This window comes from Bos indicus, chromosome X, assembly GCF_029378745.1.
Source record: "Bos indicus isolate NIAB-ARS_2022 breed Sahiwal x Tharparkar chromosome X, NIAB-ARS_B.indTharparkar_mat_pri_1.0, whole genome shotgun sequence".
Lineage (NCBI taxonomy): Eukaryota > Metazoa > Chordata > Mammalia > Artiodactyla > Bovidae > Bos > Bos indicus.
The window spans coordinates 35,143,861-35,215,949 of record NC_091789.1 but is presented as its reverse complement, the minus strand read 5'-3'; the positions used below and the strand labels follow the sequence as shown (position 1 = coordinate 35,215,949).

The following is a 72,089-nucleotide window of genomic DNA, read 5'->3' as shown; positions in this document are numbered from 1 at the left end:
AACTAGTCAATTGTAAACGAAATCAATCCTGAATATTCATTGGAAGAACTGATGCTGAAGCTCCAAACTGATCGCTTGGGCCACCTGATGCGAAGAGCTGACTCATTGGAAAAGACCCTGATGCTGAGAAAGATTGAGGGCAGGAGGAAAAGGGGGTGACAGAGGGTGAAATCGTTAGACAGCATCATCAACTCAATGGACATGAATTTGAGCAAACTCCAGGAGATAGTGAAGGCCAGGGAAGCCTGTTGTGCTACATTCAGTCCATGGGGTTGCAAGGAGTCAGACATGACTTAGAGACTGAACAACCAATATGTTAACATATGTTATACAATGTTATATGTAGAAGATAACATATATTATACATGACATGTTATTATTAACATTAATTACATAATGTACAAAGTATATATATTTATTGCAATTGTGAATGGAATCTTTTTTTCTGGCTAATTATCATTGGTTTATGAGAAAGGTGATGATTTTTATAAAATTATCTTGTACCCATCTGTCTGGCTAAAAATGCTTCTTTATTGTGTAGTTTTCCAAGTAGGTGACATAGAATTTGCAAATGAGAATAAATGTGTCTCTTTTTTTCAGATTCCTCCCATTTGTTTCTTGTTCTGATCCCACCACAAAGTCCTGCCCTTGGCTGTCATGGCAACACTGCTAGGGATTCACTATGCATACTGATGTTTCATTTACCACTGGTTCAGATATATTTAATATATCATGTTGAAGGAGAATCCTTTTATTCCTGGTTCACTTGTATTTGTTATTTTAATCAGAAATGGAAGTTGAATTTTATTAAATAACTTGCGTTGATTTGCCGTATTTTTTAATGAATACAATCAATTTCATTGTATGGAGGTTTCAAAATGTACCCAACCATTCCTCAGGGAATTGGAGGCTTAGATTTTTTTCCAACTTTCATTACTGTAAATGATGCTGTAAATTAATATCTTTATAAAAAATAAATAGGCATCTTTTTTTTTTTTTTTTTTTACATGAGCAGGAAGAAAAGCAAGTGACCAAGATTGTCGAGCATCTCCTCTGGCTCTAGTACTGGGGTTGGTATTTCAAATCTGCTGGTCTTTCTGGTTCACCCATGTTTGAATTAGTTGGGGGACACTTCTAGCAGCTAAATTTTGGTGAATGTGCAAATGAATAGGAAGCAGCTAACACAGACAGAGAAGTCTAATTATTCTTTTTTAGACTTCTATTTATTTTTCAGCTTAATCCAGCTCAATACATAACTCCTGAATGCTTCTTGTGAATCAGAGATGGTGTGGATTAAAGGCAGACTCTACTCAGCTCCTGCCTTTAAGGGTCTCTTAGTCAGCACATCCTCATGTAAATGAGAATACAGATCTGGGAGACGGAGAGGGTGGGATGATTTGGGAGAATGGCATTGAAATATGTATAATACCATATATGAAACGAGTCGCCAGTCCAGGTTCAATGCACGATACTGGATGCTTGGGGCTGGTGCACTGGGACGACCCAGAGGGATGGTATGGGGAGGGAGGAGGGAGGAGGGTTCAGGATGGGGAACACATGTATACCTGTGGCAGATTCATTTTGATATATGGCAAAACCAATACAATATTGTAAAGTTAAATAAAATAAAATAAAATATAATAAAAAAAGTAGAATCATGGCGAAGTCCCTGGTGGCCTACTAGTTAGGATTCTGGGCTTTCACTGCCATGACTCAGGTTCAGTCCCTGATTGGGAACTGAGATTCCCACAAGCCTTGAGGCATGGCCAAAAAAAAAGCAAATCAAGGGTCCCTAGCTGTAAAATCGGCTTCACTGGTGGCTCAGTGGTAAGGAATCCTCCTGCAATGCAGGAGCTGCAGGAGACATGAGTTCAATCCCTGGGTCGGGAAGATCCCCTGGAGGAGGGCGTGGCAACCCACTCCAGTATTCTTCCCTGGAGAAGCCCCATGGACAGAGGAGCCTGGTAGGCAATAGTTCATAGGGTCACAAAGAGTCGGACACAACTGAAATGACTTAACATGCATGCAGAGGTATAAAATCATTTGGTTAAAAAATCTGAACCTTTATAGGGTCTGATTCTGAGAACTGAGATGCTATACAACAAGGTTGGTCTAAATCCCGGTGTGAAAGGGATTCACCTCACTTTTGCTAGCAAAAAGTATGGTAGTTTAATTTTTTTTACAAAGCTTATTAAAATATTCCATCACTTTGTGGTCATAGTGGTTTAGTCACTAAGTCATGTCTGACTCCTTTGTACATATTTACACTCACTTGCCTTTTATTAATGCTTATGAGATGGCTGGATGGCATCACTGACTCGATGGACGTGAGTCTCAGTGAACTCTGGGAGTTGGTGATGGACAGGGAGGCCTGGCGTGCTGTGATTCATGGGGTCGCAAAGAGTCAGACACGACTGAGCAACTGATCTGATCTGATCCGATCTTCTTGTTTATCCTTTGTGATTCTTTCCATTTCTTTTAAACATAGAAAATCTCACCTATCCCAGGGTCAGAAAGATATTTTATACATTTTTTTCTTAGTTTTTTTACGGCTTTATTTTTTTCAGTCACTCAGTCACGTCTGACTCTTTGACAGGGTTCCCTGTCTTTCACCATCTCCCGGTGTTTCCTCAAACTCATGTCCATGAGTTTTAAGTCATGACTTCAAAGTTGGAGGGAAACAATAAATCTCCCAGACCTTTGCTATGGAGGTTTCCTCTCCCTGTAATGTCCACCAGCCCCCCTTCTCCAACTCATAACATTCATTTGGAGCTGAGACCCAGGATAAACCTGCCCTTCCCCCAGAACTCCTCTTACAGCTAGAAGGGGTCTTGTCATCATTGCCTCCATTAGAACATCTCCATTTCTTTCACTTTTTTTCCCCAATATACATCTAACACTTATCCACCCTGTTTCCTGGGCTCGGGAGAGAGTGGGGAATCAGTTTGACCCCCTCTATGACACTAATAGTTCAGAAGTAAGGACAGAAGGTAAACAGTTATTTATTCAATGTGCTTAATCTATTAAATGATTTATTTATTAAGCAAAATAATATATAAGTACACATGGAGATAAATTGTGCTGTTATGAGCATTTATGGAAAGGGAGAGGGTTTAGTTAAAATAGTATAGTAACATTAGAATAAGAAACAAGAGACATACATACCGAAAATAATACATTGTAAAAGTGTATCATTAATAGCAAATTCTATGATTGCTTACTTAGAAAGCTGAAGATGTTTAAGAAATCGTTTTAGGAAGGCAGATGAATACAAGACTATTTTATCCAAAAAACTTAACCTTTTTATTAATCAGCCACAAAATAGAATGGAGAAAAATACTACTCACAGTTACAACTTCCACTTTGAGGAAGAGATATTTAAACAGAGACCTAAAGCAAAAGATGAAGTCAGCCATGTAAGGAGCTTTTAAGGTAGAAGCCTTTCTGGCAGAAGCAATAGCAAGTACAAAAGCCGAAGGCACAAAAGTGCTTGATGTTCAACAGCCATAGGGGAGGCTGGCATGGTTGGGGCATATGGCGAGCAAGGGTTGGAGGCAGACACAGGAGGTGAGTTCAAAGAGATGGCAGGGCCCTAGAGGACTTTGCAAGGGGCTCACAATTTCTCTAAGTACAATGGAAGGTGTTGGAGGGTTTGAAACAAGCAAGTGACATGCTCAGTTTGATATTCTATGAAGACCACTCTGGAAGTTGTATAGGGAATGGATGGTAAGGAGCAAAAATGTAAGTAAGGAGACCAGTGAAGAAGACATGGGAGAGACATTTCAGGGAATGTCCTGCAGGTGAGGGAACTCGCAGGTGAAGAGCAGCAGATGGATTCCGGATAGATTTTGGAGGAGATCTTGAGCCAACAAGATGTTGCTGTTGAGTGGATATGGAGAGTTAAGGAAAAGGAAGAGGTTAGGGTTGGTCCCAAGAGCATTAATACCACAAATTGGGTGGCTGTCTTCGTCACCTGGGGCTGCCATAACAAAATACCACAGGCTGGGTGGGTTAAACAACAGACATCAATTTTCTCACAGTTCTGGAGGTTGGGAGCTCCAAGGTCAGAATGCTGGCAAATACGGTTCTTGGTGAGGGCACTCTTCCTTACTTGCAGATGGAAACCATTTCACTGTGTCCTCACGTGGCCTTTCCTCTGTGTGAGTGCAGTGAGAGAGGAATCTCTAGTGTTCTTTCCTCTTCCTCTAAGGATACCAGTCTTATTGGATTAGTTCCCTACCCTTTTGATCTCATTTAACCTTAATTACTTCCCTAAAGATCTCGTCTCCAAATACAGTCCCATCTGGGGTTAGGGTTGCAACATATGAATCTGGAGGGTGGGCATAATTCAGTCTACAACACTGGTTTAAGTAAGAAATTCATTGTCTCACAGCTATGCAGGCTAGAAGTCCAAGATCAATGTGTGGGCAGGGTTGCTTCCTTCAAAGGCTGAGAGGGAGAACATGTCTCAGGCCTCTCTCCCAGCTTCTGGTGGTTTACTGGCCACCTTGTGTGTTCCTTGGCTTGTAGAAGCATCACCCCGTCTGTCTTCATCTTCGCCTGTGGTTCTCTGTGTGTGTGTGTGTCCACGTTTCCCTTTTTGTATAAAGACACCAGTCATGGTGGATGAGGCACCCCTGCTCCAGTATGATGCCTCATGTTCACTCATTACGTCTGCATGACCCTATTTTCAAAGAAGGTCCCATTTGGAAGTCCTGGGGATTGGGATGCCACTATATGAATGTTTGGAGGACACAACTCAGCCCATAACAGGAGATTTCTGCCTTAGAGAACTAGGTGAACAAGGAGCTCCATCTACCAAGAGAGGGAAAACTATGGGGCAAACAGGCTTGTGGGGGTATCAAAAGTTTTGTTTTGAACATAATATATTTGAAATGCCAAATGGGTATCTAAGTTTTGGGGTGTAATGTCGGCAGTTGTGTATATGACTCTGGCTTGGTAAAGAAATGTGGTGTGGCTGGTATATTTAAAACGGATAACTAACAAGGACCTACTATATAGCACAGGGAACTCTGTTCAATGTTGTATGCCAGCCTGGATGGGAGGGAAGCTTGTGGGAGAATGGATACATGTATATGTATGGCTTAGTCCCTTCGCTGTCCACCTGAAGCTATCACAGCATTGTTAATCGGCTCTACTCCAATATAAATTAAAAAAAAAAAAAAGAAATGTGAGGTGTGTGTGTGTGTGTGTGTGTGTGTGTGTGTGTGTTATAGGGGACTGGATGTGATCACTTAGGGTATGAAAGAGGTGCATAAAAATCCAAGACCCAACTTTAGGAGTCAGGAGGAAGAACCAGCAAAGGAGAGTGAGAAGGAGTAGCCAGTGAGGTAGCAGATGGCGACACAGGAGTGATGGTGTCCTAGAATCTTAGAGAAGGGAGTGTTTACAGGAAAGGCTGTCCAGTGACTCAACAGTGCTGAGAGCTACAGTAACACTAGGGCAGATAGGTGAACTTGACAACACGGAGTTCATAGGTGACCATGGTAAGAGTTATTTTAGTGGACTGGTGGCAGCTGAGGCTGGATTCAAGAGTGTTGATGCCTATGCTGGGAAGAGAGAGGAATTGAAGATAATACCTACACACAAGTGCTTTGAAAGGAAGCAGGAAAATGTAGGGGAAAGAAGATAGGAGTCAAGAGATGATTTTTTTTTTTCCAGCTGGTAACAATGACAGCAGGTTTGCATGGTGTGGGGACGGTCAAGTAGAGAGGGGGAATTCAGTGATGCTGGATAGAGGGACAAGTGGGAAGGATGGATCTAGGGTGCAGAGAAGGCATCAGCCTTGGAGAACAGAAGGGAGGCATCTGCTGTTTTAGCTTGCGGAAAGGAGGAAAGGTTGGTTATAGAGGAAGGCAGGTGAATATGCTTGGTGATGGTATGATGAGGGAGTTTACATTCCATATTTTCTAATTTCTAAATCAAATATGGACAAGGTGAGCAGGAGGAAAGTGGGAAGACATGGATACTTTGAGAAGAGAGCAAATCACCATTGTAAGATGGACTGGAAAAACACAAGACACAGAGGTCCTCCCGCACAGTGAGGTGTGCCCAGGTGAGTTGGAGATCATAAATCTATAAGGCTGTGCAATGTGCCAGATTGTGTGATTCTTTCTACCAACACAGAGATGCTTAAGTGCAGATGCACAAAGCATAAATAGTTGGGTTCATCCAATGTTGGGGATTTGCTAGTCAATTGTGAAAGAAGGCAAGAAGGGGCAGGGAGTGATGGTATGATGGTTCATGACTCTAAGGGCACTTGGAGAGTAGAGACGGGAGATATAAAGAGATCTGATCAAGGGATGGACTGAAATCTTGAGAATAAGGTTCTGTCCCACATGTAGAGCCTGGCCCTATGTAGGTGCTCAGAAAATATTAATTGACTTGGTCACAAGGGAGGACACTTGAGAGCTGCAATACTGCAACCATACACCAGGGGGCAAGAGACGACAAGAAATGAGTCTAATCAAGCCCTGCCTAAAGTCTGGGGGCTGTGTGGCCAGAGCTCCAGGCCCCCTCCTGCCTGCTCTCAGTTTCCCCAGGCAGTGGGGGCAAATAATACTGCGTATCCAAGCTGGAGTCTACTGAAGGTACCACCAGGTGGCTGGTGGTGGAGCGTGTGGGGCAGGAACAGAAGAAATCATGAGCCCTATGACAGAGATAATGGGACCTCCTTCATGTATGCCTGTCCTGGGCTCTTCTTCCATGTCTGGGCTCTGGACAATGCCCCAGTCGTGAGCAACCACAGGAAGCAGACTCGAAGTGTTCTTGTGCACCCTCACATACAGAAAACTGGTACCAAGAAGTTCAATCTATGTGTTGGTCCTGAGGAGCCATCCCACTTCCCCCGAGGCTTGTCCCATGGGATATAGCCTCATATGCTGACTCGACCTAGAGCGGCCCTAGAGCTACGTGCCCCAAACCTGGAAAGGTGTTTTGCTGAAGCAGGGGCCTGGGGAGCTTCTGGAGGAGAGGAAAGACCCATTGCTCAACATACCTTCCATATGCCTCCTGTATGCCCAGCCTATGTTGGGAGCACAAAACAAGGTCGATTCTCCAGTCATCTGTTCACCCACATGCTCCCTCATTTATTCAAGCTTTCCCTGCCCCTACTGTGTGTTAGTGAAGGTAACAGACAATTATGCCCAATAGGGTAGACCACAGAAAGGGAGGTGTCAAGGCCAATGTCTGACTACTGGCAGGGGTGACTGAGAGGAGGAAGGGTCCTCTCCCTGAGTGGAGACCTGGTTTCTGGAGATGTTGAAGAACCTGTTTTGGGCTGTATCGACCTTGATATGCCCAGAGGACACCCATGGGTGGTGGTTTAGTGGCTAAGTCATGTCCAACTCTTGTGACCCCATGGACTGTAGCCCGCCAGGTTCCTCTGTTCATGGGATTCTCCAGGGAAGAATATTGGAGTGGGTTGCCATTTCCTTCTCCAGGGGACAGCCATGGGGAGACATCTAGTACATAGTTGGATCTAAGGGCCTGGAAGCCAATGGGTAAAGAAAGGTGGGGTATTGGGGTTTGGGAGTCACGTCATTTCCCAGGTAAGGGCTACGGGCTGGGGAGGGGTTAGCACGGGAGTCAAAGATGGTGGTGGGTCTGAAGAGTGGCTGCCTGGGGCCTGCTGTCCTGAACATGCTTGTAAACTGATCAGAAAGTACTCAGTGGGACTTGGGGGGAGGTCCTCAGAACAAGGGTGGAGAGCCTCTGAAGTTTTGTCCATCTTCTCAGGGACCAGGCACTCCCTCTGAATCTTCATGAGAACTAAGGTAGGGGGGCAGCACAAGGGCCAGATCGGCAAGGATCAGACTTGTGTTTACTTCTTCATCCATTGGTCCCTCAGTCGAGGAGGGCTCTTCATTCTGGCCCCACTCTGGAACAGGCCTCATATCCTTCTCCTGCATTCTAGAGAGTCTGACCAGGCACACAGAGGTAAAACAACTTGCTCACAGTCTCAGAGCAAGTGGGTAGCAAGTGAAGCTTAAAATAAAAGTTTAATGTCTTGCCTTCCTCGGCCCCATGTCTGGACCAGGAAGTGGTGGGCATTGTTGTGTGTGGGTGAGGTTTAGTACCAAACTGCATGGCTCTGGCTCCTTCCCACGTGCCCTGTTGTCCACAGGCCCCTCTTTGCAGGAAGCCTGCTTTTCCAGTGGACCACATGCTCCAAGGTTCTGGGTGTGAATCTCCCCATGAGCCAGGCTCTTTTCCAGAGACCTGCACCCTCAGTTGAAATCTCACCCCACTTCAGCCAAACTTCCAACCCCTCTTCCCCCAGGGCTGGTAGACTAACTTCTAAATAGATTACACAAACATTTGAATGCACAATTCTAAATACTGCAATTTGTCTGTCCTGTCTGTTGACCTTTGCCTCCATGCCTTTGACATGTTTTGATTCTCCAGGGTTGTGGGTTTTGTTTCATCAACAAGGAGACCATGTGGTTAATTATCCTTTGACCTTCGGGGTCAGGGCCTCCATCTGGGCAGGAAACACCCAAAGCTCCAGGAGTTTCTTGGCATTTAGTTGTCATTGCCAACCACTCCCATGCTCCCCCCCACCACTACCCCACCTCCCTGCAGTGTTCCTGCTGGTCTCTCTCACCCACCAAGCCCTCCCCCAAGTCCCACCAGAGCCCAGGACTTTTGCCCCACAGCAGCTTCGGTCCATCCTCATCTCTGAGTCTCTTGCTGAGGACGAAGCCTGAGGCAGGGTGGCAAGATGACTGGATGAGGTTCAGAGGCTTAAGAACACCAACACCTGAGCTAAGTGTTAGGTGTACGGGGAAGCCGTCTTCCTGGGGCCCGAGGCTGAAAAAGTGGGCTGCCTTGTGCCCTAGAGATGGCCTCCTGGGAGTTAGCCCTAGAAGGCTTGAGGGCTTGACTTGTCATTTGAAAATCCTGCATCAACCAGCTGGTTTTCTTTGTGAAATGTTCTTTGGGTAGCTGGACGGCCCTTGGTGGAGGACGTTCATGGGGACATTTGTACAAAGAAGGTTCTGGTGGCCCCAACGCCTTCCCCTGAATCTCAGTCTAGAGGAGGCAATGGCATGTGTGCAGCAGGGGCCGAGCAGAGACACATGGGCTTTGGTGAGGCCCAGGTGAGGCAGAAGAAGGGTGAGCAGAGAGCCTTCCAGCTGGGCTCTGCTTCATGGGTGAGAATCAGAAATCCAGAGGTGAGATGGAAGGATGTTCAGGGTGTGGAGAAGAGGGACAAATCCATGAGGGTAGGAGAACCAGGACTCGTGCCCAACCCAATGGTTCCACAAGGCTGGGGCAGAGTGTATGAAGGGTGGAGGGCTATGCAGTTGGGGAGGAAGGGTGAGGCCAGGCCACCAGGCCAGACTAAGATCTTGGTTTTATTTGATAAGCAGTGGAAGCCATTCCACATCGTCTTGCTTAGCCATGAAAACAGAAAAACAGCACAGTGCTTTTCTATGCCCTGTGGAACATTTACTTGAGTCATGGCAATAAACTGGAGTCTTTGTTATGGTCGTTGGGGCCTGTTTTGAGAGATGGGGATGGAATTTGCGGCAGCCCTAAGCCCCCCAAGCCCACCCTGGCCCCTTCTCTCCTGCCCGACATTTCTCCCAGGGATTTTGGCAGAAGTGAACAACACTCACATCCCAGAATGTTCAGAGGCTTCCTTCACTTTCACTGCCTTCAGCAGCAACCCTTGAGATGCCATGCAGGGCCTTGGCCGGGTGGTGCCCCACCGATGCAGATAAGGAAGATCATGGAGCAGGGCTGGCATTTTAATAATGTCTTTTTTATTGCTTCCCTTGTGGCTAAAGAATCTGCCTGCAATGTGGGAGACCTGGGTTCAATCCCTGGGTTGAGAAGACCCCCCAGAGAAGGGAAAGGCAACCCACTCCAGTATTCTGGCCTGGAGAATTTCATGGACTGTATAGTCCATACAGTCGCAAAGAGTCAGACACGACTGAGCAACTTTCACATCATGACATCACATCCTTCTTTATTATCAAAGTCATTTGGGAATAGGAACAGTTATCAATTTTTGCTGACCTACAAATTACATGAATATTCAGCTCGTAAAATCTGCACTTGGAATATCCTATTATATCCAGACTGAGGCTTGGTCAGTGAGGTGGCTGTGCTGCCCACCTGGGGATGAGCTGACGGGGGTGGGGATCATGGTGTCTGTGTTGGGAAGGGTCTGCCACACAGGGGCTGCTGTGTCATGTTCCTCCAACTTCCTCTGCCCTCTCCACCCACAGAGAACTGCAACTCCAGTACTTTTCTGTACAGGAGCTGCCAATTTGACTTTGTGCTGGAGGAGTAAAGAAATCCTTGCCCAGCCACCAGAAGGTCTTCTGGGGTGGTTAGGCAACAGTGGTCTGGGTCAGGGGCCACTCTTGCTGACCTCCTTACTAGGGGTGCATACTTTACATCTCGGGGCTGCTGGTGGTACTGTTGAAGGAAGGGAGGCCGGGGTCTGGGGTCCTGGATCAACTATGTCTGGGCCCCCTTCAGCTGTAGGAGCCCTGTGCCCACAAGATCACAGTGCTCTGGCCGCTCTACCCCACCCCCACCCCAACATCAAAGCTGGTGGGGGCCGGGCAGCTGTGGTGAGGTCAGAACTGTCCAGCAGAAGCAGCAAGGCCAGGAAACTTGGGGTAAGCTACCCCCATGTCCCAAGCCGTGTGCCCAGCCATTGAGTTGTGTATGGGTCCCAGTGCTCAGGGCACTACCCAGTAAGGAAAGCCATGAGGCTGAAGCTAGCATGCTGGGCATGGGCATCCTGGGAGCAAGGCTCACTTGGCCTTTGGATGGGGTCTCCCTCCCAGGCCCTTCCCTGACACACGCCTGCCCTTGGGCTGCTGGAAGAACCTCTTGTCTCCCTCAGAGAGGAGTCTGGAAGGAAAGACGAGCTGATTGAGTGTGTTGTGCACCGTGTATGAGTGGCCTGTGGGGCCCGGAGGGAGGGTGATGGACAGAAAAGCTTTGTCTTGTGTCATTCCAGGTGTAGCTTCCATTTGTGGCATGGGCTGCAGAGCCCCCAGCACCTCCTGGGGCAGTTTAGCACAGATCGTGGGGACAGCCATAGCTATTTCCAGGTGGAGTTGTGGCCTGGGAAGTTTGGCCCATGATCAGTCTTCTTGACGCAAGTCTGCTTCCCTGGGCAAGGTTGGGACAGAACCGCCCCCTCAGTTTGTGATGCAGAGTGCATGCAAGTCTCATTCCTTTGGTACTAAAGCCACCCCTGACCCTCGTGTGGACACTGCCATCTCTTGGTCTGGTCACCCTGTCTCTCCCAGCACCTGACATCAGACAGCTTTCTCTTGGGCTACAATCATCAAGAGACCCTCTGAAGCTGGGGGAATTAGGGCTCATGCCTGGGAAAAGAAAGATCCCAGTTAAAGCCATCAGTCTGCCCGGGCAGCCAAGTCTAAGGTCTCAGCCAAGAGTGCCAAGAATGCCTTGGAGCAGTAACTGGGACTAGAACTGCCTAAGAGAGCTTGCTCAGTGTGTTTTGCCTTTAGTCACATCCAAATCAAACTCATGCTGAACCAGCCAGCACATGAGCACTGGTTCTGGGCTTTAGTCCCGTGCCCTCCACTTTCCCCATCCTAAGATGGGGTGACACTGCAGCTACTGCTGTGGGGATCCCTGGAAAAAAGCAGGCCCTTATGACCCTCTGACCACCTGGCTTGGGGGTTGAGCTTGGAGCCGAACTGTTGATCAAGGTAGAGCCTGAGGGAACCACAGACTACCTCAGCTCAGGATTCTTGTCTGAAATCCAGAGGGTGGTGAAGCCGGAGTCATCTGGGTCAGATGGGACAAATCCTGGCCCAGAAACACCCTAAACATCAAATTCAAATAATAACCCCAACTGGATGCCTCTGGTTGAGTCAACTTTTGTGGTGCCCCTCTTGAAGGCTCTACAATGCCATTAAGCATCATCTAGCTAAAAGGCACTGTCTCTTTCTCCCTCCTTTTTTTCTGATGGATAAACAGAGGCCCAGAGGGCTTCAGTGACTTGTACAGCAGAATGAGGCCCCAGCTGCATTATCTTGGGGTGTGTGCTGCTCTAGGACCTGCGTGACCAGCTCTCTTTTCTGTGTAAAGGGGAAAATACTATACTCCAGGAGTTGGTGATGGACAGGGAGGCCTTGCATGCTGCAGTCCATGGGGTCGCAGAGTCAGACACGACTGAGTGACTGAATTGAACTGAACTATAGTTGGGGAGGGTGGTTGTTTCAACAGATTTTTATTTCTCACAGATCTAGAGGCTGTCAAGGAGATCAAGATCAAAGTGACAGCAATGTAGGTTTTATTCTGAGACCTCTTCGATTGGCTTGTAGGTAGCCAACTAGTTGTGAGCTGATGTGAGTGCCTCTTTGTGCACACAATGTGAGAGGGAGAAAGCCCTTTGTGTCTCTTCTTCTAGGTGCACTAATTCCACTATGAGGACCCCAGCCTTATGACCTCATCTACAGCTAATCATCTCACAGAGGCCCCACCTCCAAATACCATCCCATTAGTGAGAGACCTTTAACATATGAGTCGAAGGGGGGCAGGCATTCAGTCCATAGCACCATGGTAGAGATCTGGCTGCCTGGCAAATGTCAAGCTTCTCCTATGGGTCTGTGGCCTCACTGCCCCTTTAACTTACCACTGGGGATGGGGGCTTCCTTTGCCTTATTCCAGCAATGGCTCAATACTTTAAGACTGACATTCAAAGTACATGATGACTTTAGGTTGGGTTATCCAAGCACCCCCTACCCCCTTTTCCCCTCCCCAGTGCACACACCTGGGAAGATGCTCTCCTTGGTGCTTGACTAAGAGCAAATCACTCTTCCTCCAGGGAGAACACTTGCCCGAAAGAAGAGAAGGAACCTGAGTGCAGAGCAGATGGGCACTGTGCCCTTGAGCAACCAGGCTCACCTCTGATGGGATATACCAGGCACAGCCACAGTCTACAAAGAGAGGTTAGCACCAGGCCAACTGTGTCGGGCCTCGGCTATCCAGAGGGCTTGGGCACACGGCCACTTGGGAAGGCAGGAGCCATTTCTAGGTTCCCAAAGTCAATCCTAAGTTCACAGAGAGTTGTAGTCAAAGATAGTTTTTATTAAGCAGTGGAACTGTGATGATTTTAGCACAATTTGTTGACCTATTTCAGCTTCCCACAATTGGATTGCTATTTCCCATGGGTTTCCCCAGTACAACTGTGGAGGAGGCACAGGCCTTGATGGTTGAAGCCAAGGCCTCGAAATTCTCACAGCTTGAGATGGAACAGCTGTTTACTAGATTGCAAACTGTGCTGGAAAATATTTCTTGGCAGAAAAAGGGTATTCTAAGCTGAGCAGACTGCAGCCTGCCTGCCCATGGTAGAATAGTTAAGTGCAACACTGGGCAGCAAAATTTCCAAGACACAGGTTTTAAAGAACTAACAATTAAAACAGAAAGTATTAGGAAATAAATGCCTTCACCCCCCACCCCCCACCCCCCAGTCCAGGGAACCTGGAGGTCCCCTGGCCTTGCAAGCTTCGTTGGCCTGTCTTATCCCCCTTCTCTCAAGGCCTGAGAGAAAAGTAGAGCTAATGTGGCTCTACAGATTCAAGTGGGACTGCTGTGATGACATACAGGAGTTTAGCTCGTTCGGCCCATTATTCCCGGCTTGGACAGTCCCCAGTTCTGAAGAATGCTGGACTTGTTCAGTGGGTGCCACCTGCTGAGAGAAAAGGGACAAGATGGAGTCCTTTTCTAGAGTTCCTGGGCCCATTTTGCAGTGGTGTGAGGATCCCTTTGGTCTGAGCCAGTAAGCTGCTGAGAAGGAAAGCACAAGCCTGCAAGGTGCCAGTAGAAGTTGAAGCTGGGAGAATGGGATCCTCCCCAGCTTCTCTCTCCCAACAGCATAGTAGCTTAAAGAGCAGCAGAAGTAGGCCTGGGCTCTCCAAAAACTTGTCTGAATGCCTAAGGCTACTGGATTCCCTGTCTGGCTTCCCCCAACCCAGCTTCCAACAAGCCATGGCCAGCCAAGAAATTAGAAGATCTCTCTGGCCTCTCCCTGCCTCTACCTTTAGGTCTCACCATTCTACACAGACTAGATGACTTCCATGCAGAGCCTCAGTGGCAGCTACCTGGCTCACTCAACGTGACATGGAGAGGTAACAACCCATTCTGGCCTGTGGACAGGGGAGGAGGGACAGACACACAGATGGTGTCACCAAGAGTGGACTGCGGGGCACTTTGTGCAGGAGAAAGAGCAACCCCCTTGGGCTGGTTTTTGAAGGTGATAGATTTTAGTGAGTTGAACTCAAGGGGGTGGAGGACAAGACTAGGGAAACAGAAGGAGCAGGGCTGGGCTATGGGCAGAGGCTGAAGGTGTTGGAGGACCTAGGGAGAGCAAGGCTCCAGAGCGTGGAGAAGAGGAGCCAGGGCAGAGTGTAGGAGCCCCCACAGTCTTGTGGACAGGGAGCATCTGACACGGTCCTGCCCTTGGCTGCTCCCCTGGTTCTTATCCCACCTGTGTCACATCCCTGGGTCCTCTTTTCTCCACTAACTGGGCATCTGCCTCTCAGGGTAAGTGCTTGAGAACATGCATGAAGGTCTCAGCAGAGTCTGGCTTTGTAAATGAACCACAGCACACACTGACCATCTGATGGCATCATGAAGGCTGTCCCTTTAATGGGCCACCTTTCTGGAGGGCTGGTGGCCCAGCTGGTCAAGGGGTGTTTGTGAAATGAATCATACCATTTAAAATACCCAAACTCCTTCATTCTTCCTCAGTTTACTGGATTTTTGTTGTGGTTAGTTTTTTTTTTTTTTTTTTTTTTTAAGGGGTTAAACCCTACACATGGACATCACCAGATGGTCAACACCAAAATCAGATTGATTATATTCTTTGTAGCCAACGATGGAGAAGCTCCATACAGTCAGCAAAAACAAGACCAGGAGCTGACTGTGGCTCATATAATGAACTCCTTATTGCCAAATTCAGACTGAAATTGAAGAAAGTAGGGAAAACCACTAGACCATTCAGGTATGACCTAAATCAAATCCCTTATGATTATACAGTGGAAGTGAGAAATAGATTTAAGGGACTAGATCTGATAGACAGAGTGCCTGATGAACTATGGATGGAAGTTCATGACACCGTAGAGGAGACAGGGATCAAGACCATCCCCATGGAAAAGAAATGCAAAAAAGCAAAATGCCTGTCTGGGGAGGCCTTACAAATAGATGTGAAAAGAGAAGCGAAAAGCAAAGGAGAAAAGGAAAGATATAAGCATCTGAATGCAGAGTTCCAAAGAATAGCAAGGAGAGATAAGAAAGCCTTCCTCAGTGATCAATGCAAAGAAATAGAGGAAAACAATAGAATGGGAAAGACTAGAGATCTCTTCAAGAAAATTAGAGATACCAAGGTAATATTTCATGCAAAGATGGGCTCGATAAAGGCCAGACATGGTATGGACCTAACAGAAGCAGAAGATACTAAGAAGAGGTGGCAAGAATATACAGAAGAACTGTATAAAAAAGAGCTTCGTGACCCAGATAATCACAATGGTGTGATCACTCACCTAGAGCCAGACATCCTGGAATGTGAAGGCAAGTGGGCCTTAGAAAGCATCACTACAAACAAAGCTAGTGGAGGTGATGGAATTCCAGTTGAGCAATTTCAAATCCTGAAAGATGATGCTGTGAAAGTGCTGCACTCAATATGCCAGTAAATTTGGAAAACTCAGCAGTGGCCACAGGACTGGAAAAGGTCAGTTTTCACTCCAATCCCCAAGAAAGGTAATGCCAAAGAATGCTCAAACTACCAAACAATTGCACTCATCTCAAACGCTAGTAGTGTAGTGCTCAAAATTGTCCAAGGCAGGCTTCAGTAATATGTGAACCGTGAACTTCCAGATATTCAAGCTGGTTTTAGAAAAGGCAGAGGAACCAGAGATCAAATTGCCAACATCCACTGGATCATCGAAAAAGCAAGAGAGTTCCAGGAGAACATCTATTTCTGCTTTATTGACTATGCCAAAGCCTTTGACTGCGTGGATCACAAGAAACTGTGGAAAATTCTTCAAGAGGTGGGAATTCCAGACCACCTGACCTGCCTCTTGAGAAACCTATATGCAGATCAGGAAGCAACAGTTAGAACTGGACATGGAACAACAGACTGGTTCCAAATAGGAAAAGGAGTACGTCAAGGCTGTATATTGTCACCCTGCTTATTTAACTTCTATGCAGAGTACATCATGAGAAACGCTGGGCTGGAAGAAGCACAAGCCGGAATGAAGATTGCTGGGAGAAATATCAATAACCTCAGATATGCAGATGACACCACCCTTATGGCAGAACGTGCAGAGGAACTAAAAAGCCTCTTGATGACAGTGAAAGAGGAGAGTGAAAAAGTTGGCTTAAAGCTCAACATTCAGAAAACTAAGATCATGGCATCTAGTCCCATCATTTCATGGCAAATAGATGGGGAAACAGTGGAAACAGTGTCAGACTTTAATTTTTGGGGCTCCAAAATCACTGCAGATGGTGACTGCAGCCATGAAATTAAAAGACGCTTACTCCTTGGAAGGAAAGTTATGACCAACCTAGATAGCATATTGAAAAGCAGAAACATTACTTTGCCAACAAAGTTCCATCTAGTCAAGGCTATGGTTTTTCCTGTGGTCATGTATGGATATAAGAGTTGGACTGTGAAGAAAGCTGAGCATCTAAGAATTGATGCTTTTGAACTGTGGTGTTGGAGAAGACTCTTGAGAGTCCGTTGGACTGCAAGGAGATCCAACCAGTCCATTCTGAAGGAGATCAGTCCTGGGTGTTCTTTGGAAGGAATGATGCTAAAGCTGAAACTCCAGTACTTTGGCCACCTCATGCGAAGAGTTGACTCATTGGAAAAGACTCTGATGCTGGGAGGGATTGGGTGCAGGAGGAGAAGCGGATGACAGAGGATGAGATGGCTGGATGGCATCTCCGACTCGATGGACATGAGTTTGAGTGAACTCCGGGAGTTGGGATGGACAATAAGGCCTGGTGTGCTGTGATTCATGGGGTCACAAAGAGTCGGACATGACTGAGCAACTGAACTGAACTAAGTTCTTTTAAGATTTCTAAAGCCAGAACCCAAACACCCTTTGTTTGTGGCATTAGTCAGATTGAGAGTTTGTGGTCCCCAAGGGGACTTCTGGGAGTATATCTGGGAGCCAAACCTGCTATGTGACTGTGGTCTCGATCAGCTCGCATCCCTGCCCTAGCAACATGGGCACTGCAGGTGGTCCCCAAGGTGGGGTTTGCCCTGCCAAATACAGGGCACTGCATGGTTGGATGCCAAGCACTCATCAGAAGGACTCCTGGTTTATTTTCAATACAAGGAAACACACTCACACCAAGCCTTGGATTTTGTAGCAGAACTAAAGATACAGAAGTTCAGAAAGGTATCCCATCTAGGGCACTGAGTTCAGCATATGGCAAGACTCACTCTGCCCAGGGAACACATTTTTGATAAGTTTCCAAGTAGGACTGCATTTAATATCTATGAGAACAGCTCACTTTTTCATGGAAGCCTAGAGAGTCTTTTGTTCAGCCATGACTGCTACCTCCATGTGGGTACCTGTCCTCAAATTTTCTTGTGCTTTCAAGTGTGGGTTTCACACACAGAGCCTATGCAGAAGGGGTGTAGTGCTGTGCAGAACCTCCAACCTGGGTCGGGGGCAGAGAAGAAGGGAGTGCTATACCTGAGTACAGATGGTTTGGCCCAGGGTGGCCTGCTCATTGGGAGACCAATTACTCATTTGGACCGCTTGGTAAAGATGACTCTGCGAGTCTTGAGGCTCTTGCCAGAGGCAGATGTAGTCCTGTGGAGTCTCCAGTGTTACAAGCTGCGGGTTGTGAGTGATAGTAGTCTGAGGGAGGTTGGTAGAATAAATGTCATGGGACCCTGGGCCGTGGGTCACAGGAAAAAGATTCATGTGGGGCTGATGGTGATCTTCAGGAAATAATCTGTAATGGAAGAAACATGTTACAGAGACACGGGTCTAACAATGAGGCCCAAGAGACATCATCTTGCTCATTAAGAGGTACTCAAAGAACCTTTGGTTTGGGTGGCCGAATCAGGAGTCACTTGCTTGGACTCTCACTTTGGCCTGAATAAGACTCAATTCTCCAAAGTAAAGCAAATGGAAACACTGAGAAAATTTAGTCATTTGTATCAAGTGGTATTGTTGCTATTACTTGGATGGTCCTGCTTCTTTCAATATGGTGATCTCTGTGTAAGTCACTTCACCGACTCAGAAGTCAGGGACTTGCCCTTCATCACCTAAGGAGCCCGAGACCCAGAGAGGCTGCAAGTCTGCTTTCTCCTCTAAGTCCAGGGCTCCCTCTATCACCCTAAACTTGAGGGTTGTGTGATAAACAGAGATTTCTGAGCATCATCCCAGACTCTGAATATGCACTTTCAATAACCTCCTCAGGTTGATTCTGATAATTAGGCCAGTGGGAAACATGGCATTAACCCATCCCACATGTCAGGGTCACTGTTCCTAAAGGAAGACCCAGAAGGAACTCAGGAGAGCTTTAGGAGAGCTGCTCAGAGACTGGCATTCATTCAAAAATAAATATTGGGCACCAAGACTGTGCTTACACCACCTTTCATTGCTGAGCAGAAGCTTCTTTTTCTGGCATTGAGACCAAAGATTTTATCCCTGAGCAGAAACTGTTCCTGTCCTCATAGTGCCTCCCAGGACTTTGTCTTTCTATATTCTTGGCTCTTTAGGTATCTAATGCCATATGGATTTTCAGTGCCATGGAGATCCCTTCACCTGCTCTACTGTGACCACAAGATCCCAGGAAAATGGAAGCAGGAAGTTAGGAGCCAGGAGTCACTCAGCTGGGGACGCTCAAGACTTCCCAATAGACACCCTGTACCGTGAGACTTGGCTTGGCTAGAAGAAGTCAAGCAATTTCAAGATCGGCATGCTACTTCCCTAGCTTGGAGACTTCCTGATCTAGCCTTCTTATTTTCGGAGACAACTCTGTTCCATCAAGGCATGCTTGGCTATGGATCATGCCAGCAGAGGCAGTGAGGCCACAGAACAGGATGAATTGGAGCATGTTGCTTGGGATAGGGGACTTTGGGTGCCCATGGGCACGTCGCCCATGGTTTCGGACGTGATGTCCAGCCACCATAGGAAAGCAGTGACCTCAGTCCTTATGACCATCTCATGGCCTCCTTACCTGAATCTACCATTTTCTGGGCCATTGAAGTTTTCTGCATGATAGTAACCAGAAGCATTGAAGTTTTCAGTAAGGTAGTAGCCAGGGGCATTGAGGCTTTCGGCACGATAGTAGCCAGAGGCACTGAGATTTTCTGCATGATAGTAGCCAGAAGGCTGCTGTTCAGCCACCATTTGGGTAGGAATAAACATGGGTGGTGGTGGTGGTGGTCGTCGTAGGGGTAGGGGTAGGGGCATGAAACCATCATTGTAGCACAACATAGAGCAGCTAAGTTGGTTTGGCACGAATACTTGCATTTCTTGGTTTTCTCTGGTGGTATTACACTGTTGTGGCTGCTCAGGCAGTGGCAGAAGCTGCTGCTGCTGTTGTTGCAGCTGCTGCTGTTGCTCTTGGTTCACCTCTTCCTGAATGGGCACCTGCATCCACAGGAAAGAGAGAAGAGCAACTCAGTGTCTGCCAGAGCCTCATACATGGAACAAACTCTCCATCTTCTGTGGCAGAAGACAACAGGAACACTTCCTCTCTGGGTGCCCCGGCAGTCTGGTGACTCTGCTCCCAGCTGTGAGAAGCTGTGGTCCAGAACCCATGTGTGCATGTGCACCCAGGTACAGCTGGCCTGGACGTTTTATCTCAGGCAAATGAACTGTACCCAACCGGGAAACCACCACTCCCACCAGAGAAACAGGGGAGCCCACGCTTTCATAAGAATGAACTCTGCCTTTGGCTACAGCGATGAAAGCGGCCTGCTGTACCTGAGAAGATGTGTCAAAAGTCTGCTGAAGCTCCTCATGGATCTGAGAAGAACCCGGTAAACATGAACCACTGACAGATGTGGGCTCCGAAATATCGGAGAAGGGACTCTTCATTGCCTCAGAACGTGGTTTCTCAGGTGCTGGCTCCAGCAAATCAGGACTAAGAACACGGCCTACGATGGATGGCAGTGCCTGTAAGGACACAGTATCACAAAGGTCTTACTCAGGGCCCACAGCTTTCCTTAGGGCAGAAGACATGCTGGTCATGGAGCAAGACTTCCAGCTCACAGAGAGCCTTGGCCCATCTCAGCTCCTGCAACTAAAAGAAAAGGAGCAAAGCCCTAAGTCCCTGCAAAAGATCATTCCAGATGTGCCATGCTTCCCTGGAGGCAGTTGCCCTCACGACTAGCAGGCCCTATCGACTAACCCCTTGGAGGCTGTCCAGGTCCCTTACTCGTCTCCCTTTTGCCACTGGCATGGAACTGGTCTCTGACCTGTGGCTTGGAATTATTCCTCTCTTGGAGCTGCTCCTTCAAAGTTTCCAGGGAGCTCCTCTGTTTTTCTAGTTCAGTGTTCAGTAGTTGTATTTTCTCATTCAGCTGCTCCTGGAATTTCTTCATCATTTCCTCCTGACTCTTGAGGTATGATGTGATGTGTGGTGACAGCTGTAGGGGCTGTGGGGAGACATCACTATGGTTTATATATTGGGCCACCAGCTTCTCCAAATTCTACCACATTGTTTCATTCCCAAGCTTTGGCATACTGAGAATGTGAACAACAACACCCCAACCCTGATTTCATTCACTACTAGAAAGTGTGAAGAAATGTTAGGGAATCCAAAAATCCTATCATCAGAAAAGATTACGGGGAATGTTTAGTCTAATTTTTCCCCAAACATTGACTCAGAGACATGAAATAACCTTCCCACAGTCCTTAGTGGAAGAGTCAGAGTGTAGCAGGTCAGATCACAAATGAGACATGTGGAAACATCCATCAAAGCTCCTGCTAGTGATGCAGAAAGAAGAAAGAGGCTCAATTGGCACTTCCTTTCATCCAAGCACTCGTCTAAGCACCATCAGAATCCACAGATCTGACTTTCACACAACTATGGTGTCCACATACAACTTGTGTGGAACACTCTCCCCTTAGCCCTAGAAATCTAATTTTAACTTGAGTATCAGCCTCAGATCTGCTGATAAACAGATGTATGTGTGTGCTTAGTCACTCAGTTGTGTCTGACTCTTTGTGACCCCACAGACTGGAGCCCATCAGGCTCTTCTGTCCATGGGGAGTCTCCAGGCAAGAATACTGGAGTGGGTTGCTATGCCCTCCTCCAAAGAATCTTTTCAACCCAGGGATCAAACCCAGGTCTCCCACATTGCAGGCGGATTCTTTACTTCCTGAGCCACCAGGGAAACCCAAGAATACTGAAGTGGGCAGCCTATCCCTTCTTCAGGGGCTTTCCCCAACCCAGGAATGGAACCTACATTACAGGCAGATTCTTTACCAACTGAGCTACCAGGGAAGCCCAAACAAATGTATAGGTCAATAAAATTAGAAACTGTGTTGCAGGACAAACTAATGCTTTGCACTGGCAGGAAAGGGATGAGGCAAGTCACACTTGAAAGGGAAGCTGGGAAAAGAGCCTTGTGCAGACCATACACATTTAGGTGGCCAGGGAACTTAAACACTGCTGCCAGGAGGCATGTTCTAAAGCACAGATTTGATTGGGGAAGTGACATGCTCAGATCAGTGTTGTAGAACATGCCTTTGGGCAGCAGTGTGGAAGATGAACTGACAGGACAAAGTAAGTCTGGAGTCAGAAAAAAACCTAGTGAGGAGGCAATGGAGTTAATTTAAGATAGAGATAACTGGGACCTGAAACAGATCAGAGACAGGAGACAGACAGGAAGAGTCAGGGGAGTGCCCAAGATGGAAGAGTAGGAAGACCCTGAGCTCATCTGCTCCCATGGGCGCACCAAAATTCTATCTACCGAGCAACTATTGATGAGAAAGATCTGAAGACCAGAACAAAAGATCTTCTACAACTACAGATCTTCTCTACAGAGAAGGAACCATGAAGAGATGGGTAGCAAGAGTGGAGTTGCATGACAGTTCAGTCACATACCCTAGGGTAGGTGACCCACAGACATGAGGACAATTACAATTGCAGAGGTTCTCCCTGGGGTGTAAGAGGTCTGAGCCCCATTTCAGACTTGCCAGGCTGAGGGTCCTGCCCAGGAAGCTGAGTTCCCAGATCATTTGGCTTTGAAAGCCAGTGGGACTTACCTTCAGGAGAGCCAAGGGGCATAGGAAATAGAGATTTCACTCTTACAGGATGCACACAAAGTCTAACATACTCCTGGATCCAGGACAGAAGCAGTAACTGGATAGGAGGCTGGGTCAGACTCACCTGCTGATTGTGGACAGCCTCCCAAGAGGCAGAAGGCAACTGTGGCTCCCCTCGGGGACATAGACACTGACAGTAGCCATTTTTGGAGTTCATTCTCCTATGTGGACACTGGTGTTGGCAAGGGCCATTGTGGGATCCTCTCTCAAGCTTATTAGCCCTGGGACCCAGCCCTGCCCTGGCCCAACAGTCTATAGGTGCCAGTTCTAAGATGCCTCTGGCCAAGCAAATAGCCATACAAGGATACAGGCCCACCTACCAACAGGCTGGCTGCCTCAGGACCACCTGAGCTTTCAGCTAACTCTGGACCTGACCCAATCCACCAGAGGGCTCAGGACACAGACTTGCCCACCAGTGAACTGCCACTACTCCTGGTACCTCCTGGGTCCCCACCCTGCTCACTAGCTGGGCAACATCAGCTCTGGGACCCTGAGGGCTCTGCAGCCAGAAATATCAGGTCCCAGCTCCATTCAGCAGGAGCTGTCACTGTCCCCAAGACACCCTGGGTCCCAGGCCAACCCACTGGTAGGAAGATACCAGCTCCAGGACCACAGTAGCCCCACAGACGGCCCTGTCAGGATCTCGTCTAAAGACATCACCAAAAAACTACTAGAATTTATAAATGAATTTGGTAAAGTTGAGGATACATTAATATATGGAAATCTGTTGCATTTGTATACATTATCGACAAACTATCAGAAAGATAAATCAATAAAATAATCCCATTTATAATTACATCAAAAGCAATAAAATCCTTAGGAATAAACCTACCTAGGGAGTTTAAAGACCTGTACTCTGAAAACTGTAAGACAGTGGTGAAATAAACTAAAGATGACATGAACAGATGGAAAGTTATACTGTATTCATAGATAGAAATAATGTCAAAATGACCATACTACCAGAGGCAATGTACAGATTCAAAGGAATCCCTATCAAAATACCAATGGTGTTTTTCACAGAAGTAGAACAAATAACTCTCAAATTGTGTATGGAAACACAAAAGACACTGAATAACTAAGACAATCTTGAGAAGGAAGAACAAAGCTGGAGGTATCATGCTCGCTGACTTCAGACTATACTACAAAGCTACTGTAATCAAAACAGAATGGTACTGGAACAAAAGCAGACATATAGGTCAATGGAACAGAAGAGAGAACCCTGAAATGCACCCACACTTATATGGGTAATTAATTTACAACAAAGGTGGCAAGAATATACAACAGAGAGAAAACAGCCTCTTCAATAAGTGTTGTTGGGAAAACTGTACAGCTACATGCCAAAGAATCTCACAACATACATAAAAATAAATTCAAAATGGATTAAAGAGTTAAATGTAAGCCCTGAAGCCATAAAACTTCTAGAAGAAAACATAGGCAGTATGCTCTTTGATATCAGTCTTAGTAATATTTTTTGATATGTCTCCCCAGGCAAGGGAAACAAAAGCAAAACTAAACAAATGGGACTATGTCAAACTAAAAAGCCTCTGGACAGCAAAGGAAACTATCAACAAAATGAAAAGGCTGCCTACAAAATGGGAGAATATATTTGCAAAAGAAATATCTGATAAGTGGTTAATATCCAAAATACACAAAGAACTGATACAATTCAACATCAACAAACAAATAAACAGTCCCCAAATGGGCAGGGGATCCGAACAGATATTTTTTTTCCAAAGAAGACATACATATTACCAAGAGGCACATGAAAAGATGGTCAACATCACTAATTATCAGGGAAACATAAATCAAAACCACAACGAGATGTTATCTCACACCTGTGAGAATGGCTATTATCAAAAAGACAACAAATAATCAAAGTGTTGGTGGAGATATGGAGAAAAGGGAACTCTCCTGCATTGTTGGTGGGAATGTAAATTGGTATAGTCCCTATGGGAAAACAGTATGGAGATTCCTCAAAAAATGAAAAATGAAACCAGCATAAGATCCAGAAATTCCACTCCTGGGTATTTATCTGAAGAAAAGAAACACACTAATTAGAGAAGGGTGTTGGAGAAGACTCTTGAGAGTCCCCTGGACTGCAAGGAGATCCAACCAGTCCATTCTGAAGGAGATCAGCCCTGGGATTTCTTTGGAAGGAATGATGCTAAAGCTGAAACTCCAGGACTTTGGCAACCTCATGCGAAGAGTTGACTCATTGGAAAAGACTCTGATGCTGGGAGGGATTGGGGGCAGGAGGAGAAGGGGACGACAGAGGATGAGATGGCTGGATGGCATCGCTGACTCGATGGACGTGAGTCTGGGTAAACTCTGGGAGTTGGTGATGGACAGGGAGGCCTGGCATGCTGTGATTCATGGGGTCGAAAAGAGTCAAACACGACTGAGCGACTGATCTGATCTGATCTGATGTTCACTGCAGCACTATTTACAATAGCCAAGATATGGAAGCAATGTAAATGTCCATCAAAAGATGAATGAATAAAGATGGAGCATACATACATTTGAGATTCCCAGGTAGCACAATGGTAAAGGACCCGTGCGCCAATGCAGGAGATACAAGAGATGCAGGTTCAACTCCTGGGTTGGGAAGATCTCCTGGAGAAGGAAACGGCAATCCACTACAGTATTCTTGCCTGGAAAACTCCATAGACAGAGGAGCCTTGTAGGCTACAGTCCTTGGGGTCACAAAGAGTCAGACACGATTGAGCAACTGAGCACAGCCCAAACATATAATTGGAATATTATATGTTATATGGAATATATATGTTCAGTCATTAAAAGGAATGAATCTTTGTCATTTGCAGCAACATGGGTGGACCAATAGTGTATAATGCTAAATTAAGTCAGAAAGAGAGAGACAAACACATTGATTTCACTAAAATATGGAAAGTAAAAAAGCAAAGCAAATGAACAAGTAAGACAAATCAGAATCAGAGTCATAGATACAGAGAACAAACAGGTGGTTGCCAGAGGGGACAAGAGTGAGATATTAGAGGAAAAGATGAAGAGATTAAGAAGTACAAACTTTCAGCTACAAATTAAATGAGTCACAGATGTGAAAAGTACAGTATGGGGAACATAGTCAATAATTATGTATGTGTATGGTGACAGATGGTAACGACGTATTGTGGTGATCATTTAAAAATGTATAAAAATATCAGACCACTGTGTTGTATACCAGGAACTAACATAGTGTTCTAGGTCAATTACACTGCAAAAATAAACTCATAGACAAAGAGATCAGATTTGTGGTTAGCACAGGTGAGTGGGGGTGGTGGGGAAATGGATGAAGGCAGTCAAAAGATACAAACTCCAAGTTAAAGATAAATAAGTTACAGAGATGTAACATACAACGTGACAAAAATATAACTAACACTATTGTATATTATACATAAAAGTTGTTAAGAGATCAAATCCTAAGAGTTCTTGTCACAAGGAAAAAATCTTCTAAAATTTCCCTTCTCCAGCTTTTCTCTGTCTTCTGGGTATACTCCAGTCTGTCAGTCCATGGCACCCAGAAACAAGCCTATTATATTATCACAGGAAGAGCCAGGCTATACACATTGCTGATTATTTTGACCATTTTAAACAAAAGGTATATTTAAAGCTTAAAAAGAAATTAACTCAAAGAAGAAGAGAAAGCCATCATCAGTGAAAGGGGAAGCACAACTTTCTAGCCTGATAGGGACATAAACAAAGACAAATGTATTTCTTCACAAATTTTCTTTTAAATAGCTGAAAGAACTTTCAGAGCAGTCTAAAAATCCCTGCAAGGCAAGCAGACCACTTCAGGTGAAGAAACTGAGGCTCAGGGGTGTGCCAAGGTCACAGTGCTGGGGCCAAAACACAGTTGTTTTCTAGCCCTCGCTTCTTCTCATTAGAAGAGGATGCCATCTAATGAAGAGACTCACCTAACGCTTGGTAGTTATTGCATACAATTCCACATAACAGACCATAAACTCATTATCTTGGCTGCCAATCCTGATGACAATAATCCTTTCTAATATAAAGATAATCACCCAAACCTGTGATTATGTAGATAAATTTGGACATAGAACAACAAGAGTCATGAATCCAACTGCTTTGATTTGGCCTTGAACCATACATTGGTGCTGACAGTTGAAAGTGGGATATATCTAACATTCTGACAACCCACTGGGGAGACCTAGCTTGTGGTGTGGAAGTGTTGGTATGGGTAGGCAGGAAAACCATCCTCCCATGGGACAGTTAGCATCTCCTCACAGATAACGAGCAGAGCGCTTAAAAACAGTGCCTTTTGTTAGTAGTCAAACTTCCTATTTGACTCAAACTTTCTCTCAAGTACAGAGTGTCTTTGGATATTTCAAGTTAAGAGGAGAACAGTACTTCATCTTACTTAAAGAACCTCCAATCTCCCTGTTGGCTAGGGCCCATTGGATTCTCAGCAGCATCAGAAAATCCAGTACAACAGAAATGATGATACAGTTTTAAAATAAACAAAGAGTGTTCTTTCTGCAAAGTGAAATTGAGCACAAGAGTGGAAATTTGGGGCTTTTTAGGGATAGTGGTACAGATAGATATGTGGAGCAAGACTCCCAGAGCACCCGATCTCTGATATCAGCAGCCAAACTGGAGGACCAGTCTCTTGCTCCACTTGGTTCACCTGGTCTTCCTGGGTCTGCTGGTACTGCTCATACTGCTGTTACTACTGGTCCCCCAGGCCCTTCTGGTCCACCTGGCCCACCCAGCCTACCTGATACTCTTGTTCTTTCTGGCCCTCCTCGTCTTCCTGGTCCTTCTTGTTTTCTTGATCCTTCCAGTCCTTTTGGACTTCCTCATGGTTCTCTTCATATTCTTGATCTTCCTGGTTCTCATGGACATCCTTGTCTGACTCTTCTGTATGATCCATAACACTCACCTTGTGTACATGCTTCAACTCATACACATGAGTCACATGTCCCATCCCAGGTTCTGATTCAAAGCTCTGCCTCGAGTACATTTCTGAGGAAGAAAAAATTGGAATTCATAACGAAAAAGGCTAAATTACTAACATCCCCAAACAGATTACACAGATTTCTCTGTTTATTTCTTGTTATATATTATAGAAACAGGAAGGTACACTTTTACTCCATGTTATGGATTAGATGCACCAGGTACCAGGAGTAATTCAGAACATTATTTAAAAATCTGTTCACATTTGAAGTCCATACACCCAAGCATAAGCAGGCACCCAACCCATTCACATTGTGTCTTTTCATTATAAAAGTTCTTTTGGCTCTGCTACTTGAATTTGGTATGTTTCAACTAATCAAATCAAACCTAGTCATAATGCACTTCTGAAAAACTAGGTTCCCAAGCAGACAGGATCTTGGATCTGCCTGAAGTGCTCTTGGAGGTGGTGTGACATGACTCTCCTTCAGCAGCCCCCAGAACATTATTTGAATAATGCAAAATGATAGAATCATTTCAGTACAGAGTTTGGCAGTTCTCTTCACACACACTTCCCACAGGACCCACTAGTCCCACTCCCAAGAATTTACCCAAATGCTTTAAAAGTGTATAGGCACACAAAAAACCTCTATGCAAATGTTTTACTAGCTCTATTTATAATCACCAAAAACTTGGAACCAATCCAGATGTTCTTCTTCAGATGAATAAATTTAAAAAAAAAAAAAAAAAACACCGTGGTACATTCATAAAATGAAGTACTACTCAGCAAGAAAAAAGGAATGAACCACTGATTCACACATTTGAATCTTAAATGCATTTTGTTAACAGAGACAGGCCAAAAAGGCTAGACATTGTATGATTCCATTTACATGACATTCTGGTAAAAGGAAACCGGAGATCAATGGAGTAGAGATCAATGGTTGCCAGAGGATGGGGGACAGAGTTTGAGTTCAAAGACGCAGCACAAAGGAATTTGAGAGGTGGCAGAGCTGTTCTGTTTGTACTGTGGTGGTAGCTGTATGACTTTGCCTTTGTCAAGAACTGTACACCTCAAAGAGCGGATTTTACAGTGTGTAAACTAAATTGGCCTTACACATTTTCAAAATCACAGTCATGGGTTCATGGACTTTGCCCATGCTCCACCAAAAACAATTGGTTAGAAAGGATTTTTCTTCTTTTTTAAGAAATTTTAATTAGAAGATAATTACTTAACAATATTGTGATGGCTTTTGCCATCCATCAACATGAATAGGCTATACATATACATATGTCCCCTCCCTCTTAAATGCCCTTCCCACCTCCCTCCCCATCCCACGTCTCTAGGTTGTCGCAGAGCACCACAGAGACTTTGGGTTCCCTGCGTCATACAGCAAATTCCCACTGGCTATATAGTGTACATATAGTGTACGTATATATATGTATATGTTTCAATGGTATTCTCTCAAATCATCCCACACTGCTTCCCCTACTGTGTCCAAAAGTCTGTTCTTTATGTCTGTGTCTCCTTTGTTGCTCTGCAAATAGGATCATCGGTACTATCTTCTTAGATTCCATATATATGTGTTAATATATGCTACTTGTCTTTGTCTTAGAAGGATTTTTTAAACAAAGCTTTGAGACTGACAACAATACTGGAAGAATTTTTAACTAGAATATTTCAAAAATACAGGCATTACTTCTATATATGGGGATTCTACAAGTTATCAATGATAAGATCAGCTAATTGGAGGGCATGATTTGCATTTGGCCTTCACTGTTGTTTTGTATTCTATTTTTCATACAATTATATTAATGAAATGTTTTTAATATTTAAACTTCTGTAGTAAATATCACTGTTTTTGAGAGACTATCACTTCACTCTTTAGTAACAATTCTTCTTATAGTACAGTTTTTAAAAAAAAAAGAGATTTCTTTGGACTGCAATTAATATACCATAGCAAAAAAGGCTGCATAAGTCTGAAAAGATAAGGTGCTACTCCTCCAAGGACTGAGATCTAGCACCAATCTTTAGATCAAAATTAAATGGGAGATTTACAATGTTGGTTAGTTTCAGGTGTAAAGCAACATGATTCAGTTATATATATATTCTTTTCCCATATAGGTTATTGCAGAGTATTGAGTAGAGTCCTCTGTTCTATACAGTAGGTTCTTATTAGTTATCTTTTTTATGAATAGTAGTGTGTATATCTCAGTCCCAATCTCACAATTTATCCCTTTCCCATGCTTCACCTTTGATAACCATAATTTTGTTTTCTATGTCTGTGAGTCCATTTTTATCTAGATTCCACATATTTCAATAAAAACCTTAAAAAAATAAGTTGGAGATAATAATACCATTCCCAAACACTTGAATCATTGCTGAGATATTAATTTGCACTGCTCTCAAATCATCATTCACAAAAACTTACAGATGATGAAGAAAGTTACAATTCACTTTTGTGATTTCATACCATTATAAACAGAACACTATCTTCATTTGAAAAACTGTAACTACTCTGTAGGTCACTATTTTTCTTTTGATAGTCCCCATCCAAATGTTAAAATGTACCCACCAGAAGATGCAGGTATGCTTGGCAGGGGGGACACTGTGTTGAAGTCATCAGACATAACGGGATTTACATTAAAGGAGTCCATAGAATCTGATGATTCAGAAAGTTCAGTCTCTATAGTATTTGCTGGTTCCTAGGAATTTCCAAAAGGGAAGGAGAAGATGACATCTCAATTTGGTGACAAAGAGATATATAAAACAACAGAAAACACAGGTAGAACACAAACTTTGATATATTTCACATCATTTCTAACATTGTTTCAATAAATTGAATACCTAACAGAAAATTATCATGAAACATGTACTTGAAAAAAATTGCTGGAAGGTAACAACAAGCAGAGATTATGGGTGTCATATGCTATCCAACATCAAAACTCAGAAGAGAAATATGGTATAGATGTGGTAAAAGCACAAGCATAAGAAAAATGTGTACCAGTCGAAGGCTGTTGCTATACAAACACACACACACACACGTGTGTGTGTGCATTTCAGAGGTGTTGGTAGCATGCTGGTTCAGAAAAGTGGGAAGGCTGTAAGAGAACTACCCTCCACTGATGGGGCCATTTTTCTACAGATCTTCCACATGCAGACTAGGTTTAGAGAAAGGAAAGGACAACTGGGGGCTGTTTAACCACTTCTCTCTTTTTTATACAAACTAAAGTTGAAAGTATTATTAACAAAAGTACCTTTACTATATAGTAGCAGAGAGACAGCAATGACCCTGGGGAGCTTCTAGTGCAAACTCCCCATTTGATAGTGTCAAAAAGGAGAAGGTCATACAGCAAGTGAGAAGCAGAATGAGTGATATACTCCAGTGATTTCAAGCTCAGTCTAAGCTATCTGTTGTTTTAAACCATATACATTATATTCACACTTAGTGATCCACTTCCACTTACATAACAACTGGAGCCTTTCTGAATAGTCTGGGGCTCACTGTTCATATGAAATTTAAGTATCTGGTTTATCAGTGAAATCTTGGAAATCTCTGCCAAAAGATCGTGTATGTGTTTGTGTGTTTGTTTTAGACTAGATTAACACATAGACGCATGCTCATTTTTTCTTAAGGAAGCTGTTTGTTGGAGCACATTCATCTAGATCAGGTCCCAGCATTTGAACTTCAGGAAACTATGCAACTTCACTGCTCAAGTACAGTGTTTTGTACTCTTCAAAATGAGCAATATGTTTCTGAGGATGTGGTAATCTTTTCATTACGCTGAGAAAGATATTCGGCTGGGGAGATATTCATTAAGATATGATATGACCTCTCTTTCTCTGTCCTCTTGGTTCTGTTCTTTATCATAGCTATATATCAATTTAATCACTAGCTCCTTGCTTCCTGGGTGATTTTCAAGGGAAATATATATACTTGGATGTTAAGATGTCCATATTTGTACATTCATAATTTTTAGCCCATCAACAGAAATGCGGTGAGTTAAGTGATCTTAACTGATGGAATCATGTACAGTAATAGTAAACGGCTTGGGAAAAAATGAAGGAAAGAAACAAAGCAAAGAATCTTCTAGTTTAAAATACAGTTAGGATGAAGGCCTGAAGACAGTCTTTCAAAAGAGGCAGCTAGAAGCTAAAAGTAAAGATGAAATCAACATGAACACATGGGGCAGAAAAGCAAACAGTAAGCTCACACACATTCAAGAGGACTTTCAGATTCATTTTTATTCCATAATTGTTTCTATGAATAATACATTGAAGGATTTAAAAGAGAAGTATGGCCTTTGAGGCTAGATATGGAGCAAGCTACCAATGCAGCCTCCAAGACCTGATGCAACTGTGAACTAGAAATGAGTGTATATCGCAAGGGTGGAACTCCAGAAGTTTCTCCCCCAATTTTAACATTTTCCCCGTAAGCTGGCTTAAAACTCAACATTCAAAAAATGAAGATCATGACATCCAGTCCCATCACTTCATGGCAAATAGATGGGGAAACAGTGGAAACACTGACAGACTATTTTCTTGGGCTCCAAAATTACTGCAGATGGTGACTGCAGCCAAGAAATTAAAAGACACTTGCTCCTTGGAAGAAAAGCTATGACAAACCTAGACAGCATATTTAAAAACAGAGACATTACTTTGCCAACAAAGGCCCATCTAGTCAAAGCTATGGTTTTTGTCATGTATGGATGTGAGAGTTGAACCACAAATAAATAAAGCTGAACACTGAAGAATTGATGCTTTTGAACTGTGGTGTTGGAGAAGACTCTTGAGAGTCCCTTGGACTACAAGGAGATCAAACCAGTCCATACTAAAGGAAATCAGTCCTGAATATTCATTGGAAGGACTGATGCTGAAGCTGAAGCTCCAATCCTTTGCCACCTGATGGGAAGGACTGACTCGTTGGAAAAGACCCTGATGCTGGAAAAGATTGAAGGTGGGAGGAGAAGGGGATGACAGAGGATGAGATGGTTGGATGGCATCACCAACTCAATGGACATGAGTTTGAGCAAGCTCTAGGAGTTGGTGATGAACAGGTAAGCCTGGAGTGCTGCAGTCCATGGGGTCACAAAGAGTCAGACACGACTGAGCTACTGAACTGAACACTGTAGCTATAAAATCAATGGAAGAAGCTTTCATGATTGCTCCCTGAGTCAGGTTTGTCCTGTCCTCCTCATTAATACATAGCTTGGGTAAAGTGCTTCCAAGTCTCATGTACACTACAGTTCTCCTGCCCTACTCAGCCCCTGGTACAGGGTCAAAGCCAGCATCTTCTGAATAATTGCCTGCCACCTCCAGGCAGAATGGATTTGAGTGGAAAAGCATTCTGAAAATGTACAAGCTCCAATTTTGCCAAAATGCCTATGTAGTGAAACACAGTTCAGGAACAACAGATCTCTACAGATGGGTGACAGAATGTCAATAGCTGGCAACAACTCATCTAAACTCATCGTTAAAATAAAGTCTTTGGGACAGAATCAGTTAATGACAATGTGCTTTGGATTAGCATGGTGGAGAGGTCTGACCGAATTGGTCCAGTGGAGAAGGGAATGGCAAACCACTTTAGTATTCTTGCCTTGAGAACCTCATGAACAGTATGAAAAGGCAAAATGATAGGATACTGAAAGAGGAACTCCACAGGTCAGTAGGTGCCCAATATGCTACTGGAGATCAGTGAAAAAATAACTCCAGAAAGAATGAAGGGATGGAGCCAAAGCAAAAACAATACCCAGCTGTGGATGTGACTGGTGATAGAAGCAAGGTCCGATTCTGTAAAGAGAAATATTGCATAGGAACCTGGAATGTCAGGTCCATGAATCAAGGCAAATTGGAAGTGGTCAAACAAGAGATGGCAAGAGTAAACGTCGACATTCTAGGAATCAGCGAACTAAAATGGACTGGAATGGGTGAATTTAACTCAGATGACCAGTATATCTACTACTGTGGGCAAGAATCCCTCAGAAGAAATGGAATAGCCATCATGGTCAACAGAAGAGTTCAAAATGCAGTACTTGGATGCAATCTCAAAAACGACAGAATGATCTCTGTTTGTTTCTAAGGCAAACCATTCAATATCACAGTAATTCAAGTCTATGTCCCAACTAGTAACGCTGAAGAAGCTGAAGTTGAACGGCTCTATGAAGACCTACAAGACCTTTTAGAACTAACACTCAAAAAAGATGTCCTTTTCATTATGGGGGACTGGAATGCAAAAGTAGGATGTCAAGAAACACCTGGAGTAACAGGCAAATTTGGCCTTGGAATACAGAATGAAGCAAGGCAAAGGTTAATAGAGTTTTGCCAAGAAAATGCACTGGTCATAGCAAACACCCTCTTCCAACAACACAAGAGAAAACTCTACACGTGGACATCACCAGATGGTCAACACTGAAATCAGACTGATTATATTCTTTGCAGCCAAAGATGGAGAAGCTCTATACAGTCAACAAAAACAAGACTGGGGAGCTGACTGTGGCTCAGATCATGAACTCCTTATTGCCAAATTCAGACTGAAATGGAAGAAAGTAGGGAAAACCACTAGACCATTCAGGTATGACCTAAATCAAATCCCTTATGATTATACAGTGGAAGTGAGAAATAGATTTAAGGGACTAGATCTGATAGAGTGCCTGATGCACTATGGACAGAGGTTCGTGACATTGTACAGGAGACAGGGATTAAGACCATCCCCATGGAAACGAAATGCAAAAAAGCAAAATGGCTGTCTGGGGAGGCCTTACAAATAGCTGTGAAAAGAAGAGAAGTGAAAAGCAAAGGAGAAAAGGAAAGATATAAGCATCTGAATGCAGAGTTCCAAAGAATAGCAAGGAGAGATAAGAAAGTCTTCCTCAGTGATCAATGCAAAGAAATAGAGGAAAACAACAAAATGGGAAAGACTAGAGATCTCTTCAAGAAAATTAGAGATACCAAGGGAACATTTCATGCAAAGATGGGCTCAGTAAAGGACAGAAATGGTATGGACCTAACAGAAGCAGAAGATATTAAGAAGAGGTGGCAAGAATACACAGAAAAACTGTACAAAAAAGAGCTTCATGACCCAGATAATCACAATGGTGTGATCACTCACCTAGAGCCAGACATCCTGGAATGTGAAGTCAAGTGGGCCTTAGAAAGCATCACTATGAACAAAGCTAGTGGAGGTGATGGAATTCCAGTTGAGCTATTTCAAATCCTGAAAGATGATGCTGTGAAAGTGCTGCACTCAATATGCCAGCAAATTTGGAAAACTCAGCAGTGGCCACAGGACTAGAAAAAGTCAGTTTTCATTCCAATCCCAAAGAAAGGCAATGCCAAAGAATGCTCAAACTACAGCACAATTGCACTCATCTCACACGCTAGGAAAGTAATGCTCAAAATTCTCCAAGCCAGGCTTCAGAAATATGTGAACCGTGAACTTCCAGATGTTCAAGCTGGCTTTAGAAAAGGTGGAGGAACCAGAGACCAAATTGCCAACATCCGCTGGATCATCAAAAAAGCAAGAGAGTTCCAGAAAAACATCTATTTCTGCTTTATTGACTATGCCAAAGCCTTTGACTGCGTGGATCACAAGAAACTGTGGAAAATTCTTCAAGAGATGGGAATACCAGACCACCTGACCTGCCTCTTGAGAAATTTGTATGCAGGTCAGAAAGCAACAGTTAGAACTGGACATGGAACAACGGACTGGTTCCAAATAGGAAAAGTAGTACGTCAAAGCTGTATATTGTCACCCTGCTTATTTAACTTCTATGCAGAGTACATCATGAGAAACGCTGGGCTGGAAGAAGCACAAGCTGGGATCAAGATTGCCAGGAGAAATATCAATAACCTCAGATATGCAGATGACACCACCCTTATGGCAGAAAGTGAAGAGGAACTAAAAAGCCTCCTGATGAAGGTGAAAGAAGAGAGTGAAAAAGTTGGCTTAAAGCTCAACATTCAGAAAATGAAGATCATGGCATCTGGTCCCATCACTTCATGGGAAATAGATGGGGAAACAGTGGAAACAGTGTCAGACTTTATTTTTCTGGGCTCCAAAATCACTGCAGATGGTGACTGCAGCCATGATATTAAAAAATGCTTACTCCTTGGAAGAAAAGTTATGACCAACCTGGATAGCATATTGAAAAACAGAGACGTTACTTTGCCAACAAAGGTCCGTCTAGTTAAGGCTATGGTTTTTCCAGTGGTCATGTATGGATGTGAGAGTTGGACTGTGAAGAAAGCTGAGCGCCGAAGAATTGATGCTTTCGAACTGTGGTGTTAGAGAAGACTCTTGAGAGTCCCTTGGACTGCAAGGAGATCCAACCAGTCCATTCTGAAGGAGATCAGCCCTGGGTGTTCTTTGGAAGGAATGATGGTGAAGCTGAAACTCCAGTACTTTGGCCACCTCATGTGAAGAGTTGACTCACTGGAAAAGACCCTCATGCTGGGAGGGATTGGGGGCAGGAGGAGAAGGGGACGACAGAGGATGAGATGGCTGGATGGCATCACTGACTCGATGGACATGAGTCTGAGTGAACTCTGGGAGTTGGTGATGGACATGGAGGCCTGGCATGCTGCAGTTCATGTGGTCTCAAAGAGTCGGACACGACTGAGCGACTGAACTGAACTGAGCATTGATACTACTACTTAAAGCCACTGCTGATCAAACAGTGAAGTGGTGGTTTTGTGGAGAGAACTTTGTTCTCAATACTTTGCCTTGTTCTCAATTCCTTGCCAGTTGGAAAAGTGAAGTGAAAGTCACTCAGTCGTGTCCAACTCTTTGCGATCCCATGGACTATACAGTCCATGGAATTCTCCAGGCCAGAATACTGGAGTGGCTAGCCTTTCCCTTCTGCAGGGGATCTTCCCCACCCAGGGATCGAACCCAGGTCTCCCATACTATAGGCAGATTCTTTACCAACTGAGCTATCAGAGAAGCCTTTTAGTAGCTGCTCTCAACAGAACCTGCTTTATTAAATACAACATAGTCCATAGTAACAGCCGACAGATCAAAATATTATGATACCTGGCAGGGACCAAGGTATGCTTTGTGTGGTTTTCTTCACTCTTCTTTTGCTTAGATTCAGTTGAGATCCTTGAATCTCTGGGTTTACGGCTTTTATCAAATGTGGACAAATCTCTGGCCATTATTATTTCAAATATTTTTTCTTGTGCTTCCCTCTACATTTCGGAGACTATATTTACATGTACATTTGGCTACTTGAAAAGTTTCTACCAGCCAATTGATACACTTTCCTTTTTTCTTGTTCTTTTTAAACTTTTTTTTCTCTTTATTTGGAGAATTTCTATTATAACGTCTTTAAATTTCCCAATCTACAAAATCTGCAAGGTTTAATCTGCCATCAATCCCATCCAGTGTTGTTTTCATTGCTCAAATTTTAACTTGAGACTTTATCCCATCTTCCACATCTCTACTTGAAAATTTGAACGTATGTAACACATATGTTAATATCCCTGTCCACTAATTCTAAAACCTGTATTGGATCTGGGTGAGTTTTTATTGATTGGGTTTTCTCTTCAATAAGAGTTACATATTATTGCTTTTTTAAATGCCTGGTAATATTTGAGTAGATGCCAAATATTGTTAATTTTATTTATTGGATTATGGATTATTTTACATTCCTAGAAACACTCTATCTTTGTTTTGGATTGTAGTTAAATTACTTGAAAACAATTTGGCCCATTTGCTGTTGCTGTTGTTCAGTCAATCAGTCGTGTCCAACTCTTTGCAACCCCATGGACTGTAGTACACAAGGCTTCCCTGTCCTTCACCATCTCCCAGAGTTTACTCAAACTCATGTCCATTGAGTTGGTGATGCCAGCCAACTATCTCATCCTCTGTCGTCCCCTTCTCCTCCTGCCTTCTATCTTTATCAGAATCCAGTTCTTTTCTAATGAGTCGGCTCGCATCAGGTGGCCAAATTATTGGTGCTTCAGCTTTAGCATTAGTCCCTCCAACGAATATTCAGGGTTGATTTCCTTTAGGATCCCTTTGGTCTTGCCTTAATGACTTGATAGTCAGAACCAGAGCAATAGTCAGCCTGGGGCTAACTTTCCCCCATAACTGAGGCAAGATCTCTCTGTGTACTCTTATGCCTCGTGTCCTGTGTATTATGAGAATTTCCAATGTGGCAGATAGAAACAGGAAGCATTACTGACCCTGTAAGAATTTTGGCACTGTTTCCTCTAATTTCTTGAGTGGTTCTCTCCCCTTACAGATCCCCATAGCAACCTTCATCCATGCAGCCCTCTCCTCTCTGGTAATCTGCAAGCAACTTTAGACTATCTAGTCTCACCTCAGTCTCCTCAGCTCAGGAATTCTACTGGGATCCCTGTGTGTCCTCCCTCTTGGCTAAATGGCCTGGTAACTCTCTGGGTAGTAAGTTATGGCAATTGCAGGGCTCATTTCATTCATTTCCTATCTCTTAAGAGTCCCTGTCTTTTGTTGCCTTCTGTCCATTATCTTGAAAACTGTTATGTCGTATTTTTTTGTTTTTTATTTTTGGCTGTTTTGGGCAGGAAAGTCAATCTGGTCCCTGTTGCTCCATCTTGATTGGAAACACAAGTCCCTTAATACCATAGTATATTGTCCAGTTACTGAAATGACTAAATTTGAGACTGTCCAAAGACAGACTTTAGCAATAAGTGATGACCAAAGGAAATGGAGTAGCAGGCAAGCTATCATTTATAACAAAGTTAAAAACAGAAGTGATGGTAGACCGAGACTGAATGGAAATAGCAAAATTAAATAGCAATTGGGCCATTGTGATAAGATTATGAGATTCTTTAAAAAAAACACACAAACTGACCTTTAAATGTTAAAATTACTTAGGTTTTATAAAGTGAGAGTTTTTTTAATCCAACTTTCCTCAAAACAATAAGTTGAAGGACTGGATTCTTCACACATAGCACACAACAGGTCCTGGGTAAATATTTGTTGACAGACTGATGAAGTCAGGCTGTCAGCTATGTAGATGTCAGACTGATGGCCAGAGCTATATGGATGTCTTGGCCTCTTTTCCTAGCATAACTGAAATTAGTTTGTGTATAAACAGAGCATTGTTCCACTTAAATTAACTTTGTTCTACCTAATTTCCTCGCTGTTTCATACCATCTTGAACAGAAAGCTGGGTTAAGCAGAGGTACCTCTTCAGAAGGGAGAAGTTTTATCTACACAGAAGTAGCTTATTGAATGAGCAAGAGTTAGAAAATATAATAGAAAAACCAGCACTTCATATTGAAAATACATGTTCATAGTATTTCCATGTTACAGAAGAACTTAAATACTAAAAACACCTGCTGTCTGCACAGTCTCATGAATGTGAACACTTTTAAGCAAAATCACGTGAAAGGCTGAAAGCCAAAGTGACAGTCTACACATCCAACCTGTCAATATTGTTCTTTAAATCCCTTTACCAGACATTTGAAGAGTGCTATAAAAATAGACTGTTTTATCATACAATATTCTTTTGTGTATTTAATATTTATGAACACCTACTATGTGTGGCCAGTACTGTTCAAGGTGTTTGGTGACATGCTGATGAACAATACTACCCCCGCTCTCATAGAAGATTCATTCTATTGCAGGAATACAGACAATATCCTGAGATGGGTTTGGCTAAAAAATTCATTCAGGTTTTTTGTAACATCATATGGAAAAACTCAAGTAAACTTTTTGGCCAGTTCAATAAATGCAGTTCCTTTGAGTGTTATCTAATCTTTATGAGGTAGCCTGGCAGAGATTATTACCACTCCCATTTTACACATAATGAAACTGAAGCTTCCCATGGTAAAATAACATTCCCCAGGTCACATAATTAATTGGTAAAGGCAGAATCAGGAATTGAGCTCTTATCTTCTGATACCCAAGCCATCTTTCTCTCTATAGTACTATCACCACCACCCTGAATCAGCCTAGTAGCTATGTTGTATGCACCCATGGAGTAACAAGTAAGGTGAAAGCCTATTCATTGGGGAAGGCTTCCTGGGATGGTTATTTGTTGTTCTATATCTGTTTTTCTTGCACTTTGATCTTATCCCCCAGGCTAGAATTTAGATTATTGAGGGCAGACCCAAGTTTCATATTTCTATTCAGGTATATCCCTATAGGGTTCTCTAGCGGAACGTCTGGTGAATGGATAATTGAATGATACATTTAATGGCTTAAGGAAAGGATGGAGGACAATTCACATTAATTAGGGATTCGTTCTACCCATAATCGGCAGAGGACTCTGCCATCTCATGAGTCTACTCACATAGCCTATAGGAGCAGGCTATAGGCTATATAACCTCTGATTTCAAAATGCACTCACAAGTCAAAAAGACTTGGAATGATGTCTGGCACAGAGGCTAGCTTAATTCTTTTTAAAGCTACTACAGGGACCATTCCAAGCATGGCTGTTACTGCTTCCAATAAGAAATAACTATAAAATGGCAACTATGGAATACCACTCATGTTCTGTGTCCATATGGGATACTTCAAATTAAAAACCTTTATATGTAGGTTCGAGGGAGGCTGAAATTGCCACCCCAAAATATGACTTGTTGGCATAAGGGTTATTTTGAGCTGGTTATTTCTAAGAAACAGCAGGCAGAGGAGGAGCTCTGAAAACCAATAGAAGTTACCATTTTGTAAGATACATTTATATTTATAAGGGAAATCTCCATTTATAAGTATGTCTCCCTTTCTGCACCAGGTAGAAAAGGATGACTCTTAGTTTCTAGAAACTTATTAATGCAGAAGACCAGGACTTAAATCTGCAGAAAACCTTAACCCTTGTTTACTGTATCCCCACTGCTGACTCCCCACTCCCATCACCTTCTTTTATCTTAGCTGAAAATGGTATTCAAGATGGTGGCTTGAGTCATTTCAGAGAGTTATTCAATATTATTGGGTCTCTCCCATGTATGTAAGAAATATATAAATACCCATTACTAAGCTTCCATTCATCCTTCTCCTGTTAATCCTGTCTTAATTACAGGGGCATCTTACCTGAGAACCTAGAAGGGTAGCAGGAAAATTCTTTTCTTCCCCCCACCTTGGCCACACACATTAACTAAACAGTCAACATTATGGAAATAAGGCATGACTCTATGTACTCAATGTACGTACTTCTACATCAGTAATTTCAACTTCTGAGGATTCCATTCCAAAACATCCTGTTTCCTCTTGAATACGTCTATAAATAGGTGAAAAGAGAAACGGTCATCACTTCATGGGAAATACATGGAGAAACAGTGGAAACAGTGTCAGACTTTATTTTTTGGGGCTCCAAAATCACTGCAGATGGTGATTGCACCCATGAAATTAAAAGACGCTTACTCCTTGGAAGGAAAGTTATGACCAACCTAGATAGCATATTGAAAAGCGGAGACATTACTTTGCCAACAAAGGTCCCTCTAGTCAAGGCTATGGTTTTTCCAGTGGTCGTGTATGGATGTGAGAGTTGGACTGTGAAGAAAGCTGAGAATTGAAGAATTGATGCTTTTGAACTGTGGTGTTGGAGAAGACTCTTGAGAGTCCCTTGGACTGCAAGGAGCTCCAACCAGTCCATTCTGAAGGAGATCAGCCCTGGGATTTCTTTGCAAGGACTGATGCTAAAGCTGAAACTCCAGTACTTTGGCCACCTCATGCAAAGAGTTGACTCATTGGAAAAGACTCTGATGCTGGGAGGGATTGGGGGCAGGAGGAGAAGGGGATGACAGAGGATGAGATGGCTGGATGGCATCGCTGACTCGATGGATGTGAGTCTGGGTGAACTCTGGGAGTTGGTGATGGACAGGGAGGCCCGGCATGCTGTGATTCATGGGGTCACAAAGAGTTGGACACGACTGAGTGACTGAACTGAACTAAAACACATCTCACTTACCACTAAATTCTCTGTAATACAGTAAAAATGAGGTTCTGTTAAGAAAAAAAACAAACACCCCGAATGGTATCACTTGTGCTAAAACCCATGTTACTAAACCCAGATTTAATGCCTAACCTAACTGCAGTCTCAGCCTTTACCAGCAGTGGAATCTTAATCAACCAGTTTGGAACTTCCTAGTCAGCACCAATTAGGTAATCTATCACATGGTCCTTTCTATCCTCCAAAGGAAGAAGAATGTCCTGGCCCCAAAATAATCCTTTCTTTGCTTTTGCTAGTAATTCCCTGGCCCCACTCCTCTTCCTATAAAAAAAACTTCCATTCTATATAACTCTTGGGATGCTGCCCAATTCATGAATCGCCTCATAAAGTCAATTAGATCTTCGTATTTACTCAGTTAAATTTTGTTTTTTAACAGTTCAAACAAGAAAAAAAAACTCTTTTATTTTCCTTTTTTTCTTTTTTTTAAAAAAAATTATTGATAATATATTTATAGGCGAGTTGAAAAATATAGAACAAAGTTACATATAGTTCTACCATATATTACAATTATCTTGAAGTAGGTAAATTAAGATTTTTAGTTGGAGTTTCAATATCAAACTCTCAGAAACTAACAGAATGGATATATAGAAAAGTAGAAGGATATAGTAGACCTGAAAAGCACTGTAAACCAATTAATTCAACACAGTTAAGATTTGTACCATTTTCACACAAGAGTAGGATACAAATTCTTTTAAATTCCCATAGACTATAAACTAGGAGACACTGGAACATATCCAGGGATGTAAAACTAGGTGGTCTAAAGGTATTGAAATCATAGAGTCTGTTTTCTTATCACTGTGGAATTATGTTAGAAATCAATATCAAAAGATATTTGAAAATAACCCATATATTTTCAAGTGCAATGTGACATTTACCACGAGACATCTTTGACTTAGCCATTGAAAGCATCAATAAAGTTAAAAGACTGAAAAAAACGCAGAGGGTGACTGCAGAGAAGAAAGCATTTAAATGAGAAATTAGCATCAAAGATACTTTAAAAAACCCATGTAATTGGAAATTAAATGTCCACTTTTAAATGATGGGTGTATCTAAGAAGCCATAACAAGGAAAATTAGACCTGAGAATATAAAGAAATACTATTCATAAAAAAAGAAATTAACATATGATACACTAATATTAACTCTCTTATTTTTCTTAATACATAACATTGTCAATCTTTGAGGTGTCACTTTTCCTACAGAGAAAGTAGTTCTGCACCATATTTATAATAAAGTAAGTCATATTTATAATAAAGTAAGGCTTCAGCAATACGTGAACCATGAACTTCCAGATGTTCAAGCTGGTTTTAGAAAAGGCAGAGGAACCAGAGATCAAATTGCCAACATCTGCTGGATCATGGAAAAAGCAAGAGTTCCAGAAAAAAACATCTATTTCTGCTTTATTGACTATGCCAAAGCCTTTGACTGTGTGGATCACAAGAAACTGTGGAAAATTCTGAAAGAGATGGGAATACCAGACCACCTGACCTGCCTCTTGAGAAACCTGTATTCAGATCAGGAAGCAACAGTTAGAACTAGACATGGAACAACGGACTGGTTCCAAATAGGAAAAGGAGTACGTCAAAGCTGTATATTGTCACCCTGCTTATTTAACTTCTATGCAGAGTACATCATGAGAAATGCTGGGCTGGAGGAAGCACAAGCTGGAATCAAGATTGCCAGGAGAAATATCAATAACCTCAGATATGCAGATGACACCACCCTTATGGCAGAAAGTGAAGAGGAACTAAAAAGCCTCTTGATGAAAGTGAAAGAGGAGAGTGAAAAAGCTGGCTTAAAACTCAGCATTCAAAAATCAAAGATCATGGCATCCAAGCCCATCACTTCATGGCAAATATATGGGGAAACAGTGTCAGATTTTATTTTGGGGGGCTCCAAAATTGCTGCAGATGGTGATTGCAGCCATGAAATTAAAGACACTTCCTCCTTGGAAGAAAAGTTATGACCAACCTAGATAGCATATTAAAAAACAGAGACATTACTTCGCTGACAAAGGTCTGTCTAGTCAAGGCTATGGTTTTTCCAGTAGTCATGTATGGATGTGAGAGTTGGACTATAAAGAATGCCAAGTGCCAAAGAATCGATGCTTTTGAACTGTGGTGTTGGAGAAGACTCTTGAGAGTACCTTGGAAAACAAGGAGATCAAACCAGTCAATCCTAAAGGAAGTCAATCCTGAATATTCATTGGAAGGACTGATGCTGAAGCTGAATATCCAATACTTTGGCCACCTGATGTGAAGAACTGACTCATTGGAAAAGACCATGATGCTGGCAAAGCTTGAAGGCAGGAGAAAAGGGTGAAAAAGGATAAGATGGTTGGATGGCATCACCGACTGGATGGACATGAGTTTGAGCAAGCTCCAGGAGTTAGTGATGGACAGGGAAGCCTGGCGTGCTGCAGTCAATGGGGTCACAAAGAGGCTGATGGAACTGAGCAACTGAACTGAACTGAACATCTTTGCAAGATTCTCCTCACAGCTCTGTACAAGATAACACTTCACCGAAACAAGATGAAAGGGGAATTCACCAGGGACATTCTTTCTGGTGCAGTTGCTGACAGGTGGAGTCTCCCTGGGGACCACCTTCTTCAGGAGAGTTTCTGAAGACTGCAGACAAAGGGAAGAGCTACTAGAACTCTCGGACATACCTGTCATCTGATTTTCCAGTGTTACCTACTCTACCTTTGGGGGAAAAGATACTATCTTTGTCGAAAATGTTTGGGCTAATTGATGTGATCTCCTACCATACTAACAACTCCTCTCTCTCTCCATCTAAGACGACATACATTAAAAGAAAAAACGTCTTCTCAAAGTAATGTCCCCAATCAAGTACTTCCCAAACTCCTGGAGTTTTCTCCTTGGAACCCGATACCAGCCACAGTGCCTTTAAGTGACATCCTAACGGAAACCAGCCCAGGAGAATCTGGGTCCCCATGCCAGCTCTACTGCTTAACCAACTGCATGGCTTTGGGTAAATCATGCATCCTCTGTGACTGCACTTTCTCATCTTTACAATGAATCTAAAATCTAGCTAACAGTTTGTGGAGAATAAGTCAATAAACATGAGATCACCTCATGAGGAATAAAGTACAAGATGCACTTCTATCAAGATGATGTTATGACATAATTTGGGGCCTCACTGATACATAGAAGCTAAGAGTAGTAACAGTAGTTCAGTGCTTCCTCTGATTGTAGCAGTAGGAAGATGGGAAAGGGCCATACAGTATTCAATTCTGTGCCTACTCCTCACCAGTTCTGAAGTATTCATTATTTTTCTATGTTCAAGCAAGACCTTCTCCTCCAGTGTATCTGTAGCTCAAATGGAAAACCCAACCACTGAGTCCCTCTTCTGAAATGAAAGATTCTTTAGCCTCAGAAACATGCAAGGACAGGACATCTTGCCTGGAAAGAAACCCTTTCTTCTAAACATTTTTAAATCTCCCTCTCTGTGTTTCTTTCATAAGCACAAACCTTTCAAGCCTCTTAACAGGATGCTTCTTGCCTTTCAAAAAAACACTGAAAATTACCAAGGGAAGTTCCAGAAGCATCTGGGGAGCTCTAGGTCCCTATGAACTTTGTGCCTGATTACTTTTTCAACCATCCCTCAGACCACAAAAGCGGAACAGATTATCAATTGCCACTCAGGGTGCCTACAAACTAATGCCTGACGTATATCTCTCTTCTTGTTGCTATCTGAAAATATCCAGAGGACAAAGAATAAGTCTATGAAAAAAAAATAAGGCAATACTGGTTCACACTGAGGTGTAACAATACTGTACTATATTTGTGAAGTCTCATGACACAGAATGGATTATCATTTTGATAGGATCCATCAGTGAGTCCCTAAGCAGATGTTCATTTATGCCTGCTCAATGTCAAGCTCTGTGCTAAACAGGGATGAGGCTGCCAGGTCCTCCTTTATAGACTTCAGACTAGTGGATGAGCCAGGTCCACCAACAACCCATCATGTGAGACCTGAGGTGGTTGGACCTGGAAAAGCAGCCATAGTGTTGGAAAAGAGGAGAGGGATATGAGAGGGAAGTGAGGACAGCTGGAATTATACAGAATTTTCTTCATCAAATCCATCAGTTATTTCTTGTCATGTTTTTATCTTATTGTCTACATGATGAAAAATCTATTGCCTAATATTTGAAGAAACTGCAGGCATATTTATGAAAGTATTAAAATATATAGCATTATGGTGCATCCCTCCAATAATGATAATTTCTCACTATATTAGAAAAGATATGATTTTAAGCCTTTCCTTATATTGAGTGGAGACCAAGTGGCACTGATGTAGTAGCTGGCTTGTTTCTGCATCAGAATATTTTTCATTCAATTAAGTTCCACTTAAAAATAAAATGCAGGTCTCTTCAGTCTCTGAACTCTCACTCTCTGAAGATTTGCCATAATGATCTACTAATTGACACAAAATTCATTACCCAAACCTACTAAACAAACCTGCTGTAAGTTGCATGGAAGAATATGTTCAAGTCATGTACCCTCAGGTGAAAGGATATGGTTGGCTGCTATTGTAGCTCAGGTATTCTCACAGAGTAGTACCTAGAGCTCGTGTTTAAACACTGTATGCTTTATAGATATCCTCTCTCCCACCTTATGCAGTAAAAGGTCTTCTAATAAAGTAAAGGAACTAATGAAGAAGATGGGTAAGTCTAAGAGGCCCAGTGGAGAAGGCAAAGGCACCCCACTCCAGTACTCTTGCCTAGAAAATCCCATGGACGGAGGAGCCTGGTAGGCTGCAGTCCATGGGGTCGCTAGGAGTTGGACATGACTGAGCGACTTCACTTTGACTTTTCACTTTCATGCATTGGAGAAGGAAATGGCAACCCACCCCAGTGTTCTTGCCTGGAGAATCCCAGGGACAGGGGAGCCTGGTGGGCTGCCGTCTATGGGGTCGCACAGAGTCGGACACGACTGAAGCGACATAGCAGTAGCAGCAGCAGCAAGAGGCCCAAAGAAGCGCATGCACTACAAGAAACACTGTAGTGTTTGATAAAACACATTAAGAATTTTGAATGGCTGTTAGTCTTAAACTTGGCCATGCACGTGTCCCTAACTCCTATGAACCATAAATATAGTGATGAATATGTACAAAAAATTTGAGATTCTCCAAAAAAAAAAAAAAAATCTTGCTGGGGCACGTGAGTGTGATGGTGGCACGAGCAGACCTGTGACACAATTACAAACTCGGTCATGTGTTAGCAAGAGTTGTAGGGCACCAAGCAAAAGGAACGCAAACAGACTGCCACCATGAGCTCTGTTTTTCATCCTGTGGCTCTGGTGTGCAGCTTTAGACAATGGTTCCTCACCAAACACGTCTGAGCTCTCCTGCCAGAAAGGGAAGATTCTCCCCTGTTCCTCAGATTCAGACACAGATGAACCTCAGGCATTTCCTGTTTAACTCATTTCTTTACCAGCTGTTTCTTCCTTACCTCATTTCACCACCAAAGCCTAACAGAGACCACAGCCTCCAGCTCTCTTCTCCCACCACCAGACCTCACATAAACATGCCTTCCATCAGAAGAATCTTCTCAAAGCATCATCTTGTTTATTTTATTTTGCTAACTTTTACTGGCATCTAGTGCTCATCTTTAATGTATTATTTTGCTATTTATTTACATCTCCACATACACTGCAATGTAGAAGGAATATGTAATCCATTCTCAATATCCTACACTGAGCAATGTCTACTATTATGGCTTATTACATATAAAATATCTACTAATGAGTTTATCAAATATGAAGTGACTAGATAGTATTGCAAAAAATTTCTATTTTGTAAAAATTCTTGGTAGATTGTTAAATAGGCGAATTAAGGGGTTGAAGTGATATCTAGCAAGTTGGCATTTTTCTATAGGTCAGGAGTGCATTTTTACTTTTCCCAGTCAAAATAATGGAATTACCCCCTTTATTCTCTGAAAATTTGTTAACAAACAAATGTTAAAGAATAGATTAGATTCACAAAAAAGAGGAACACCTGTATAATAGCAGTTTCTACAATGCTTATTCATTCTTCTACCATTTAAAGTGTTTTTAAAAAAGAAGCAATCAAGTCTATGTGTACTGTATTGTCTTAATTTGAAAGTAATTAAACGTCTGTGTCAGTTAAGGTTGCTATGTTTATTGCTTTATTTCTTTTATAGAAAGCCAATTACTTGTATTTATATGTTAGAAAAAAATATGAATTATACTAGCTGAGAAAGGAAGTTCAAACTAGTAGATTGCTCATCTGGACTCAATTTTTTTTTTCCCCCATTTTGATGGAAAAATAGTCATAGATATGATTTCTCTTGTTTCAGTTTTGTTGGATAAAAGTGTACCCTAGTTCCCCATTACTTACAACAATAGTTTCTCACCTGTGGTCCTCAGATAGCTCATCTTCACCCAAATTTGGGACCAATGGACTAGGCCCATTTGTACGGAAAAAGCCCTGCAAAAAAATTGGCATTTTAGATACTTAAAATGTACTTACATAGTAAAAATATCTGACATATCTGTATAGGTTTTAGTAAATTTGAAAATCCAACTCATCTGTATATCATTGTGATAAAGGCACTCGATTTTACAAACATGAAAATCGAGGATTTGAGAGCTAGGATGATTTGGTCAAAGATGTACAACTCGTAGATGCAGGATCAAGGTAGGTCCACCTCAAAGTTGAACTCTTGAGTTCACCACACTTCCACTGCTACACAGCCACGCTGGGAACAAAGTCTTCCTCCAAAAAGCCCTCTTTTCTCACAAGATTTGTTCTTTGAAATGACCACTAATATGAAACAAATATCCCAGAAGCCCAGAGAAAAACTGGCATAGGTCACAAACAGAGATCCTCGTGCCAAAAGGGAGCCCAGGGTGAGGGCACCGTCTCAAATGAGATTTTTCTTTCTCAGATGAGGAAGTAGATTTGGGGGTTGTTGATGTTTTAGTCACTCAGTCATGTCTGACTCTTTGTGACTCCATGGACTGTAGTCCACCAGGCTCCTCTGTCCATGGGATTTCCCGGGAAAGAATATTGGAATCAGTTGCCATTTCTTCCTCCAGGGGCTCTTCCCGACCTAGGGATCTTCCCAACCCATGTCTTCTGCATTGGCAGGCAGATTCTCTACCATTGAGCCACCTCTAAATGGGATGTCTGCCTTCTCATGGCAAATATGAGAGCTCAAATCCCAGAGAACTGCTGGAGAGGGATACTGAACGGGGCCAACAGATTTAGCAACTTACTTTAATTGCTTTTCTCTTGACCAATTTTCTAAAGATCACATAGATCACTACTCTAAATTGAGTGTGAAGAAGTCCCTCACAGCTTCTGAAATGTGGTCAGTTAAAGCCCAGATTTTAAACCAGAGAGGAAAAGTAAAGCAGATCTTTTGCCCCCTCTGGATTGTAATGATACTAATAATAATGATAAAAATGACAATGATGATCCTGACTGTAAGGACTCAAATTTACTGAGTGCTGATGGACAGAGAGGCCTGGCGTGCTGCGATTCATGGGGTCGCAAAGAGTCGGACATGACTGAGCGACTGAACTGAACTGAACTGAACCATATACCAGGGGCTGTCTTATTTGCAATTCACAACAACCCTCAAAGAGGTACTGTTTTCGCCATTTATAGAAAAAGAACCTGAGGCTAAAAGATGTAAGTGACAAGAGCTTATCTTGTAGCTAGTAAGAAAGGTTGTGAACTCTGGATCCAGAGGCCTCTCATGTAAGTACATGTATTGTATATTACAACATCATCACAATATTAACAACTTTGTCTAGTCATATGATGGTCTTTGTTCCCTGGAACTCTCCATGCAAGTTACTACCTCATTACTTTTACAGCTGCTGAACCCTCTACTTGAACTGCCTTCCTTTCTTTCCTGGATTGGCATCTTATCATCATTCATAGTCTCTGTTCAAAAGGCACATCGTCAGAGAGAGATCTTCCCTGACACTCTACTGGACTCCCACTCCCACCAGTCATTAGCACAGAATTCTGTTTTATCATCTCCATGACATCTGTTAATATTACTTGTCTACTGTCTGTTTTTTCAGCACCAAGCAAAGTGCCTGGCACATAGTAGGTGCTTGCTAAGTACGTCACTTGGTAAATAACTCATTAGTCTGAACCAATCAAATGAATCTAAAGACTAAAGATTTTTCCTTTTTTTTTTTTTTTTTTTTTTGAGACAGAATCTGGAAATTCTCTATTAGAAAGATACTAAGTGAGCAACGGGCAGACAGAAGAGCTGCTTCAAAACTCACCTGGTGACAGAGCCTTCTTTTATCCACCCGCCAAAATGGTGATTTCTCTCTTACTATGTCCCAGCCCCCAGACCTTGTATACCTGTTTAATATGCTATCAAAACCACTTGTCAATGAGTGTGCATCTCTTTAGGGTGTTCATCTTCTGAAACACAGGGGCTGGTCTTTTCTCACTCACATATCCTAACACAACCCTCTGCACACATCAGGTGCTTTAGCAGTGCTGTCCAGTAGCTGAGAGACCAAAGAGGACATGTCCCTTTAAAGGAAGCCTGCATGGCCACAACGGGGGAGACACACACCCAACATACTTACCTGTAGAGTCCGAGCGCTAAGGACACAAATGGTCCCCACTAGGTAAAATGCATCATCCAAAGGAAGATTTACAGTAGATGGCCCACAGACAGGTGTGGAGAAGCTGTGGAACAATGCAGGATGCTCTAAGGGAGAGAGAGACACACAAGTGACAATCTAATAGAAAGGCAGGCCAAGTACACAAAAGAACAGTCACCTGTCCCATCCATGTGCCATTTATCAACCCATTGACAATTTTCAGAATTCTGAACCACCAATTTTTCCTGTCTTCCTTCCATTCCAACCACCTTCCCCACCCTGGTCTCCACAAGAACAAGGAGTCATTACTGGGAAATAATTGTGAGTTTAGGGTGATTTTTCAGCCTTCTAATCTTACCTTGTGAATGGATGTTTTAACTCCAAAAGAAATTTGCTCCTCTTCTTTACACAGACCACGTGGATATCAAATATGTGTGTAATTTGTGTGTACATAGAATCAAGTATTTTTTAAGGTATTTGACTTTTAGTTTCCAAGGCATGTGACAAAGATACCTGCCAACCACTGTGTGAGCTAATTTTCATTCTTTACTTACCCATTCATTCATTTGTTATATTTTTAGACCTCAGTGGCAAAGAACTGAGTTAATCATATTCTTAGTTCATAGCGTATTATGAACACAGATAAAATTCCCACTCTCATTTTTGTTTATTTTTTCTCTCTGTCCCTTTCCCACCCATGGGCACCCACTATTATCTACCACCTTTAACATGTGGTCAAATATACCACCTTGTCAAATATGTGCTAAGTTGCTTCAGTGGTGTCCAATTCTTTGTGGCCCCATGGACTGTAGCCCACCAGGCTCCTCTGTCCATGGGCTTCTCCAGGCAAGAACACTGGAGTGGGTTGCCATTTCCTTCTCCAGGGGATCTTCCTGACCCAGAGATTGAACCCAGGTCTCCCACATTGCAGGCAGACGCTTTAATCTCTGAGCCACCAGGTACCAGGCCATATTTGACTGGGGCTTCCCAGCTGGCTCTGACTTCCCTGGTGGCTCAGACGGTAAAGTGTCTGCCTACAATGCGGGAGGCCCAGGTTCAATCCCGGGTTCTCCCTTCTCCAGCAGATCTTCCCAACCCAGGGATTGAACCTGGGTTTCCCACATCTGAGCCACCAGGGAAGTCAGCGCCACCTGGGAGCCCCAGTCAAATATGTAGCCTGGTTCTATGTACTATTATGTTTTCACAATTTACAGAAGTTGTCTTGTGCTATAGATCTCATTGCTTCTCAGTCAACAACATGGTTTTAAGATCTAAAATACATGTGGTATTATGTATATCTAGAGTTCATTATTTTTAACTACTATAAAGTTTTCTATATTGTATATTTCCCCCAAATTTTACTTGTTCATTTCCCTAATGATTACACCTAGGCTGTCTCCAACTCCCTCCTACTACAAACAACACTATGACATACATAGTGCAAGTCCCCTTAGACACAGATCTCTGCAGCTTCGCCTCTGTGGTATCTCCATCCAGTGATAGGATTACTGAGTTACAAGATAACTGACTTAATTTCACTCTGTTTTCCAGGATGGCTTCTTGAGTTTACATTCCTCTCGACACTGTATTAATGTTTTCATTTCTCACATCCTCACCAATATTTGGTATTATTCACACTCTTAATTGTTGCTGTTCTGATGTGTGTACATTGCTACTCATTGGTTTTTTAATTTTTCATTCTTTACTTGCTAGTGAGTTTGAGTATCTTTTCACATATTTGTTGGGCTATTTACCTCAGATTCAAGCCCTAGATCTTTTAATGGCCCCAAGACAGTGTTTATATTAATTTATCAGTGTGCGGTTCCTGAAACCTTGAGAATTTCAAATTCTGATCCTGTATTCACATTAAGACACACAGATTTGGGTTTTGATTTCCTCTAAATAACACATATTTTTTCTCAAACCCTGAGAGAGTTAGCACACTTACTGTTCATCTAAGCCAATGGGCAGAATTTTACTGATCATTTTAAGTCTCTAAGTTTTATGTGTTGGTCCTTGAACAAGTGTTACTATTCCAGATTGCAGTCAATGGAATCAATGTATGATTTAAAAATCACTTAGGCCCAGCACAAAATCAACTCCTTCTTATCACTGTGTCCTGTACTTTATCCTTTCTTTTAAGGTTGTCTATGCAATACACTCCTTAGGTTTAAGCAATAATTTCCTTGTTTTTTGTAGAAGGAAAGAGCCATCCTTATCAGCTCAGTCTACCATGTTACCATATGACCTCACCTTGTAAATTTTGCTATAACTTTTTAAAGTCTAATTGATGTTTGTGGTCCACCAAAACCTGTGATCACAGGGGTAGCAGAGAGAGTAGCCAATAGTAGAAGGGCATTTATATTACCAATGAAGGGCTGCATAACTCATGAATTTCATATAAATAAGATTAAAAACTCTATTGATTACCATAAGAAACATCTTTCAGAGTCAGGATGACTTTAACATATTCGTAAGCAGAGGTGTTATCTGATTCAGCTTCTCCTCTTTTGAAATGACAGCAAAAGTCAATATGTTTTCCCACTTAAAAAAAACAAAAACAGACACAAAACAATTTTACATTTGTATTTAACTATATTCTGAAGGATTATTTCATATGACTATTGTCTTACTTATACTAGATTTTAAAAATATTATTTTCTTTTCATGAATATTAGCACTTGCATAGCTATCTATGTTGTATCTATAGAGTGGTTCAGTTCAGTTCAGTCGCAGTCATGTCCGACTCTTTGCAACCCCAGGCACTCCAGTACGCCAGGCCTCCCTGTCCATCACCAACTCCTGGAGTTTACTCAAACTCGTGTCCATCGAGTCGGTGATGCCATCCAACCATCTCATCCTCTGTTGCCCCCTTCTTGTCCTGCCTTCCATCTTTCCTCTACCCCTATAGAGTGGGGTATCATCTAAAACATAATTTACATAATAATAATTCAATTATACAAAAGCTGAAAAATTCAAGGTTCATGATAAAGAACAAGATTTAATAGTGGAGAAAGTTTAATATTAGAAATAAAATTTGCAAAAACAATTATGTAAAGTTTAAAAATAAAATAAAAAACTATAGTAAGTTAAATTAATATATGATCGGCAGCTATATTGGCGCTAATGTCTTTATTATTCCTTTAAGTGATTGTTATCTGTCTCTTAAAATCTAAGCATTTACTATTTGAAAAAAAAATCTGTACCTGAATCCGATACCGCAGTTTTGAAAGCCATCTTTGAAAATATTTTACTTTTCTCGTCATCAGGCAGAAGGCTTAAGAAGCTTTTACCCACGATGTCATTCTCAAGAGGGAAAGAGGGAATCAATTTTGTTATATGCATTACTGGCATTTAATTTCTCTATCTCCTTACCTCCATTAAACTTATCACCTGCCCCACCTCAGTCATCTTATAGTCAGACCTGTTAAACTTCTAAAGTCTCAATTCACATTGACCCATTCTATGACCATCACCTCCTACCTTTCCAGTGTGTTCATGCAAGTATTTGTTTATTTGGTTGTGCTGGGTCTTAACTGTGGTATGTGGGATCTTTGATCTTCCTTCCATCATGACAGGCCCCCTACATTAGGAGCTCGAAGTCTTAGCCAGTGAACCACCAGGGAAGTCCCTCAAAACTATTTTAAATAGCATCAACTCCCTGACATTCTCGTCCTGTCTTTTTGTATACCACTTATTACTACCTGACATCATAGTCACATGTATAAAATATACAATATAAAATAAAAAATGCATAGGGTCCCTAAATAAAATATAACTTGTATTAAAAGAGAAACCTTGACTGTCTTATTTACTGCTACATCCTCAACACCTAAAACATAGTCTGACATGAGTGAGCACCAATAAATATTAGTTGGATGAATGAATAATGCTGTACCATGTAGTTGAAATGTGGTGACATGAATTAACTGAATGTCAGACATTAAGTAAAGAGTTTTTAATGTGATAGAAACAAAATAATAAGCAAAGTACTCTTTGTAGTTTAATGATGGCTTTGGGTGATGAACTACAAATTTAAAAGATTTTAACTGATTAATATTATTAATCTACAGTCAAAATTCAGAAATATATTTTTATGGTCCATTTGTAGAAGCCAGCCTACAAACTGGCCAATGCTCAAATTAGCAGATGGATCCTGTCTCAATCAAGAAAACTCTTGGCTCAATTCAGGGCAGAAATACAACCCTAGTTTAGCAAAGAAAACATGAATTAATAGGCAATAGGTTTTGACAATGAAAGCCACATAGTAAGAAACTGACTTCTCAAAAGAATAGGATATTTTTCTTTCAATTTTTTCAATGAAAATACTTTATTGATTTAGTTATGAAATACACTTCAGGTACCAAACCAAGTTATCTCTGATCAGTAGAGACCACTCATTCATTCCTTCACCTAACACCTGATTAACAACTGCTCCATGCCAGAACATTGTACTAGGTACATTCAAACAAACTAGCTCACCTAATCAGATTCCCTATGAGAGGAAGAACTCTCCTCTATTGAATTCATGAGGAAATGGAGGCTTGTCCAATTATGGAATAGAAAGAAGTTTAGAGATGAGATTCACACCCAGCTCTACCCAACTACAAATTCATTGTTCCTTCCACTACACCACAGCTACCTTGAGTCCAATCAGCTGATTTGCTACTGGGCCAGCTTCTGAATTTTGGATATTTTACATGAAGTAAGAATTTTGGATATTTTACATGAAGTAACTTATTATTATTATTTTTTTTTTTTGCTGAAACCTATGATAGTTTAAAAAGATGAACCTGACATGTCTATTCTAAATGTCAATAAACACTGAGTTCAGTAGGGAAGATGACACGTGCACAATTACAATGCAAAGTATAAAATAATAGGTTGAGATCATTTCAGCCCCTGAAATAATAAATAATACAATAATACCCCAACAAGAGGTACAAAGTGCTAAGGCTCACCAGTTCTTTCATTGGTGGAAGAAAGTATAGCATTGTCACCTAAAAGAATTCAAAGCTGATAGGGTCCACATGGGGTCTCACTCACCTGGGCACCTCTGGAATCAGCAGCATGTCTCTTTGGTATGCTGCTGCCCCGCCACCCTCAGGGGGCAAGGGTGGGAGGTGGATGGAAATACATTACCAAAAACAAACAGCAGGGGTACACCAGCAACAGACACTTGGGGCATACACCCAACAACCTCACAGAACACATGCTTCCTCTCCAAACAATCATAATGCCCTGCAGGGCAAAGGAAATCCCTGTCCTCCAATATGTGGATGATCTTCTCCTTTATAGTCCTTGGCTTACACACTCTCAACACCACACTATACAACTCCTTAGTCTTCTAGCTGATAGAGGCTATCCAGTATCTCCCACCAAGTTCAGCTTTCTCTTCCCAGAGTCACCTATCTCGGAGTCCTTTTAACACCAACAAAAAGATACATTACTACCAATAGAAAGTCCCTTATATACCCTACCACTCACTATATCAAGTGTTATAAAATATTTTAGTGCTCAGTCTGGTTTTTGCATTTTTGTATTGTTATCTTGTTTTATAGGTTGTCAGCCCCTCCCCTAATTTCCCCTTCCTCTCTGCCATCTTATCCTGAACTAACGCCCAGAACAGGTGGAAACAGGATGACACCATTTAAAGGCAGGGAAGAGCAAAGTAGAGATTTGGTTCCAGCTTTCAGGTGCTAACTTCCTACTGTGCAGGGCATGATGCATAACGTTGTCTGCTTGTTCCCCTTGTCTCCAGTGTACAGGATCTTTGCACACATGTCTGAATCATCGAGGGATTTCCTCTGCTCTGCAGGGTGTTATGTATCGTTTGGGGAGGAAGCATGTGATCTGTGAGGTTGTTGGGTGTACGCCCCAAGTGTCAGTTGCTGGTGTACTCCTGCTGTTTGCTTTTGGTGATGCTGTATTTCCCTGCAGCTCCCACCTGTGGCCCCCTGAGGGTGGCATGGCAGCAGCATACCAAAGAGACATGCTGCTGAATTCCAGAGGTGCCCAGGTGAGTGAGACCTCTTGTGGACCCTATCAAAAGTGAACAGTTTTTTTTTTTTTTTTATCATGCACATTCTCTTGGATGGAAATAGCAGCCATAAGTTACTTATTAATTAACTACATTCTTTAAGGAAGGTGACAGTGACAGTGCATGCTTGAGCATGCTCAGTCGTTAAGCTGTGTCCAACTCTTGGTAACCCCATGGATTGCCGCACATGAGTCCTCTGTCCTCCACTGTCTCCTGGAGCTTGCTCGAACTTATGTCCATTGAGTTGGTGATGCCATCCAACCATCTCATCCTCTGTCGTCCCCTTCTCCTTTTGCCTTCAATATTTCCCAGCATTAGGGTCTTTTTCGATGAGTCAGTTCTTCACATTAATCAGGTGGCCAAAGGAGTGGAGCTTCAGCTTCAGCATCAGTTCCTCCAATGAATATCAAGGTTGATTTCCTTCAGGATTGACTGGTTTGATCTCCTTGCTGTCCAAGGGACATTCAAGAGTCTTCTCTAGCACCACAGTTTGAAAGTGTCAGTTCTTTGGTACTCAGCCTTCTTTATGATCCAACTCTCATATCCATACACGACTACTGGAAAACCCATAGTTTTGACTAAATGGACTTTTGTCAGCAAAGTGATATCTCTGCTTTTGAATATGCTGACAGGGTTGGCATGGTTTCCCAAGTGGCACTAGTGGTGAAGAACTCACCTGCTAATGCAGGAGACAAGGGTTCAGTCCCTGGCTTAGGAAGATCCCCTGGAAAAGGGGTTGACAGAGTCAACCCACTCCAGTATTCTTGCCTGGGAAATCCCATAGTCAGAGAAGCCTGGCGGGCTACAGTCCATGGGGTTGCAAAGAGTCTCACACGACTGAAGCGACATAGCAAAGCAAAAAAAAGTTTGTCATAGCTTTTCTTCCAAGGAGCAAGCACCTTTTAATTTCATGGCTGCAGTCACCATCTGCAGTGATTCTGGAGCTCAAGAAAATGAAATCGGTCACTGTATTCAATTTTTCCCCATCTATTTGCCATGAAATTATGGGACCAGAGGCTATGATCTTCGTTTGTTGAATGTTGAGTTTCAAGCCAGCTTTTTCACTCTCCTCTCTCACCTTCATCAAGAGGATCTTTAGTTCCTCTTTGCTTTCTGCCTAATCTAGGGTGGCTTCATCTGCATATCTGAGGTTATTGGTATTTCTCCTGTCAATCTTGATTCCAGCTTGTGCTTCATCCAGCCTGTCATTTCACATGATGTACTCTGCACAGAAGTTAAACAAGCAGGGTAACAATATACAGCCTTAATGTATTCCTTTCCCAATTTGGAACAAATCTGTTGTTCCATGTCTGGTTCTAACTGTTGCTTCTTGACCTGTATACAGGTTTCTCAAGAAGCAGATAAGGTGGTCTGGTATTACCAACTCTTTAAGAATTTTTCAAGTTTGTTGTGATCCACACAGTCAAAGGCTTCATCCACATAGTCAATGAAGCAGAAATAGATGTTTTTCTGGAATTCCCTTGCTTTCTCTATGATTCAACAGGTGGTGTCAATTTGATCTATGGTTCCTCTGCTTTTTCTAAATCCAGCTTGAACATCTGGAAGTTCTTGGTTCACATACTGTTGAAGAATAGCTTGGAGGATTTTGACCATTACCTTGCTAGCATGCAAAATGAGTACAATTGTACAGTAGTTTGAACATTCTTTGGCATTGCCCTCCTTTGGAATTGGAATGAAAACTGACCTTTTCCAGTCCTGTGGGCATTGCAGTTTTCCAAATTTACTGGCATATTGAGTGCAGCCCTTTAACAGCATCATCTTTTAGGATTTGAAATAGCTCAGCTGGAATTCCATCACCTCCACTAGCTTTGTTCATAGTGATGCTTCCTAAGGCCCACTTAACTTTACACTCTAGGATGTCTGGCTGTAGGTGAGTGATCACACCATCATGGTTATCTGGGTCATTAAGACCTTTTTTTGTATAGTTCTGTGTATTCTTGCCACCTCTTCTTAAAATCTTCTGCTTCTGTAAGGTCCATACCATTTTTACCCTTTATTGTGTCCATCTTTGCATGAAATGTTCCCTTGGTATCTCTAATTTTCTTGAAGAGATCTCTAGTCTTTCCCATTCTATTGTTTTCCTCTATTTCTTTGCATTGTTCACTTAAGAAGGCTTTCTTATCTCTCCTTGCTTTTTTTTGAAACTCTGAATTCAGACAGGTATATCTTTTCTTTTCTCCTTTGCCTTTCACTTCTATTCTTTTCTCAGCTATAGGCCTCCTCAGACAACCATTTTGCCTTTTCATATTTCTTTTTCTTGGGGATGGTTTTGATCACTGGCTCCTGTACAAGGTTACAAACCTCCATCCATAGTTCTTCTGGCACTCTATCAGATCTAATCCCTTAAATTTATTTGTCACTTCCACTGTACAATCATAAAGTATTTGATTTAGGTCATACCTGAATGGTCTAGTGGTTTTCCCTACTTTCTTCAATTTAAGTCTGAATTTTGCAATAAGAAGTTCATGATCTGAGCCACAGTCAGCTCCATATCTTGTTTTTGCTGATTGTATAGAGCTTCTCCATTTTTGGCTGCAAAGAATATAATCGATCCCATTTTAGTATTGATTATCTGGCAATGTCCATGTGTAGAGTTGTCTCTTGTGCTAGAGTGGTATCTTTTGTAAAGTTCTTCTCTGTATTCTTGACACCTCTTCTTAATCTCTTCTGCTTCTGTTAGGTCCTTGCCATTTCTGTCCTACCCTCATAGCCTATTCTTAATACAAGAGCCAGAGTGATTCTGATAAAAGTTAGATTCAGATAATTTCCTGCATCAGATCCAAATGGCTTCCTCCCATCTCTGAGGAAAAGGCAAAGTCATTACAATGGCCCTAAACCAGGTGACCTCTGTTACTGCTCTGACCTTATCACCTCCCACAACTTTTCTTCTTGCTCACAGCACTCCGGTCCCAGTGACCTCTCTATGATAGCTTTTCACACCAGTATAGTCCTGCCTTAGTGTCTTTTCACTTGCATTTGTTTCTGTTTGGAACACACTTTCTGCATGACTCTCATACTTATCCTGTTCTAGTACCTGTCTAAACGTCACCTGATCACACAGGCCTTCACTAACCACACCATGTGTAATATCCCACCTGCAGTCACTCTCTGGGTAATATTGTCCCCTACTGACAGATGAGAAATGAAAGCTCATGTAGTTAGTGACTGAGAGTTAAATTTTAATCTCTAGATTATTTGACTCCAAAGACCAAGTTCTTTCCACCTCACCATCCTATCGGCTTGGAGCTGCCCAATAGACAGAGGTTCAGTTCAGATGCTCAGTCGTGTCTGACTCTGCGACCTCGTGGACTGCAACATGCCAGGCTTCCCTGTCCATCACCAACTCCTGGAGCTTGCTCAAACTCAGGTCCATCCAGTCAGTGATGCCATCCAACCATCTCATCCTCTTTCACCCCTTCTCCTCCTGCCTTCAATCTTTCCCAGAATCAGGGTCTTTTCCAATGTGCCAGTTCTTCGCATCAGGTGGCCAAAGTATTGGAGCTTCAGCTCCAGCATCAGTTATTCCAATGAATACTCAGGACTGATTTCCTTTAGGATTGACTGGTTTGATCTCTTGCAGTCCAAGGGACTCTCAAGTGTTTTCTCCAAAACCACATCTCAAAAGCATCTATTCCTCAGCACTCAGCTTTCTTGATGGTTCAACTCTCACATCCATACATGACTACTGGAAAAACCACAGCTTTTACTAGATGGACCTTTGATTTTTAATGAAATTGTAGATTCCTGGAGCTGGGCAGATGCTCCAGAAATGGTTTTGTCTCCATATTTACATGAGATGGGTGATTTATAAAATGAAATTTTAAATCAAAGCTTGGTTAAAAATCACATGCTGTTAAAAACTAAGAGTTAGGATTTAAACACAAGTGTGAAACTGTGTCCCAGGTATGGTATTTTTCAACCCAGTTTTAAAATAATATGGGCTTCCTTTGTGGTTCAGCTGGTAAAGAATCCTCCTGCAAGGCAGGAGATCTGGGTTTGATCCCTGAGTTGGGAAGATCCCCCGGAGAAAGGGAAGGCTACCCACTCTAGTATTCTGGCCTAGAAAATTCCATGGACTGTATAGTCCATGGGATCACAAAGAGTCGGACATGATTGAGTGACTTTCTTTTTCACTGAAAAGAATATATAAATTCATTTCCATTTAATATTTATGTACAGAATAATAGTTATAGCTTTGCTTCCCTGGTGGCTCAGACGGTAAAGCATCTGTCTACAATGAGGGAGACCCAGGTTCGATCCCTGGGTTGGGAAGATCCCCTAGAAGGCAATGGCAACCCACTCCAGTACTCTTGCCTGGAAAATCCCATGGACGGAGGAGCTTGGTAGGCTGCAGTCCATGGGGTCACTATGAGTCGGACACGACTGAGCTACTTCACTTCACTTCTTTACTTTAAGTACACCAAACTCAGATTACCATATACCTGGTTTAAGATGAGCAGTTCAAACCCATGTCCCAGACACGTCTACCTTAGGGTGACTCTGTGCGTGTGTGTTTGTTACCTCAAATGTTGAATGGTGAAAGAGTCTCTTAAGAGTGAAAGCTCTGAACCAAAAAGGAATAAAGAATCAAGGATAACAGAATAAGAAGCCTCATAGGAGGATCCTCAGGAAAAGTCATGGGTCTCAGTCAATGGCCAATTTGCTTTAAGTAATATTAAATATTACAAGAATTTGGGTAGTTTTCTGGTCTTCACTATAACAAACTTTAATGAATGTATTACATTCATAGTCTTTCTTTTAATGTACATTTAATAAAACCATTCTCCTTTTATGATAAGATTCCTCTAAAGTCCAAGGCAATGAATATCTCTAATGCTATGCATGCTAAGTCGCTTCAGTCATGTCCAACTCTTTGGGACCCCATGGACAGCAGCCCACCAGGCTCCTCTGTCCACAGAATTCTCCAGGCAGGAATACTGGAGTGGGTTGCCATCTTCTTCTCCAGGAATATCTCTAATATTTGCATTTTATTCAGCTGTTTTGGTATCCTATAAATATAAGCTGAATTTGGAAATGTAAATTGCTTTCTAAAAGAAAGGAAGAGAATGAGGAGTTTAAAAATGGATACAGGTATCTTTAAATAAAGAGAAAAGAGGAGAAAAGTTCTCTGAGTTTCCAAGTGGGCCATAGAACATGCTGGCTGGAACAGTATAACTAGTGGAATAAGCATGCAATCCTCTTTGAACTTAACTAAAGAAAAATTTGACAAAAATTCTATTAATGTGTGTGGTTCAAACTTGAATGCCACAGATCTGTGGGTGAGGGTGTGTCAAGTTCTTCAGACAATTCTGTGGAGTGAGGAATGTGCAATGAAAGCAACAATCCAGATATGATTAACACAGTCAGTCAAGTGACAGATTTGGGAGTGGTGGTGGTTGTGGATGTATGCTACACAGCTCCTTTTCACACACAGGCATGCACGCATTATGAAGGTTTGCAGTCCTTTCATGTTTAAGTGATATATGTGGTGGGTGTACAGCCTGAAGATCCAGAAAAAAATTCAGGAAATCATATTCTAAGTCAGTGGTGCTGGGAAGATTGTAGAAAGCTCTCCTGAGAGGGATATAGTGACACCAAAAGACTCAGGAAGAACTGGCTATTTTGAACATCTGATACTCTGACTATAACGCATGTGAGTGTCTCTCCAGCAATATGTACAACATTGCTAAATTAGGCAATCATTTATTTTTTCCCCCAAATTAGATCATGGCTTGTTCTTCAACATAAAGAAACAAAACACAAATCAGACCTGGAAATGGATGTCACAAGCTAGCATGACCAAATCATAACATTCATTGTTTAATCAGTATGTGGTAGACTCAAATGTACAAAATCAGAGACATCCATCTGGTTGAGGGCTGCCTAGCAAAGCAGTCACCTTGGGGACCATCACCTTCAAGGGCAGTTTACAAACCACACACCAGTGCACACCCAGTGTTTCATTACCTTATGTCACAGTTTGTTTTCTATAGCTTTAAAACTGAAACCAATGGAGAGGACAATAAAACAGGTGCACATTTTGACCACATTAACAATGTCTTCTCTGATGAGTTGTATGCTGCTAAAAACAAATAATGAACCCCTATACAACTAAGCGCATGATCCTTTCCCAAAAACTGAGAGAACTTACAGGTAAATGGCCAAGAAGTGAAGTGATGCGAGGGCCCACGGAAACTATTATTCCATCTATGCTCACTATTAGCATAAATCCATCCAACGACTAATGAAAAGAGAATAATAATGTAATTAAATAGTGGAACAATAATAAAATGATAGCTTTATTTCTAAATGCATAATTATAATCACACACTGAAAATGTATTGTGGTTCTTAAATATCAATAAAACAAGCCCAGAATTAATTAAAATTCCATTATTCTGCCTCCTACACAGAATCTACTTAACCTTAAGCATGAGATGTTTATCAAATGATGTTTCACTTAGACAAACACATTTCAGTGTACACCCAATTAACACAAAACTCTCCAACACAAGCTAGGAAGATTCATTTCCATGTGTTGGTTATTTCACACTTAATTCAAAATTAATTCCAAAAACAGTAAGAATATTTTGGAGGGCATTTTCATTTGTAGTTAGTTTAGTCTTCTATTTATAAATATGGCTATTGCCTTCACTTTCCTGCTATATAATGGAATAGATATCCAGACAAATGCCTCCTGGTAAAGAACACCTAAAATGATGGATAAAATATATAAAACAGGGAGAAGCTTATGGTAAAGTATGGGAAACAATCTGATACAGAGATGACTAGAACATGAGAAGTCAAAGGATATCGAAGCTTGCATATGCTTTGGAGCATGGGAAGCATATTCTTGGGAGCATCTATGCTACATTGATGGCATAGAGCCAGGGGGACAGAAAACAAAGCTTGGACCCACACAAAGTGGGGGTTGAAATCAAAGACTCCTGTATCAAGCCAGGAAAGGAACACTCTCAGCAGACAAAATAGAAAGATCTTATCCAACAAAGAGCCAGGGAACTCATAACCTGCCTATCTTGCCTCAGCCTCAGCTCTGGCTAGAAAAGGAAAAGAAGAACTGGTCTCCTCTGGGAATTGCAAACAGAAGCCCACACTCACACTAACTACCTGTGTAGCCCTCAACACCCCAAGCCTATTATTTACTTTCAAATGGTCCTGGGCCCAAATATCTAGGAAAAATAAATTGAAATCACCTCTTGAGAATGATTTTAAAACCAGGGCTCAAAGAATGTAGATAAATTTCCAAATACCATAAGTTTGTCATAATTGATTAACAAACACAGGAAAAACATGAAACATGAACAAGAGGCAGTATAAAGAATAAAATGCAGAATGAGATTTAAAACTGGAAATACAAGAAATATCAGAGATAGAATATAAAATAAGTAAAATAAGTATGCTTAAAAGCAACTATGCTGCAATAAAAATTAATAAAAATAAATATATATACCAAAACATGCTTAATATGCTTAAATAAATCTTAAAAGGGTATTGAAAATATAATGAAGGAACAGGAGACTCCTGACTAGGCAGATGTGAAAATTAATCAAATTGTCTAGAAATGATATCAAAATAAAAACTCAATATGTAGGTCAAATAGCAAGTTAGAGCATAGGTAGAAAGATAACTTCTAAAGTGGAAGACAAAGCCGAAGAAATGACTCAGATGCAACACAAGGAGACAAGGGAATGGAAGATAAGAGAAATGAAATGACACAGAAGAGCAGGAAAGTGCACTAGACATTTTACACATGTTCATTTTACTCTCATAACCACTCTGTGAAACAGAGATATTGTACAGAGAAAGAAGTCAGAGCTGAGAGATGGCAATTCTCTCAAGGATGCATAACAAGTAAGTAATAAAGGCACAGATCATATCCCTCTCTATCTGACTCAAAGGATCATGGTCATTCGGGCTTTAGTCTGTGGCCTTTGAACTCAGTAAAACCTACCAGTTCCTTTGGAAGTAGAAACCATAAACATCTCATGTCCTTGAGGGGAAAAAAAAAAGTAAGGAATGAAAAGGCTTAATCTGTAGAATCTAACAACCTGTGTTGAATGAATCTACCAGATAATTAATTAACTTGCCACTAAACTATGCAAGCACTTGTTCGTTTTTGTTGTCACTGGAGATCGGTGGGTTCAGTTGGCATAAGAAACATCCAAGCAGCCTGCTAGACATGAAGGCCCCTGGCCCTACCAAGATAGAGATTCCAATTCAAATAGTTTAAGGTGGGTCTCAGGCATCTGTGTTTTTACCAAGTTCCCTAGGTAATTCTGAAGGTAGAGTCCCCTAGCCACACTTTGAAAAACAATATTCTGTATCTTTTACTGCATGCATTCTACATATAAAGCAATCAGAGAACAAACTCCCTCTTACTTGTAGTGTCTTCTGGATAAAATCTTCGTAATTTTGAAACGATGGAGTCCAACTCAGTGTTTCTGTAGACGTTTTTATAAGGAAGAAAGGATAAAAAACAGTCACATTAAAATGATTAGCTTATCGGTATTAGATTTTTCAAAGTTATAATTAACTTTATAGAAAAGATTCTCATGAGAAAATGCTGAGTGCTAATGAAGAATCTGAGGTAGATTAACTAATTGCTTATAAGCTATCATCAACAAAGAAGTGTTCAGAATTGAAAAAGACCTTGAAGATCATCCATCTCAATTTCTACTGTATGCAGGATGATCTTTCTAACAACGTTATGATCTTCAACTCCCAGTTCTTTCCCTTTCTTGACTTCTATAAGTCTTCCAAATTCTACCCAAACCCAATATTCACAATATACCAGATAAGGTACAGGCTGTTGAATGCTCCAGGTGTATTAAGACACTGAAAATGTCCTCAGTCCCTGACTAAAATACAGAATTCCATGACTGTTTCATCAAATTAAGTTTTTAGCAAAGGCCCTCAACTAGAAAATCCTTAAGCTGTATCTTGTAATTCTCCAAAGCTGCAGACACTCTTTGGTCTCCCATACCCCTATCTCCATGCTTTAAGGTTTTCTGGTTTTCCCAATGAACAGTTTCAGCTCCTGAACTAACTCAGAGCCTCTGCTATCAACATCCACCCCACTTCACCTCCCCAAGTCCCACCTGTTCCACTGACTTCACTAACCCGGGGACCTCATTAACACAGCCCTCCAATCTCCAGTTATTTGAATGTATGTCCATAAATGTTTGTTTCTTCTCCTCACAAAAATGGTGAGGAGACCCATAAAACTGTAATGCCTATTCAAAATGTTACATTCCTTGACAAAGACAAATCTAATAGCAGCACTTGCTCTCTTGGTGGGAAGGAGTCTCAGATCCTTCTCTATGAGTAGATAAGAAGGGGCCCAGGCATGAGCAGAAGAGCTCCTGAACCCTCACTTAAAAGGGGATGAGAAGAGGGTGTGTAACTATGTGGGAAGGAGGAATAATACGAAATATAAACCATGCCGGTTGCACAACCACCTCACAATCAGTGTTCCTGACCCCTGTCCCAGCCTGGAAACTGAATTCCAGTCACAATTTCTCCAACTCAGAAAACAAACCATGCCCCTCTCCCATGGCTGATTTCTGAGGTCATTTCCCCACTGACTTTCAGGTCCATCTAGTGACTTTCATCTCCTGTACTCCCTACAAAGAAATACAAAAGACAAAAGACAGTCCATATATTTCCAGAAAATAAAACCTATGTATTTTATAAAACAACCATAAAGGGCTTTTCTACATTAATATTACCCATGAACTTGTCCTTGTTTTGTTTCTAGGGTAGGCACCATATACAATTCTTCACTAAAACCCCAGTGTCCCGCATAGTACTTAACTCACAATAGGAACTTGGCAATTCTTGTTAAGCTGAACCTCATTCATTCATTTATTTAACTACCATGTACTGGGCTCCTACTACATATCCTACTCTGTTTTAGAGGCTAATGATAGAGCATGAACAAGACAAGTAAAGTGACCATTCTTTTGAATCTTACAGACCGGTGGGGAAGGTAAACAGATAACCAACACATAGACCAGGGAATCAGTCGTTGCATATACCTTGAAGTACAATAATTTCAACTGGGTGTACAGGGAAAGCCTTGCTGAGAAAGTAAAAAACAGCAGAAAGAGAGCCATGTGAAAATCCAGGAGCAGGGAAAGCATCTCAGGCAGAGGAAACAGTAAGTACAAAGGGAGACAGGAAAGATTTTGGCCAATTTAAATAACAGGAGGTCAAAGGGACTACTGTAGGGTGACCAAGGGATAGAGCAGTGGGAAATGAAGTCCGAGAGACAGGCAGGACCAGATTATGTAGTGTACATGAGGGAGCCAGCATTGTTTTGACTGGAACAGCATGTGCTTTCAAGCAGAAGAGTGACATATGTTTTTTTTTTCCTAATACTTTTATTAGAAAACATATTTTTCTATACTTCATTAAGGCAAACATGAACGAGTTCCCCGACCAGGGGTCCCTGCATCGAGAGCACTGGATCCCAACCACTGAACCACCAGGGAAGTCCCTTGATATATATTTTTTAAAGATCACTATGGCTGTTTATGAAAAATAGGTCAAGCTAGGGAGCAAGAGTGAAGCAAGGGAGCCTCGCTGGAAAGCGTGTTCAAATGGAATAGACGGTGGTGGCCTAGATTAGCTTGGTCCACCAAGGCTATGGAAGGGGCAGAGTGAATGGATTTGAAATATACTTTAGAAGCAAAGCTAAAAGGATTTGCTGATGGATTGGTGGGGAACACAGAATGACAGCTGGAGTGTATTTTGAGCTGCTAGAAGAATGGTGGTACTTTTACTGAAACTGGGAAAATCAAGGCTGGGAGTGTGAGAGGAATCGAGAGATCCTGAATGGCGATGTTACCTTTCCTGTTAGACATCCAAGCAAAGAAGTCACAGAGGAAACTCTCTTGCTGATTTAATAATGAGTATGATTCTCAAGTATGGAGGTAAGGGAGGAGGTTCGGGCTGCAGATAGATTTTAAAAATGGGAGGCACTGACATCCAAGTAGCCCTTCAAATTAAGGGACTGGATGAGATTACGTGGGGAATGACTGTAGACAGAAAAAACAAAAGGTCCTAGGGCTGAGCCCTAGGGCACATCCATGATTCAAAGTTGAAAAGGCAAAGGGGATGGGAAAAAGAGAGGAGGAATGGCCAATGAGTTAGGAGAGAAACCAGAATTCAGTTACCCAGGTATCCTGGAAGCTGAGAGAAAAATGCTTCAAGAAGGAGGGAGTGGTCACCTGTCCAATGTTTTTGAAATATCATGAAAGATGAGGATAGTTAAGGGACCAAAGACCTCAGCAATGTGGCTGCTGCTGCTAAGTCGCTTCAGTCATGTCCAACTCTGTGCGACCCCATAGACGGCAGCCCACCAGGCTCCCGTGTCCCTGGGATTCTCCAGGCAAGAATACTGGAGCGGGTTGCCATTTCCTTCTCCAGTGCATGAAAGTGAAAAGTGAAAGTGAAGTCGCTCAGTCATGTCTGACTCTTAGCAACCCCATGGGCTGCAGCCTACCAGGCTCCTCCACCCATGGGATTTTCCAGGCAAGAGTACTGGAGTGGGTTGCCATTGCCTTCTCCCAGCAATGTGGAGGCCACTGCTATTCCTGACAGAAGTAGTTGTCCTGGAGTGGTGGGGAGCTCCAGGCTCAGTGAAGTGGGTTGAGAAAGGATGGGGCATGAGGAAGTGAACACAGGGTCAATACAATCATTTCGAGAAGTTTTGTTGTGAAGGGGACACAGAAATAGGGCAACAGCTGAAGGTATCATGGGGCCAAGAAAAAATATTTTTAAGGTAAGAGAGATCTTCTACAGCATGATTACATGCTTGTGAGCGTAACCTGCTCAGATGTTTTGAGTTAAATATACTTAAATATTACAGGTACTATTTGACACCCTTGGGGCCCTGTTTCCCTTAGCAACATTTACATATGCCTTCAAGTGCCTAAGATACAGAAATTTGCACTACTGTTGCCCAGAATACTTCCACTAATTCTCATTTCCTTATTCCACTTTTGCATGAACCTCAATAATGCTTTTAGCATCGAACATAAGAAAATTATAAATGGAGAGAAACTAAATATCCACATAATAGAAGTTGCTTCAGGAGATCTTCTCATCATTGCTGCTGCTGTTACTATTTAGTCACTCAGTCGTGTCCAACTCTTTGTGACCCCACGCACTATAGCCTGCCAAGCTCCTCTGTCCATGGGATTTCCCAGGCAAAAATACTGTAGTGGGTTACCATTTCCTCCTCCAGGGGATCTTCCCAACCCAGGGTTGAACCCACACCTCCAGCATTAGCAGGCAGATTCTTTACCACTGAGTCACCAGGGAAGCCCCATCTCGTCATTAATCCCACACAATGATGTTTGAGGTAAAGGGAGAGTTCCAGTTGTCCCACCCATAGCTAATTTTCAATATAGCTAAGCTCAGCTGAAACCTGTCTTTTGTGAAAAAGCAGAAATACCCTGTGATTTTTCCATTTTGTTTTTCTTCGCAGGAGAACTTATCTTCTGAAGAAAATAACGCAATCCACTGAGGACAGAATTGATGTGCCTCTTTTTCTCATCTTCAGATAAATCTCTGTACCTAATTGATAAAAGATAAAGAAGGTTATTCATAAGGGTACATGCATGCTAAGTTGCTTCAGTTGTGTCTGACTCTTTGCAGCCCTGTGGACTGTAACCTGTCAGGCTCCTCTGTCCATGGGATTCTCCAGGCAAGAATACTGGAGTGCGTTGTCGTTTCCTCCTCCAGGGGATCTTCCCAACCCAGGGATCGAACCTGAGTTTCTTAGTCTCCTGCATTAGCAGGCAGGTTCTTTACCACCAGTACCACCTGGGAAGCCCATAGGAAGCCTACAAAGTATTATAATACAATTAGGTGAGGGATACGAAGTACCCACGAGACAGGTCAAATTTCTCTGAGTTTGTCAAGTTTCCCAGAGGAAGGAGAATTTTGCAAGGTGTGAAAAAGGAAGGAAGGACAGGGGAGAGGTCTTTGAGGAAAATATCAGTCAATTAGGAATTCATACCGCTTCCTTTTTCTTCCGTTATCTTCATCCATTTTTCAATGAAAAAACAAAGAATCCTGAAATCAAAGTGGAGCCACATTTTACTAAGAAATCAATCTATGATGAATCACATAAAGCGATAAGATTAATCAAAATTCTCAATTTCCCTTGAGGAATGCCTACTTCTTTTAAAGAGAATCTCATTAAGCATCTGTAGATGCTAAAGACTTGCTTTATTGTGTGATCCCCAATGAATGTTTGTCACAATAATACTACAAATGAATGCATTTGGAAAAAGTTGCAAAAACACTGTGAAGTTACACAACTTAATCCCAAAGTCAGGTACTTGTTGGTTTAATTCTGTACCCTTAGATTCCTTTAACTTCCACTGATTTCATGAAACAAAGACAGTGAAACAAAGATAGATGTGGATTGAAAACTTCATACCTAGCCACTATATCATGCCGCAATAGACAAAAGCCTGCACTTATCATTGATATCACAGAATATCATTGATATCCTCGGCATAGAAGAATGACCTTGACAACACCAGAAGTCTCTGCTTTGAATTGTATAATTACACTCACATATCATCTCAAGGTTGAAACCTCAAGATAGAATTCAATGACATTCAAATACATGTGCATTAAACAAGAAGGCACTGTTAAAATATAGCAAACATCTTGTAAATGCTCTCAAGAAAATAAGAGAAAGCTCAGGTGTCAAACCCTGGGCAGATACTGAGAACAAGCCGGTTAGTTCACCAACCTGTGATGCTGGGGAGATGATGAAGCATAACTTACATCCCTCACATCTAGCAGAGTGCTAGGAAAAGACTGAAAAAATGAACAGAGCTTTCGGATGGGATAACATCAAACAATCTAAAATATAGGTAACTGGATTCCTAGAAGGGAGAGGAAAAGTAATATTTGGATAATGGCCAATTGTTCCCATACTGGATGAAAAACATACATTCATATATTCTTGAAGCTCAATGAATCCAAGAACTAAACACCATGAAAAGCTACCAAGGCACATCATAAACAAACTGCTGAAAAGCAATTGCAAAGAGAAAATCTTAAAAGCAAACAGAAATAAAAGATACATTTAATACAGAATGGGGAAGAATGTCCTCTGTCTGACTTCTCATCAGAATAACCCAAGCCAAGAGAAAATGAAACATCTTTAAAGTTCTGGGGGCAAACAAATCAACTTAGAATTCTATATCCATTAAGAATGAACCCTTCAAAGAAATTGAAGGCAAAACAAAGACACCTCCAGATGAACAAAAAATGGAAGAATTCAAGGCCAGCATACTAGCACTATCAAAAGTGTTAAACTAAGGACTTCAAACAGAAGGAAAAGGATGCCAGATGGAAAGTTATATCTACATAAAGAAATGAAAATAACTGGAAATAATATGTACATGAGTAAATATAATATTTGCATCTTAAATTTCTTTAAAAGATAACTGAAATAAAAGCAAGGAACTGTAAGGTTTGTAATACATATTGATATCAAATCTATTACAATAATAATACAAAAGACAGGACTGTTATGAGGTTCATACATTATACATGAAGTGGCACAATATTAATTCACATTAGACAGTAATAAATTAAAGATGTATAGTATAAACTGCCTAGAGAAACAAATAAAGCACACATGAGATATAGATGATAAATGAAAAGAGATAAAATGGAATATTAATTACTCATTTCATCCAGAAGCAGAAAAAGAAGGCAAAGAAAACAAAGAACAAATTGGACAAAGAGAAAATATATAGAAAGATGGTAGACTTAAGCTTCCTGTATTAATAATTATGTTAACTGTCAGTGGACTAAAGGCACCAGTACAAAGCCTAGGAGTGTCAAAACTGGGGACAAGAGTAAGACCAAACTCTCTTGTCTACAGGATACTCACTTCAATTATAAAGTCACAGCTTATAAGTACAATAACAGAAATACATATACTATGTAACCCTAATGACATAAAGCTTAAGTGGTTAATTAATACTAAAGACTCTAGGTAAGGAATAGTCTTAGAGAAAAAGAGGGACATGTCATTACGATAAAGGAGTCAATCAAGAAGGTAAAACAATCCTAAACAGGTATACTCCTAATTACAAAGCTTGAAAATGAAGTAAGAACTAAAAGGAGGAATAAACAAACCCACCATTACATCTGGTGAGTTCAAACACTCCTCTATCAGTAATTAATGGACCATATAAAGAGAAAAGAAGTAAGGATGTGGGAGACTTACTAGCCCGCCAACAGACTTGGCCTCATTTGTTGACAGAGTACTGCTACCAAGCAACTGGAGAACACAGGCTTAACATTCCAACTGTCATGATGATGCAAAATGCATGCGCCATGAGATTTGGCCTCATTTGATGACAGAGTACTGCGACCAAGCAACTGTAGAACACAGGCTTAACATTCTAACTGTCATGATGATTCAAAATGTACTGGGCCATGAGACCAGTTTCAGTGAATTTAAATCTTTAAAGGCATACAAACTATGTTCTCTGATGAAAACAGAATTAAATTAGAAATCAATAATAAACAGATAAATCCCTGGAAAAAGGCACCAATACAAAGCCTAGGAGTGTCAAAACTGGGGACAAGAGTAAGACCAAACTCTCTTGTCTACAGGATACTCACTTCAATTATAAAGTCACAGCTTATAAGTAAAATAACAGAAATATATATACTATGTAACCCTAATGACATAAAGCTTAAGTGGTTAATTAATACTAAAGACTCTAGGTAAGGAATAGTCTTAGAGAAAAAGAGGGACATGTCATTACGATAAAGGAGTCAGTCAAGAAGGTAAAACAATCCTAAACAGGTATACTCCTAATTACAAAGTTTGAAAATGAAATAAGAACTAAAAGGAGGAATAAACAAACCCACCATTACATCTGGTGAGTTCAAACACTCCTCTATCAGCAATTAATGGACCAAATAAAGAGAAAAGAAGTAAGGATGTGGGAGACTTACTAGCCCGCCAACAGACTTGGCCTCATTTGTTGACAGAGTACTGCTACCAAGCAACTGGAGAACACAGGCTTAACATTCCAACTGTCATGATGATGCAAAATGCATGCGCCATGAGACTTGGCCTCATTTGATGACAGAGTACTGCTACCAAGCAACTGTAGAACACAGGCTTAACATTCCAACTG

General features: G+C 42.0%; 1 protein-coding gene across 4 annotated transcripts; it reads right to left on the bottom strand.

The window, feature by feature from the left end:
• Positions 1-13,092: 13,092 nt before the first annotated feature.
• On the bottom strand, positions 13,093-71,243 carry PASD1 (PAS domain containing repressor 1). Of its 4 annotated transcripts, none has more exons than XM_019956503.2 (17): positions 71,165-71,243; positions 68,924-68,979; positions 68,357-68,478; positions 64,276-64,337; positions 62,028-62,117; positions 53,022-53,121; positions 52,246-52,359; positions 49,798-49,922; positions 47,589-47,662; positions 40,394-40,460; positions 29,831-29,960; positions 27,082-27,329; positions 20,477-20,656; positions 19,983-20,174; positions 19,525-19,646; positions 17,733-17,997; positions 13,093-13,717 (listed from the first exon to the last, which is right to left on the bottom strand). In XM_019956503.2, exons 2-17 carry the CDS (start codon positions 68,953-68,955, stop codon positions 13,595-13,597), a joined length of 2,046 nt encoding a protein of 681 aa, XP_019812062.1. In that variant the 5' UTR covers positions 68,956-68,979; positions 71,165-71,243; the 3' UTR covers positions 13,093-13,594. The 4 variants fall into 4 exon arrangements, with proteins under 4 accessions (XP_019812062.1, XP_019812064.1, XP_019812067.1 ...); XM_019956505.2 differs by having other exon boundaries at positions 13,093-13,714; positions 71,165-71,240; XM_019956508.2 differs by lacking the exon at positions 20,477-20,656 and having other exon boundaries at positions 27,247-27,329; positions 71,165-71,242.
• Positions 71,244-72,089: the final 846 nt, after the last annotated feature.

Excerpts from the sequence above, each read along its gene's own strand:
- PASD1 (XM_019956503.2), bottom strand. The coding sequence starts at position 68,955 with ATGGATGAAGATAACGGAAGAAAAAGGAAGCG. Across the intron at positions 64,338-68,356 it reads CAAAATGGAAAAATCACAGG|AAACACTGAGTTGGACTCCA; the intron begins GTATTTCTGCTT and ends AAACGTCTACAG. Across the intron at positions 62,118-64,275 it reads TTATCCAGAAGACACTACAA|TCGTTGGATGGATTTATGCT; the intron begins GTAAGAGGGAGT and ends TCTTTTCATTAG.